Below are 72089 nucleotides of genomic sequence, written 5' to 3' on the forward strand. Positions count from 1 at the left end.
AGAATTTTACTACATTAAATGGCAGTCAAATATTTTGATTTTTTTCTAGAATCATCACTAAATAAAAATTGTGATGTTGTATGATTACAAATGATATGTAAATTTGCATAATTCGGAATGGCGCCCTCTATAGACACATTAACTTGCATAGTTCAAAATGAAAGAAGAAAAAAGATGGCCAAATACAAATTTCTAACATGAGATTATCATAATGTCATGAGTCAGATGCATTGGATACAGTGAGTAAAATAGTGCTGCACATTTATTTTTATTTTGTAATTTAGTACTCGAAGAAAACACGATTGAATTTCATGCTCTCTGTCCCATAGATATGAGGTGGCATATGGGGATAAATTCCCGTTTTCAGTGACAGCGTTAAGAAACTAGATTTGTATTCTAAGGTACTAGATTCTTTTATATGAACCTAAAAATTACGAACTACCAATCAAATACAGGACTATATCCGTTCATAAGTTTGCTTCAAAATCTTGAAATTTGTTTAAAAGCCTTCTAAATGTGTTGGGAACCCTAAAACATTCCATGCGAAAGAGGGTGTCATTTAACACTTAATTCTCCAATAATATTCAAAACAAATGTGTTCGAAGTGAGGTCGTGGCTGTAAGGCGTGCTTCCACACACATGTTTGCAAATAAGCTCTCTTAACATTTTCTACAAACGCTTCAGTAGTTTGATGTAGTGAGACAAGGTTTTGAGTATTTGTAGCTCCTAGTCTTCGGACCCTTGGTAGCCACACGTTGATACGAGCCTCTGACATTGAGCTGGTTGTTGACTGTCCATAACATGAATTAAAGCATTGAGTAGGTTGAGTGATGACATATGACCATGCTGGATCAATATTGCCAACTGAGTCCTAAGGGAGTCGAATCTTCTGCTTCATCACTTTCATCATTGTACCCTATCCAATGCCAAAGTATGCCCCAAGAGTGTCGCATCCCGTCAACGCATGTTCTGCCATCATCGATGAAATGATATCTCCTAACTTGTCTACAGTGGCAGGAACATCAACAACAGTTCGATCTGTGATGGGCGTCTCCATGGTCATTGGCGTTTTATTAGTCCGTCATGTATATAATGATGCAAAAGTAGTACGTAGACGTCTGTGTCATCCACTAGGACCCTAACATACCTCTTCTCATTAGCAGCAATTCGAATCGCTTGCTGTACTATGATGTTGCCTGCTTCTTCATATGTTGTGGACAGACCTTTCCTTGGCATATGACATCACTGCCTGGAATCACTTCAACAGGAACCTCATCTTGATGGTAATGACCAGCTTGTGCTTTTGTCTATTTGTGAACACCCAATCATACTGCAGACTCGCGCATATAATGATGTCGATCAACTGTAGTTTGTTGTCATGAAAAGAAAGTGAAGTTAGCAACACTAGAGACATGTTTAAACACATCAAGTTACTGACCAAGAAACCTACACCCAAACTTATATGTCTTGAAGGATGAAAATGGGAACATTTTAACAGAGGATGAAGATATAAATGCAAGATGGAAGATGTAATAATGTATAAAACCGTATACTGCAAAAGAAACTGAAGAAGTTGATACTCATGAATGAGTAAACGTCGAGGACGACCCATGCTTCAACCTGATATCTTACAAAATGGAGTGAAGGAAGCAATACACATCGTCTGAGACCTGGGAAAGCACCTGGTATTGAAAATTCCCTGCAAAGCTTTTCAAAGAGAGCGGAGAGGAGGGCGTAAAGGTCATGCACAAGCTGTGTGGCAAAATATGGAGACAGAGAATATGGCCACAAGACAGGAATAGAGCTGTTTTTCTCCAACTCCCAAAGAAAGGTGTTAAAAATGAATGGGCCATCACCCACACTATTTCTATTACTCTGCATGCCAGTAAGATTCTTCTTCACTTAATTGCTGAAAGAGTTAGAAACAAACAGTGTTCAGAAAAGAAAGAGGGACAAGAAACCAAATTGACAATCTCAAAAATTTGATTGAGAAAAGCAAAGAATTTCAACAACTTCTCTCCCTAGCTTTATTGATCATCCCAAAGCTTTTGACTGCGTACAGCATAAACGCCTATGGAAGATAATGAACTAGATGGGCTAGATGGACTCATCCAGTCGCTCTACCAAGACCAAGAAGCAACAGTAAGAACAGAGAATGGCTACACCGAAAGGTTCACTATTGGTCAAGTTGTCCGTCAAGGCTGCATCCTATCACCATAACTTTTCAACATCTATACTGAATTCATCATGAGAAAGGCTTTTTATGGTCAAGTTTCTGTTGGTGGACGAACGATCACTAACCTAAGATACGCCGACAATACAACACTCCCTAGCGTACTGATGGGGGAGGGGGGGGGGCAAATCAAATTCAAACTGCTTTTTTCTTCATATTCGATACCAGTGATTTACAAATGTTGCTGAAATGACATGAATTTCCTGGGTTTTTTCTCACTTTTTTATAGTAAATTATAATTTATTAAGCGTATTTTGGAAAATGACAAATCCCTAAATTCAAAGTCAAGCAAAAAATATGCTTATTTAAAAGCCTACATGTCTGGGTCCGCGAAACGGCGGGGCTCAGGGGACTCGAGCCCCCTTACTTTTTGTATAAAGTATGTTTAAAGAGAACTAGAAAGAAAGAAACAAAGTGACCCGAGATGAAATGAGGTATCAAAATATGCTCATCTGACAGTTATTAAATGCCCAAAACCCCTGAGCTTCCGGGGGCTGTGCCCCTTGAACCCCACCTAGGGCCCTAAGGCAGGCCCCTGCATGGATTTTCATCTGACAATTATTAGCTGCCTACAACCCCCGAGCTTCCGGGGGCCCTGCCCCCTGGACCCCACCCCAATTTGCGCTCCTCTCTTCCTAATCGTAAATACTTTAGCCCCACCCCCGCTTTAAAAAATGTTCCGCGGGGCCTGCATGTAACATGTATGAGTGGTGGTGAAGCAGATTGTTTTTCTGCCCCTCTAAGTGCTTTTGCTCATTATGCCACTGACAACACTTAATAACAAAACATCAGAAGAACTACTAGAACTCCTTAAAAAAGAGTGAAGGATGCAAGTGAATAATATAGACCCTACCTCAATGGAAATTTACTACATGAAACAGAGCATGGTGGTTGATGGAGAAGAAGTTGATGAAGTGGAAAAGGTTATATAGTGTTCTTGGGTCAATGACTGTCAATGAGGGTGGAAGCTCGGTAGATATCAAGAGACAACTGGCCATGGCTAAAACATCGGCCTCAACACCGTCAAATATCTGGAAGGACAGGAACCTCAGATCTCATCAAACGGGTCACAGGGGTGAGCCATGATCTATATGACAACGACGACGACGACGAACAGTGAAACATAGTTTATTGGAGGGCAGCAGTGACGCGGGACTCAGTTGGAAGACTCTCGACCCGTTATGAACTCTAGATACTCTTGGATCTGTCAAACACCAAGCAAACATCATCAGATTGTTATCCACAGTAGAGCACAACCATCAATGACTGTACAAGATTGTTCCAGTGTCTCATGTCTGGCTGACATCTCAACTTTTGTCAAATTATATAAGTCCGCCTTTGACATGGGAGTGCTCGTTTCCAGAATCATCAAAGAGTGCTGTTAGGACTGGCGAAAGCTCTTATGACAAAATGTCCTTGACATTGACCTCTCTTGAACTTGCCTGCAGTCCTATTACTCTAGAGTAGATCAAATTTTCATAGACTCTCGTACCCCAACATTTATTGACTTCTTCATGGCTGCCATGGTTTGAACTTTCTTGGAAACTGTGTCATAAAATCCACCAGGTAATTTCTTTTGAAACTCATGCATCTGTCTAGTACATATGTCAACTGCTTTATCCACATTCACTGAAGTTGGAGCAATGCTGGTCTAAATAAAGCCTATCAATGGAATATTAATGTGTGCCGTAAAACCGATTTGATGAAAAATGAATTCTTTCATAGCCATGTTTGTTTCTTGACATATGGAGGGTAGGTGTATGGAATTGGAGACCGTAGGGAATTGGAGACCACCAAGCTTGAACCCATCACTGTTTGTCCGTGTTGGCTCCAATATTGCTATAGCGCCATATGTAGCCTTTAACAACACTATTGCATTTATCCAATTCATTTCGAAGACTACAATGCGTTCTCTCCGAGAAAATTGGCAACAATGACCAAGATAAGCAATTGTGATCGTAAAATTTTGCTCTGATATAAAAAAAAAAAAAAAAAAAAAATTCACTGAATGTTGTGGTGTATGCAGATATTTAGGGGTGGCTCTTAAAAAGTATTTTTGAAAGGAAGTTTATGAAGCGTGCCAACCATCGCAGAAAATTTATGGCCATTGTGTGTTGTGAATGGGTGTTGCAATGCACATTATGAATGGTGTCTGATCAGAAATGTGTGTAGGCAATGGGGGACACCCGGTCCAAGATGGGGGCCTACTTTCCCCCAGTTGTCCATTTCATGTTTAAAAGCACTATCATGAAACATATTTGGTTGTTCGTGTCACCATTCTAATTTGAATGCATTTCATTTTAAGAAGTTGTTTCTATGCTGTGAGTTTGATCAATGTAAAAGTCACATTGCCAGAACATTATTCTGAAAGTATTTAAACATAATTTAAAGCACCTTTATTACTGTAAACAAAAAAATACAGAAATATTTTGGGCCGCATTGTTTTAAAATCGTTTCAAAATTATAGTAAGTTCATTGGCTGCATGTATCTCTTTCAAAAAGTGTTTGAACTAACTACATGTATAACAATTCTAAATTTCATTCAAATTGTATTTAAAATGTCTTGATTTGTAACTGTCCCTTATTACCTACACACGTAGGTAACGAGAGACCTTTGGGGATGACGTCATTAATCATTGTTATCTCATTAATCAGTTACATCATGACCACAATTTTGTTACCAAATAAAGAGAAAATGTTACTGAAGAGAATACAAAACTTTCTGTATGTGTAACATTGTTCATGTTTATGTAAATTATGCAAATGTGCTTAACGGTCTCCAATTCCCCACACCTACCCTATCTAAATTTGGACCAAACAAGATGAAAGATGAATGCACCACAACTGCAATTGTTGCCCCAAAAAAGCATTTAATATGATTTCGGCGTAACATAGATTTAAAGATGAAGTTGAGTTCTGGTCATGCGATTGCATTGTGAGAGAAACGGTGTGGAACCGACCAGAAAAGGTTGATCATCTAGCATATAAGAATTTGTGTGTATTGCAAGGTTCTGGAATCATCAAAATGATAAGAAATTTGGCCAAGTCTTGGTAAAGTTACAAACACTTGCACAGAAAAATGTATATGGGACTACATGAACATGTGGCGTAAAAAGCCGGCCCCTCGATTTTTACGATGTTACATGCATATTTAGAATATGAAGGCATTTGAAGAGCCATGCTTTTCAGGGAACATGTCTTAACTGATGTTCTTCCACACTTGCATAATAAGAATGAGTAATGCTCACAAATTATTTTTCACCTCTTCCCAGAACTCAAACTTCTCTTTAAGAAATGGCATTTAGCTGGCACACATATTTTATTCAAATTAATATGTTTATAGAGGGCGCTATTTCAAAATATGCAAATAAGCTGGTCATCTTTGGCCATGCAACATCACAAAACATTTTTTTAGTGATGGTCCTAAAGAGATACAGACATTTGGCTGCCCAAAATTGTAGAAAAACCCTTATTATATATTTATTATTCATTTTTAAAGAAAAATCATGTACTTTTGCGGCCATTTTGTATGACGTCATATATCTTACATTGCTCAAGGCTGACAGAGTGTCAGCAATTGGATTCTTGAAGTAGAAGCTTTAGGCAATCAAAATCCATTGAAAAAAAAACTATAGCCCCTAAAACAAGGTTTTTAATAGGCCAATAATCTGGATTTGGCTGCCGGACTATGTCCACACACACACACACACACACAATTCATCGTATAGCTAACCCGAAACAGTATATGTTTCGGGATAGCCATACGATATGCCTGCAGGTGCGTACGCAGGATTTTTTCGAAAGGGGGGGGGGGGGGGGTTAAAATTTGAAAATCGCGCCGAAAATTTCGCAACGGCTCAGCCAGCCGCTGAATAAGCGGGGGGGGGGGGGATTTCCTCCAAAACACACACAAAAAGTTTGAGAGTGAGGGGAGAGGGTTCGACCTCCAACCCCCAACCCCCCCCCCCTCTGCGTACGCGCCTGTGTGTGTATGTGCGTGAGTGCGTGTGTGTGTACGCGTGTGTGTGTGTTTACGCTTAATAACGATACGTCGTATACTAAGAAACGTCTTATATAAACGAAACTAGGGTCTGCGTGGACCTATAGTCGAAACAGAACGGTATAAATGGGCGGGGCTTAACGTGACCGCACACTTATGATTGACCGGCTGTTATGTAAACCGATCACGTCAAAATCAGTTTCTTTATCTTTTTACGATGTTTCTTACCTTGAGTGTGTGGACGCCCTGTTCGCTGTACGATGATTCATAACACGACGGTTCTTGTGTGTGGACGCCATGTTCGCTACACAATGATTCTTTAGACGACGTTTCTTTATAGAGTTCTGGGATAAATTGTGTTGGTGTATGGACATGCTGTTACACTTTACGTCACCATAAATAATCCCGCTGCAGTTTTGCCGCTTCACATCAGAACGAGCCCTGGATCGTCGGCTGCCCGCAAAAAAGGCGATAACGGCTTTGTATACGCTTTCATCGTATCCATCCGTTTTAGCATAATTATTATAGGCGCACTCGGTACCCGCCCCCTCTTCATCAAACGGCGGGAAAAGGGAGGAAACAGGATAACGGACCCGCTACTTTCACGAATTCAGCTTCCATAATTTTGCCGCCTGCCCGTAAGTCCAGAATCCGGCCTGATTTTATTTTGATCTCCAACACGTACACCAACGCTGCCTCTCCCTACTTACCAGCCGATGATGGCGTGATCATTAAATTAGGACGCCAGGCGAAACTCAGGCTTGGCTGGTGAGCATATTTATGAGTTTGTTGATAACGCCATCTTCGACGGCTTAAATCAAGTGTGTCGGGAATTATAAAGAACCGGGAAGATTCTGGACTACCTGCCCGTAAGAAGGTCGAACGAACGAACTAACGAATAATACCTAAAATTCATTTGAGATTTATTATCCAAACGTTTAAATAATAACAATGATAACTGCATCTTTAACAAAGATCATAAGCATAAACGAGACCAGAAAATAGCATAAAATGCTCATTATGTCGGGAACCTCTAAAGTACGTGTATCTTAACAAACTTGCATTTCGTGAAAGATTTTAACGAATTGGTGTTTTTTATGTGTAATGTGATTTTATTCCATAAAAGGAGTCATTTGCACGTTGTTATTTATCTAAAGAATGAGGTTCAACAATAATCAACTAGTATTATACAAATGAAAATTGTTATTTTTTTAAAAATTGAGTTGAATATTTTGGGTAGGCCTAAGTTTTTTAACATAATTATACGCCAACATAAATACTTAAATTGTAGTTGTGGAGATAATAATAATAATCTTTTATTTACCCAAGGTAGCCACTTCAGTTATGAAACTACTCTTCCAGCGGGCCCTACATAACATAATATGTTATTACTACCCTTCTCCAATGTAATATGCTGAGCGCCTAGCTATAATTCTTTGGTATGACTCGGCCGGGGTTCGAACCAACGACGTGGAATGACTGCCGAAATCAGAGTTTGTAATCATCCTAATTATCCTTCATCGCAATTTCATTAAGCTGCTAAGAAGATACTTGTTACACTTACACTGTTGCTCATAAAGATGGAATATTTTTTGTTACCCCAATTTATGGAATTATTTTGACAATGATTTATTCCTAATAGATCTAGATAATAGTATACATTCTCAGATTTTATTGAATAATAATTTGCCAGTGTTTGTTTTGCGTGACTGTTAAAGCATGTGTTAGGTTATCAACTAGGGGACCTACGTCCTTAAGTCATAAATGACAGTAATGAGGATTAATGCCCCACAAAAGGGCACTAATATGTATTTTTCCCAGTCCCTAAACAGGAAAAATTCCTCTGTAGGGACATGCATTATGGCTCAAGGCATGCCCACATAGAAGATTTTGTTATGTTGGGGGTCGGCGCAAAATGTAATGAATTATTGACAATCTATTGCATTTTCTTTGTTTTTTTGCTTTTGTGGGGGCGTCGACGTACCCTAGCGCCCGCTGCGTACAGTCATGATTTATTGGCTAAGCAATGGCCTTGTTACTGTGAGCCCCCAGGATCAAAACCGTGTCGATGTGCTATATTAGTGCCCTTTTATGAGGCATTAATCCCCATTACTGTCTGTTATGACTTAAGGACGTAGGTCCCTTAGTTGATTAGCATAGTAGCACACACATGATTTAGCAGTCACGCAAAAAAATAAAATAATAATAATAGCCTAATAGTCCACTCCAAATTTTATTAAACCGAAACGGTTTTTTTTTTGCCCAATTGATCGTGAGCCCGACAGCCACTGAGCAGCGCCAGATCGACGTTGCCCCCCAATTGTCATTCAATAAAATCTGAGAATGTATACTATTATCTAGATCTATTAGGAATAAATCATTGTCAAAATCATTCAAGAAATTTGGGTAAACATAATTATTCCATCATTATGACCAACAGTATATTTACCAACAAAATTATACAGTTTTTACTAATAAAACTGTATAATTTATTAATAAATAAATTAATGAATTAATATTATTAATTTTATATATTTATACTATCAATATAGGGTTTAACATCAATCATTTCAATATGCATATTTCAAAAGATCATGAATTTGTTTTCTCTATGTTTACGATCAACTTTTTAGCTAGAAACCACTGATTTAAAATTTCATAATAATATAGCAATGACAGAGTTGAATTCTTTTACATTTTTATTTTTAAGAAAAATATTGGCGTCATGAGCAAATGATATAAACTTCAAGATATCACAATAAGAATGCTCAAAACATTGTCAATGGTTTCTCGTATATAGCTATATTGCTCTTAGAATAATGAGAGACCCATTATTCACTTAAAGGTAATACAAGTTCTGGTATGGGGTCATGAATTTGGTTCAAATGAACATATTGGAAGCATATGCAATCCTACAATAATCAGTGATCGTTGTCGCGGTTGAAATCGAGTCTACTGTTATGAACTTGTAAACAATAAACTCTGTATGTTGTATAGCTCCCTCTCAACATCAAGATATTAATTAAGCTATAAAACAATGTTTCTTGACTAAAATCGACCGATTAGCTATTACCGTTTGGAAATTATATATCACAACTACATATTCTGAGATTTTCATGATCGCAGCTACCATTATACGGTCGTAGGCGCTATTTGAAATTCATCAAAATTTACCGGGAGCACCGGTAATTTTTTATATTCAATTTTTCTCGAAAGCAGAAGTGTTTTAGGGGCCAAATTTTCTAGTGCTTATAATACATCCACAGGGGCATCCAAATATATCAAAATTGTAAAGAATCACTATCCACGCAATTTTGAAAATTTCCCAAAGCTTTGTATTACCTTTAATGCTAGCTAAACGTGGTTGGAATGAATGCAGAAGAGTCTTCAAGAAAAGTTCACATGCACGGAGAAACAGGTAAGTTTACACAAAGTTCAATATATGGGACTGGAGAGAAATATTGATTCTCCCGGGCCCTGTTAGGAAAATTTTAAACAAAATTGATTAAACCCTGAAATGGATTGCACAAAGACCTATTTGAGTCTCATATTCTGCAGCGGACTGCCTGGTGAGACTCGTTCGAATGATATCTGACAAGAATGAATGGACATTTGTACAAATCGATTGACCAATGGCTATATACAAAGTATGTATAATAAATAAAAGTATCGACTATATAAATAATGAAACATGTTCCCGTATACAATAAAAAGAAATTTCGAAATGTACTCTTGCATACAGTAAAACAATAAATTGCGACGTTGACTCATCTAGTACTATTACTACTACTACAAATGATGATGATGATGATGGTAATAATAATAATTTATTATTACCCTCCTCTTCATCATGTTCATAATTTACATTCATATAGCGCATTAAAGATAAAGGTGAGTTCTGGTAATGCGATTGCATTGTGAAAGAAAAGGTGTGGAATGGATCAGAAACAGTTGATCATGTAGCATGTAAGTTTTGGTGTGCACTGCAAGGTTCTAGAGTCATCAAAATCATAACAAATTGGCCGAGTCTTGGTAAAGTAACAAGCACTGTACACAGAAAGCTATATATAGGACAACACACATGGTGTCGGGGCTAGTACTACCTTGATTTCCTTGTCTTTCTATGCTCATTACTCAGCCAGTATATATTTTCTTCCGAAATTGTTCGGCACATGTCATTTATTTGTAATCTTGAACATTCAGTGTAAGTTTCGTTTGATTCTGTGATATATATTTTTTTAAATTTATTTTTTACCAGAACTGGAGTTTATCTTTAATGAATACTTCAATAGTCTTTATATTATACTTTTAATGACCCGATGACTTGATTCTAAGTCCCCGCACAAGTGCGCATCGTGTGCACTCATTAAAGTTACTATGTCCCTTTTGCAGCCAACATCAAATTGTCCCACTTAAAGGTAAAGACCAGGACTAGAAACGCCCCAATTCCAAAAAATGAAATAAAAGCTCTCATTACCAATCATGTGAAAGAATATATTTTGACTAATACATGATGATACAAAATTTGCCGGGAAACCGCCTACTAATTCATATATTTGGTAAATTTGTTTCTCTCATGGTCTGTGAGAAATATAGGGTAGTCCCATATACATCTTTCTGTGTATAGTGCTTGTAACTTTACGAAGAATGGGCCAAATTTCTTATCATTTTGATGATTCCAGAACCTTGCAGATGCTAGATGCTAGATGATCAACCTTTTCTGATCGAGTCCACAACGTTTCTTTCACAATGCAATCGCATGACCATAACTGGTCTTTACCTTTAAAGACATTTTCAAGCCCCCCCCCCCCTTTGGGGAAGTTTTAAATTAGTATTATCTTTCAAATGCCGTTAGAATTTAACCTTTTCATTTTTTGGGGGCCTGCAAATGAGACATATTACCTTTAAGGCTTGTACAGATATAGTGTTGTAGACCGCCGCAAAAATGCGGCAACTGTTTTTTCTTACGTGTAAATGAATGACAAAGTCTATTTAAAATGAATTGTATAATATCTCAGCAAATGACGTTGCAGCTGCGACAGGGTTTCGAACCACGTATCTCTTGATCCACAGTCCACTAGACAAAACAACTCGCACGAAACACGAAAAACTAAATTAAATTCTGGATGAAGTCTCAAAGTTTCTACCCTGGTATTATTGTTGAGCTTGAGACTTAATTTCGTAAGGTTACATGTCGTTTTCCAAAGGTTCATATTCCGAACGAACGTGATTCCGAGGGTTCATCACTCTGAATGGTCATCATTCCGAATGGTCCCAATTCCGAAGGCTCATATTTCTGGAGGTTTGTTAACCCGAAGAAGTATCATCATCCCGGAGGTCCGTATTTCCGAAAATGAAATAGGGCTTGTAATCCCAACAATTACATAGAACAATATCGTATTCTGTAACTACCAACGTTCGGAATAATGAACCCTACTTCATTTTCGGACTAATGAAACTTCAGATAAACAAACCTTCAAAATAATGCAACAAAATGTCCGGAATTATGAACCCTTTTTAATTAACGGAATTTTGAAACCCTTGATAAGTTAAATTTGGGTTTCGGAATTTTGAACCTTTGGAAAAACGAACCTTCCGGAGTAAAAAAAAAGATGAGTGCCTTCTTTCGTTTCACCATTAGTGCCACAGGAAGCGTTCATCCCCCAGTAATTCACTCAGTTCTTGGTTCCACCCTGAATAGAATTCTTGAAGAATCGTCCGCGTTTCATTGAACATGTCTCCAACTTTATGCGCAGTTCTGAGGTTGGTATTAATAGTTCGAGACTGACAGATTTCCATGATTTTATCCTCCGATAAATTTTCTGCGAATAGAACACAAAAGATATGAATCATACAATTTTTTCAAAAGTACATAAACAAATCACAAAACCTTTCGACAATAACATTGTAACAAAACAAAGAGAGAGAGAGAGAGAGAGAGAGAAGGAGAGAGAGAGAGAGAGAGAGAGGGTGTTTATTATTAAGTCATTTGCCCATACAATGTATATTTGCACTTTGTGTCAGATTTTTGTTCAGGTTGTTTATTTTCATGATTGTTTTTCATTTAAAGATTTAATCGTAAATATTATGGACATAATTATGCGATAAATACATGTAAAGTATCCCCCGCTTCTTCTCATACCAACTCACATATCGTTGCTGTTAATAGGTAGTTTACGACATGGTTGCCTAGTAACATTGAATATTAGACAGCTCTTACCATATTAATTAGTTTTGCTCGATTTGGACAGTTAACGCGACGCAAAATACCAGCACAAATGCCTAGGTCACATTTGCCGCGGTAGGCGTGCGGCCTAAAATATCTACGACCTATACCAATTATAGGACCGCCGAAGCATTCCCACGGTCACAAACGGTAGCGGTCACATATGCCTAGATTACATTTGGCCTGCGATTAGTCTACGGAGCCCGTATCCTGCCCGTATCCCCTTTTCCGTGCGGCCTCCGTACGGAGGCAGAAGAGGGCCGTGAGATTTTCGTACGGATTCACGGGCTCCGCAGGGCTCTGCGGCCTCTACGATTTTTTTCGCAGAAAGTTATACAAATTTGAAAAATCGTAAGCCCGTAGTCCGTAGACATGTCGTATGTGTCCTTGCACAATTCCGGCACGGGCATCGCACGGAGGACTTGCGCTGATCATGCAGCAAACGCACGATTTTTCGGTGAACATGGAGGCCAGAGATCGCTTAAAAACGGCACGGTGGTTGCACGGTCACCGCGCCTTGTCCGCGCAACCTTTGCATGGAAGCTGCACGGGCTCCGTACGATTTCCGTGCAGAGGCTGCACGAGATACACAATCTTAATAATATATTATAGGGTAATTCACTGAAAAATGGACCAATTATTCATGTTTTTTTCATAAATCCAGAGGAAATGTTTAGATTTCCAGGAATTTCCACTTAAATTGTATTATTAACATTTTTTCTGATGTCTAGGCTTTAAGTTGATACCAAATCTGGCTGCCATCTTCTGCCTGTTATTATGTTCTAGCCGATTTTTCTTGCCACATTGCCCAGGAATTTTTTTTTTTTTTTTTTTTTTTTTGGGGGGGGGGGGGGGGGTCCGCGGTGTCAGAACAAGTGTGCGTACCCCCACGCGCCGTAATCTATGCCCGCGAAACCTTCATGATTCAGAGAGGAATAGTTGTTGTATAGGCTCTCGGAGATGTTGCATCTTGCTTTCACCCCTCGGCACGCCTCGAGTGATATCAGGATGCAACGTTCCCTTGAGCCTATAAAACAACTATTCCTCTCATAGCAGTCACTTTATCTATAATATTTCACGCCGGAGCACGCAATTATTTTATATTTTAAGATGATGAAGCGGATCCTAATCAAGTGATGGGTTTAGAGCGTACACGTGACCAGGCATTTATTTTGCCTAACACGTAATTTAACTAATGACCGGTCAATAAAACGCATGATACACTCGGTACCAGGGTGGGGGTGGGGGGGGGGGGGGGGGGGGGGGGGGGGGGGAATCAGTTTCGAGGGGGTGTGCCGCTAAAGCCTCGAAACACCTACCCATCACAAGGGGGCATTTGGGGGCATTTTTCTCGATAAAAGACCCAATCTTCACAAATTTCGGCTGTTTTGGGGGTGTTTGCATGTTTGGACGGATCCGTTTTTAATGGTAGTTTGTTAAAAATGGGACCCATGTATAGGGATTTTTGTGAAAAAGTGACTCATTAGAGCGGCACACCCCATATATCCTAATATGTGAATACCCCCCCCCCCCGAGCTCGGTACCTTCGATACTGTGTGTTTCAAAAGTGTGGGCAATTCTTACTAACGCCCTCCCTGCTGCGTATTATTTTTATAATAATGCACACCCTACAAGTCAATATATATATATATATATATACACTATTGAACGACAATATAATATTGTGGTTGGCTTACTTAGATTTAAAAATGCGTAGATATTTGGTAAAATTTCCGTGCAGTCCTCATGCCAGTCCTCAAGTCGTAGAATAAACATCTGATCACGTGGGAAAACCTTCAACCAGTCCCTGATGTAAATGGCGTATAAACCGATGTTGAGACGCTAGGTAAAATGAAAGTAAAGTAAGTCGTTTTACTTGAAGTGTCAGTGGCGTAGGTTAAAAGGAACAATGGTATATGTTTCCCATCATCTACTTCATTATTAATAACCATTATCATTAATATCATAATAGTACTCTTTATAACTCCAAGTGAGCATGTCTTTATTTACATAAGTCTTTATATATTCAATTTATTTTAATTTCTTTTTGCTTGGAGTAAGAATTATTTTGAGAAAAAAAATTACCAACTCTTTTTCTTGTTTTTGTTCTCCTTCTCGTTTTTCTTCTTCTGCTTATTGTTATAATCACTTTTTATGATTATGAAATACTATTTTTGTTCTTACAATCACTATTATTATCATTTTTACTGCTATTGGTGCCATTTCAGTCCGTTCAGCCGTATTTCTTGACCTATCTATCTTCACTATCCGACATGCAAGAGACTTCTTACAACTTGCTATAGATAGTAATAGTGAAGCTTTTCCCAATACAGAAATACGACCTGCTCCTTAAAATAGTCCCAACTTCATCCGAATTTGTTGTTTTACACAATCGCTACAATCACGTCCTCTAACGGCAAACGCAGACGTCATTACATCGTTTTAACACGATTACAGATTTAGCCATTCTTATTATTATTACTGTTGATACTTTATTGACACTTTGTTTTTCATTTTTCATTCTCAACATTCAAGCAAATATAGTTAAATGGATAGTTGAGTTCTGTTGCACTGAGCGGGCGCTACACAAAACATTTTTTTGTGAGATAATACAAAAACTGAGTGTCAAATTTGAAAGAACATACAATTTAAATGACAGGATTATCTTTGTTTGATCAAAATCGGTTTAAAGACGGCTAAAATATCCACTAATATTTAACCATTTCTAATATTTGTGTACCACCACAAATATTAGATAATTTGAACCAGCCCTTAAAAAACGAAATAACGCCTTGTACGTTTTATTCCAGCCAATGCCGATCTTGGCTTTGTGTTGGCTTTTTCGTGTTGGGTATAATACGCACAGCCAGCCGGCCCATGTATTGATATTATTAATTAATTAACGGTAACCGTATTCTTTTGAAAATAGAGCTGAATTGGTATGATCGTAGTGGCTAAATTTCACTCATGTTGGGGCCTAAAATTACCTTCATAGCAATTTAAGGTCATAAAAGGGCACGAGAAATGTCATGAATAAAAATAAGAGCAATACCATACACAATGAAGGCATTTGCGGTCTAAACAAGAACTCAACTATCCCTTTCAATTATTGAAACTCGACCAATCAAAGTCAAAGATAAATGAAACTCCCACAGTTAGTATCGTACTGAAGTTGCGAACAGATCGAGGTAGCAAGACATTTCAGTGATAGAGCAATGGTCTCGTTTTTAAAAACTAAATGTCCAGGGTTTGAAACCAAATGGTTAAATTTCCTCGGAGAGGACATACATCGGTCGTCACCTAGTCCAGAATCTGCCCGGTCCTTTATAATTCCCTACACACTTGATTCAAGCCGTCGAAGATGGCGTTATAAACAAACTCATAATTATGCTCACACCAGCTCAGCCTGAGGACCGCCGGACGCGTCTTATTTAATGATCACGCCATCATCGGCTGGCAGCAAGTAAGTACGAGGAGTAAGCGTGGGTGTGGTGGAGATCAAAATGAAATAGGCCAGATCGTGGACTAGTCGGCACCCGAACCTTACTTACCACGCCCTTTTGTTGCGAGGTTGTGTATGCACACGCGCGGGCGCTCAAGGTAGCAGTGCATCTGTGAAACCTGGCTATGGTCTCCACCGAGTCGTTATGAAATCGTCCCGGATGCGGCTTGCGGTGGAAATATAGGTGGCCAGAGTACAATCTGTAAACAACGACCAACAAAAAATGAATCAACGAAAGTAACGAAAAGGGGGTCAAGATGAATGGTTAGTTAGTAGCCACTGTAGACAGATAACCTTTCTGGACAGGTCCTACTCCTACAACACGCAATTTTTTGTCGAGGGGGGGGGGGGATACTTGGCCATTATGAAGAGGTGGCATCTGTGGAGAGGTGGCATCTGTAGAAAGGTGGCCACTATATAACACAAGCTTGACTGTAAAAAGAACGCAGGGGCGGATCAAGGGGGGAACACCACCCGCAAATTCAGTAACAAGCAAGCAAACATCCATACAAATCATATAACCTGGGCGAAGGCATGGGGCAATCAAGTTTTGGGCAATAAATAAATAAATAAATAGTGAGGACTCGACGTCACAAACTGATAACCAAATTGACATTTTGTGTAGTGAATTCCATTGGTCTATATATTTGCATACTTTTTCAAAAGTTCATAACTTTCTTATTAGTTACCCGATTTTGCTCAAACTTTTTTTGATTGGTTTGTCTGATTTTTCTGCTTCCATTGAAATAAAGTTATGTTCGAGAGTGGACTTGGCCTTTAAAGAGAAGGTTGATTCTGGGAAGATATGAACAATAATTTGTGAGCGTTATCGTTGTATTATGTGTGGAAGAACATCATATACAAAATGTTCAATGAAAAGCATGGCTCTTCAAATGCCTTAATATTCTAAATATGGCATGTAACATCATAACAATCGAGACGGAATTTCTGTGCTAAATGTTCGCCGTGCATTCGCATATAAATCTTTCCGTGTACAGTGCTTGTAACTTTATACCAAGACTGGGCCGAATTTCTTATCATTTTGATGATTTCAGAACCTTGCAGTACACACTAATACTTATATGCTAGATGGTCAACCTTTTCTGATCGATTCCTCACACAATGCAATCGCATGATCTGAACTCAAGTTTATCTTTAAGCTTTACAAGCTAATATGCCGGAAGACACTTAAGAAAAACTCATTCAGCCAGAAAATAATCAATGTGTGGAATGGGCTTTCACTTTCAGGCAATATTGTGGAGAGTACTACTATCAATCGCTTCAAATCTGGATTTGAGAACTGGTGCAAAGATGCCCCAGATAAATATGATGACAACTCCAACCAAAGGAAACCATGGATAGGAACAACAGTTTATTGACTGTATAATCCTGGATCAAGTGATGTACAAGTGAGTTTTATCATTTGAATATATGTGATCCCCAAGTAAGCATTATCATGCATTACGATTTGGCGTGAAAAGATGAAACTTGATCATAAAATTTGGATTCTAAAATTTATTTAAAGACCATCCATACTACTGGGCCAGATGGTGATTAGATCACCCAGCCAGGTCACTGACAGGTGGCTATCTCATCAACTCAGCTCTCAATTAACATAAGAAAAAGGGGATCATGGGGGACCAACTGGCACCGATTGGGGAAGTTTTCTTTATAGAGGGAGCAAGTAGCTACAAGTTAGGACAGTGGGGCTTTAACAAGTTTATTTGTGTGGAAAAATAAGTCCACATGGACCCCTGCTCATGCTAAAAATTAATGAAAATTCCATCACCTGGTAATATTATTTCTCCAAACCTGTAGACGGTTTTAAAAACAAACACATAACATTAACACCTGAAATTGAGGAGTGTTGAACCCGGGGTGTCAGTCAAATTTCTTGGGATAAAAACCAAACTGTGAACGTGTATACGTTTAAACTTTCTTGATAGAGATAGGCAGATGCCGTACATGAAATGAAAGATGTAGTGGCAAGTTATAAATCGATAAACCTTGACTAAATGCTGATAAAAAAAAGACAATAAATGAACCGTTCACCAATGAAAGTAAACGTCGTGAAACAGGATATAGTAACTAGAGTTATAGAGAGAGTGTGTGTAGCAGTATAACGTGGTTTAACTTTGAAAGTAACAATTACTGTAAAGATGACATGTAATTGTGTCCCCCCCTCCCCCCCCCCCCCCCCCACCCATGCTCAAGCTCGGATTGACGCCCATGGCCACTGGTATAATTGCGTGTCACTGTATATGTATAAGGTTGAGTGCAAAATACATGAAACCGTCTGTCATTGCCCTGTAAATGTATTAAAGAAGATTTGTTATCTTTTAGGAATCATATTAGGGATCAATTCATCATTGGGGTGAAAAGAATTTACGCTATTCATAATATTGGTTGGGCAATTACTTGTGTAATTACTATTGTTATTAAGATAATTATTTCCATGATTATTACTATAATTCATTATTACAAAAAAAACTAAACTTAACAAAACCATAAAATAAACAAACGTATTCTTACCTTGAAACGGGTTCTCTCAGTATCACAAATAGTTTTGCATTGGGTTGAACGGCACGCAAGATTTGTGCGGTCACGAATTCGGGCCCTTCTTTTCTAACTCCGAATGCTTCCATCCAATTGTGGTTATCCCATAATGTGGAAGCTGAACCATCACCTGAAATAAATACAAGAATAGACAAGGGTGAGTTCCTAATCACTAGGGACTTTGATATGCACGCCGACATAGTGGACTGCTACGTGTGACAGCACTCTCAGTGCCTTAAAAGGAAGTCACATTAACTTAAGGACGTCGCACGTAGCCAGGGGCGGCGATTTCTTTTCATGACCGGGGGGGGGGGGGTTAAATGCGGGGGACGAGGGAGCAGTGCCAGTGGCGTAAAAGAAAAAAAATACGGTCTTTTTCGGGGGGGGGGGGGCAGAACAAAATCCGCATCACCCCCACTCTTACAAGTTACATGCAGGCCCCGCGGAACGTTTTTCAAAGTAGGGCGGGGGGCGCCGCGGGAGGGGGGGGGGCTAAAGTATTTACGACTAGGTAATGCCAAGCGAGCGAAGGAAGAGGAGCGTAAATTGGCAGGGGCAAAGCCCCGGCGGGGTCAAGGGGTTTCCCATGAAGCTCAGGGGTTTTAGGCATTTAATAACAGTCAGGTGAGCATCCAGAGGCCCGCCTTAGGGCCCATAGTAGGCTCCACGCCGGCCGAAAATTCCCCCAAAATTCCTTGGAGGGGAAATATGAAAGCCCCATTACGAACGATGCGCATTTTGGATTCGCCCACTTTCCTGACGAATGTTGGCGAATATCAGGGTGCGCCTCTGTCGGACAGTTTAGCGACTTTCAGCGATGTTTAGCGACAACTAGGTAAAATAATGTTTGTGAACGTGTTTGCGAAAGGCAGTTGGCGACTATTATCGACTGTAAGCAAATGTTAGCGACAGATTTTGTGAAGATTAGGAACTATTTGCCAATCCTTTGCAAAAATTTGTGAATGTTTAGGACCTTTTGCTGACTCCTGGTACTCAATGTGTCGATTTTAAAAACTTTCTTGCTTGCAACTTTTTACGAACCCTGGCGACACCCCAAAATTTACTACGTTCGCAAGAATTTGCCGCTCCGTGAGACAGCCCCTTTCTGTTTATTCATTTCTTTATCAATTGGGGCGCAAAATTAAGGAAAGCTAGAAATATAAAGTCCAGGAATAAGGTTTCTTTCAAATGTTTAACTCTTTCAAATATTATTTCGATCACTCCATTATTGATTGGGGCGCAATATTTGATAAGACGCTGGTGAAACTTTATATAATGGGTAGCAGAGCGACGAGACTTGCACCTCTATCATTGAAATGTGAATCTTCATACTCATTATCTAAATGCTATGATACTATATGGGTGCGAAACCCCAAAGAAATGTTTGTAAAAAAGAATCGCGACCGAGTGAAATTTTTTCTCGCATTTTCAACCCTCGAAACCTCTTTTCTAACGTTTTTTTACCGTTCGTATTTGAGGCTCATATAATCCTTAAAAGAAATAAATAATGATTTTCTTGTTCTGTCTTTTTTTTTCTGCTTTGTATTTGCGTGTCCTCTGATTTGCCTATTTGCACCCCCTTCAGGTCCGCTTGGGGTATTTGTCCCCTGTCCCCGATACCTCTTTTACTTGTTTCCCACCAGAATCATGTTTTTATTCTGTAAACATATGTTTGATTAAATAAATATGTATATGATGCAAAACCTTTTTATATTTTTTCTCAATTTTTCGTTCTGACGTACTTAAACAAACTAATACAATTTGTATAATTAAAATTCAGTGTCTGAATCGTGTAATGCCCACAGCACTGCCTATATTCCGGCTAGAAATGTATCATTTCTGTTTTCTCTCTCTTCTTTACAATCTTCTCTCCGATCATATCCCTCTTTTTCTCACTCATATCGAAATTTTATGTTTATAATTGCAAAAATTACATATCAAGATGCATTATATTTTTGAATTTCTAATGATATAATTTCTTTGCTTCTTATTATGTTTGATAAGGAAATAGTGTTGAATTTTCGCTTATTTAACTATATTCTTAACCATTACGTTGTAAACGTATATAAGTTTAATGTGCTTAACTAGTATGTGTTATGTGATTGTACCCTTTGCAACCCCCTCGCTCTATTTCTCTACTTATTGAAAACCTCACTCCATTTCCCATCCAAATTCCCTTTCTCTTCCGACATTACATCACCCTCCCTTTTCAATTACTACAATATACGTTCTATCTCAATTCCATGTTAACCATTCTTTCCTTTTTCATTTCCTGTTTCTTGAAATATATATGTAAATCATTTGTCAAATCGAGCCGTGTTATTCGAATGTTAGCAAGAACCAGAAAGAAAATGGCTCTTTTTGTAACTCACTCATGTCGTGTTGAGTATGTGTCCACGTACTTTTATAAATGATATAACAATGAGGTAAGGTCCTATAATTTATATAACCATGGAAAACCACGAAACGTTCACGCATATCATGATGAAGCGCTTGTGTATTCTGTCGACGTTATGAATTAATATATATATATATATATATATATATATATATATATATATATATATCTTGATTCATATATATACATGCGTGTGTGTGTGTGTGTGTGTGTGTGTGTGTAATATTCTTATTTGTGTTTTCTTATTCCATAGTAAAGTATTTTTTTGACTGAAACAGCTTGTTTTTTTATTTTGTTTTTGACCAATTTTATCTTCCCCATGTCCAATAACTTGTGTTATTTAATAGAAATGACAATTCAATTCAATTCGAAATAGGTTTTATTCAAGACTTGTCAAAAAATTTAAAGACTAAATATGCAAGTTTACATCAAACATACAATCATTTAAAAAAGCATTCAAAAACATATATATATATATAAAGAAACACAAAGCAAATGAGAAAAAATATATCAAAATAATAAATGTTTACATCAAAACAACAAAGCAGTAACAAAAAGAAAACAAAAAAAAAAGATACAAAAAAATACAAAATATAAAATATTGCTAGCATGTCAGATGAGTGTACTAAAAATAAATAAATTCAAAATACATTGAAGCCTTATGAGAAAAAAATTAAAAAACTAAGGCCTTCTGTTTTGTTACTGAGAGAATAATTGCATAGACGTATACAGATACGTGAATTCGATTGACTGTAACATAGGAAAAACTGCGATGAAATACAGTACAAATTCCATTCAGATGATATAACGAGTATTAAAAAGTATTAACAAGAATTCAAATTGAAGTCTGGGTAATTGGAGCAAATTAATGGCCTGCATACGTACCTACGATGAGCTTGTCTTTATTTGAAGCATCCTGATTGAACGTATTGACTAGTTTTGTAGACCGCCCCTGAAGATACGATTCGAACGACACGCCTACAAGAAGAAATTAAAATTGTGAATTGAGTTGAAAAAAGGGTACTATTAAAAACCACACTGCAGTTCGGGAGCTCAAAATATGCATCATGCAGTTCATGAAAAGGAAGGAGTGAAATACAGTTTAGAATTAATTTCGATATTTACCGGAACACCATAGGCATTATTATCCAAATAAGCGGCGATGTGTATAGAGTACTTAAATGCAGACAGAGAATCATATAGCGTGTTTATGCGTGTGAGAGAGAGAAAGGGAGAGAGAGAGAGAGAGAGAGAGAGATAGAGAGAGGAGAAATAATTAAAAGCAAACGCTACAGCAGATTTCAGCCAAACAGAAATAAGGTCAGAGTCATCGAAACATCATCATAATATGAAATATTGAAAGAAAAGGCGGAAAGCGAGAAGGAAAAAATTACGAGCTTTCGGCTTGTGAGGCCTTCTTTAGGTTCTGACGTGAAAACACATTAAAAAAAATACATTGTAGGAGCAAATGTACATAGCATACAAACTTAATATCACTCAATCATAGTCAAGCATCATGAACATAGCAAAAATTAGTACGATGAATACTTTCGGAATAAACTTAGAAACGATTATGCAATATCAAAGTGTAATACATCAAAGTGTTTTACCTTGCTTGTGTGTTGGGCTGTCGGTGTGTCTATTCAGTTGATGTGATATATGTGATATATGTGAATGTTTCCCGTATTAATATTTGCTATGTTCATGATGCTTGACTATGATTAAGTGATATTAAGTTTGTATGTCATGTATATTTGTTCATACAATATATTTGTTTTTGTATGTGATTGCACTTCAGAACCTGAAGAAGGCCTCACAATTCGGCTTGTGAGGCCTTCTTCAGGTTCTGAAGTGCAATCACTGGCAAAAACAAATATATTGTATGAACAAATACACATGGCATACAAATTTCAGAACCTGAAGAAGGCCTCACAAGCCGAAAGCTCGTAATACAATTGTAAAGTACAGCTATATCTCACATTCCTAGACCATTTTCTTCACGCCTACATATTCTGGAACAACCGTTGTCATGTCAGAGTTGATAAATCTCGCACTTTTATATATATATATATATATATATATATATATATACACAAACAAACACACACACACACGCGCGCACACACACAAACACATATATAAAATTGTATACATAGAGAGAGAGAGAGAGAGAGAGAGAAAGAGAGAAAGCAAAAAGCTAGATGCAGAGAGGGAGAGAGAGAGAGAGAAATCAGTAGAAGGAGAAAAAACAGGGGGGGGGGGGGTATTGAGTGAAAATGAATGAAAGTTGAAGGCGCTATTAGCCCATAGGTCAGAATTGGAATATCTGAATTAAGTGTCTATTGTTATTGTCATAAAGTTACTGCACTTGAACCCTGACGGTCAGAAATTACACAACGGATATGAATACAACTGCTGCCAATCGGAGAGAGTATATAGAGGAAACTACAAATAGGAGCTAAACCAAAAAGGTTTTATCAACGAAGCCTGCTAAACAAAATGTTGATTGAAAGAATAGGAAGGAGAGAAAAGAAAGAAAAAAAAGATTGTCAGTTGCCAAGTTCAAGTCCCTTTTTTCTCGACAGGGGGGGGGGGGGGGGGGGGCTGCCATCCCTCGGACAGTCTGTATTATATTTCAGATGAGACATGCGGTAGTATGTTAATTTGTGTCACTCCTGGTTATTGTTATCTTTACTCTTACACTCAATCATCTCAGTCATCAATCATTGTTACACTATCACTTTGAAATGTGTTATCCAATGTACAAAAATTGAGAATGATCCGATCTGTTTGGATTGAAATTTGAATTTGAATTTGAATTTACTCGACTACGACACCTCTTCGTTGTGGTGTAACCATGGAATCAGAAGTCAAGCTCATCCCTTGAGGTATTGAAGAAAAATTCAAACTAAACAGCAAATTGCTCCGAAAGAAAGTTTGAACGAAATCGGACGAATATTAAGAATTTTATGATTTTGTAATCACTTTACGTAAGGGAATTCCAAAACTACGTTCTGAGTAGTCCGTTAAGTTAAGGGAGATGCCCAATAGTGAAGAAAACAAAAAAATTGTATTTGTGCACACGTCAACAGTAGAGTTGTTTGTGACTAATAATTACAATACACTGACCGAAGATCTAATTTGAGATTCGCACAGAGAAATATAATGATATCATATTACACCCAATCATAACCTATTTATATCATAGGTCCGATTTATATTAAACTATCGCCATTCTACTTCTCTAATATAAATGCTGCATTCACAAACACACACAAAAATCATTACAAAGGTATGACCATAGCCATGCATAGCTTACCGTCCAGTCGACGCCGGGTCCACCAATGCGGTTCCTTCAAAATCCCCCCTATCACGTCCGGGTGTCCACTGATCTTATCCCAGAGATCGCTGGTTCCACTCTTGGGTGTCCCAAGAATGTAGAAGTACGGAAGACATCTGATTTTATTGTCCTTGGCGTTGGTCCGTATCACCCAGCAGGGGCTTTTGTATCCCGGGAGAAACTCGTCCGGTAGGGCGTCAAAAACCTGGTATCAGCGAGGAGATTCATCACAGGTAAAGCTGTGCCATGAACAATTAATCATGACGAAAATACCGGAAAGAAAACAACTACCCCCCCCCCCCCCCCACCCGGACAACTGCCTCTTTGTTCAATTTATTTGTTGTGGTATACAAAAATACATTGCACATGGCAGGCTAGCGGCTGAATTGAGTGCAATTTACAAAAATAATAACACAATGATACCGCACAAAAGACTTGAGTATTAAAAAGTAATTTAGAATAGTACATTCATAACAAAACAATAGGTACACCTCAAATCAAAGATTATTGATGGTGGGGTAACGGAATTGGGTAATGGATGTGAAAAAATACAGTTTTATGAAATGAATTTAGCAAATTTATTGGAAGAATATATTGTTGAATAAAGTATGATCAGTGCTAAAAGACATAATCTTTTTGGCATGCTTGAAAGTAGGCCTATTGACATATGGGTGCAAGGTACATGTATATTAAAGATGGTTATCTGCTGTTGGGCGATTTGATTGCCCAACCACTTAGGATATCAAATGCCCAAAATCACTTTTTATAAACATAAATGCAATGGAGAGTGTTAACTACAGTGTGAGTCAAAAAAGTTTACACCTAGAAAATTGCTAATTATTTCAAAAATCATCTATGAACAGTAAATTATTTTACATCTAATATGAAAGAGTGGTTTATCCCAAATTATTTGGTATCATTCTTGTGTGGTATGTGTTCACTCTTGGATGAACAGAAGGCACTGCTTGCGAGAGTGCGCAGAAGTTGCTTATGTGATGTTTAAATAGAACAATTGGGATTCGGTTATTAAATCGATTTTTGCAGATCCAAATAACATCCCTAACGAAACTAATCATGCTATACACATATAAAATGTCGAATATCAAATATCAACGAACATTTGTGCGTGTGTGTGCGTGTGTGACTTTGCTTCTGCAAATAACATCCCTAACGAAACTAATCATGCTATACACATATAAAATGTCGAATATCAAATATCAACGAACATTTGTGCGTGTGTGTGCGTGTGTGACTTTGCTTCTGCAAATAACATCCCTAACGAAACTAATCATGCTATACACATATAAAATGTCGAATATCAAATATCAACGAACATTTGTGCGTGTGTGTGCGTGTGTGACTTTGCTTCTGCAAAAAGCATATGCAATTCATTTGATACATTCAATTCATTCTCTCACTCCGCTTATATCAACATAATACATGGTGTAGGCATCACTTAGGCGCAAGTCGAATTTTGCACTCTCGCAAACAATGCCTCCTGTTCATCCAAGCGTGAACACATACCACACAAGAATGATACCAAATGATTTGGGATAAAACACTCTTTCATAAGATGTATAATAATTTACTGTTCACAGCTGATTTTTTAAATAATTATCAATTTTCAAGGTGTAAACCTTTTTTTTTTTTTACTCACACGGTAGTGTCGGTTGAAAAATTTTCATGTTTTTAGCTCAACACTTTTAAGAGTTTCTTTTGACATATGTTCATGTGAAAGAGAAAGAGCAGAAACCATTCACTCGACACTAAGTCTTGGAGGCAAATGATGAAGCAAAAGATCTTGTAACATCATGTTGACACATAGTAGTAATGATACTAATAGTAATACTACTAATATTACTACTACAACTAAAACAAATATAAACATAATAATTATAATAATAACAAATACTTATTCTGCTGGGCTGGTATTCGAACCCTCAAACCTTGTCTTGAGAGTCAAGTGAATGACCCACTTAACGTATAAAGACACTCCCACATCATCGTTGTACCGTGATAAAATGAAGGAGTTTGAAGAGTTGGAGACCCAACTGGCAACACATTATTCCAAGCAGCTACCGTTTTCTATGGTTCCACAATATAATCTACTGGTGTGCTGTTACCTTTGATGTCCGAGGAAATATCATTGGAAAGCTTGAGTAGTGGTTTTGTTCACGGAGAAATATCCTTCATATTTCAATTTTTATTTAAACTACCAAGGGGGACATCGAACAGATGATAAAATATGAATCCAAAAGCCTATCTGTGTCAAGAAATTAGCTTACATTGTATGACAGCAGCTTTAATTTGTGAAAAATAGTAAAATTTTACAGTCTTAAAACCTTCAACTTTTTGACAGTTTTGCGATTACTTCCGGCTCACGAAAAAAAAGTGAATTTGTTCATGTACAGTTCTCTATGATGTCATATGTCAGATTAGTTCCCATACATGCCTAGGCGAGTAATTTTGATTAATATTTCAGGAAATTTTGCTCCATTTCCTTTCGCTTGCCTCCTGGAAAGGTAAGTAATGTGCACTGCTCTTTTTTCAGACGAGTGGTAGCGAAAAGTAATTATCATTATCCCTTTGAAAGTGGCATGTTAGTTTGCAGCTAGAAAGGATTTTTTTTGTCTACATATCTGCAAGGAAGATCCAGTTAAGCACATGCCTTACATATCTTCTCCTGGCGGTATAGAAGATGGTACAAAGAAAATGAGCTGGATAGGACTCGATCTCTTAAAATTCGTGGTAAAAACAAACAAACCCAAACAAACAGACAGACAATAGTTACCGGTTTCGCCATTTGGTAGAGAGCACGCGGCAACGACGTAAAATTTGTCGTGCCTATAGTTGATGTGGGCTCTTCCATTATCTGAAGAAGGGAGCCGTTATCTTTTTCAATAGACTGCGTATTGTAATAACCTGTGAAGTTCAACACGATAAACTAGCAATAATATCAATGATTAGATAATAATGAAGATGTTAATAAATTACAGTTAAATGTATATCACGCACGACCCAACTCTGGCCCAAGGGCCGAAGTTAACATTGTATAGGGACTTACAATTCAAGAGAAAGATACATATTGGTGATTTGTACACTTAAAATAAATGATTTAACTCGTGATCTTTTAAACTTTACATAATTTTAAGCCGTCGCCTCTGGAAACTGAAACGAAAATTGCCTACCACTTCTTTCAATTTGATTGGTCAATTAATATCATTGAAATTCACATTTGATTCCTTCTCATTGATCATGGTAATCAATGAACAGATACAGCAGTACAGTAAAGAAATTCAAAAAGCAGAAGGAGGCAAAAAACAAAGAAAGCAAATACCTGCGATGGGAACACATTTTACAAAGAAGGGTAAGTCACTGACAAAAATCGAGAAGAGAGTTTCACGATGACACCATCACAGACTAAAGATTACTACAATGTTAATATTAACTTACTTCCTGGATTGGGGGCACTAAAACCAGGGATAGATTTGCTGGCATTTCGAACTGTCATCTGATCCCAGGGGAAAAACAGCAGCAGCCCGAAGAGGATCAGCACAGCTAACAATAAATTGCTAGCTATTTTGGCCGCGGTGCTTGGCACCGATGTCACTCTGTCCGAAAGGAAATGAACAGATTATGATTATTTATATATGTTGTTTTATATAGAAGAAAATCATTATTTTTTTCGTGTACGAAGCATATTATTATTTCTGATATTTTTGAATAGATATATATACACACATGGTGCATAAACATGGACATTAAAAAAGGTTGATGAAAATAGACTTCACACTTTGGAGATGGCATGCCTCAGGAGAATGATCGGTGTGACCAGACTTGACAGGATGAGAAACACACAAATACGAACACAACTGAACATGGAAAAATACCATCATTGACAGGGTTGCCACAAAAATATTGAGAAACTTTGGACATATCAACAGAATGAATCCAAAAAGATACCCCACATCCTTTTCAACGGAAATGTACGTGGCAAACGCCCAAGAGGTAGACCTATCTATACCATCAAGTCAAGTAAGTCAATACAAAACACTTTATATAGTAATTTTGTTTTATTCCTCCAAATGTAATACAAACAGAACCAACATAGGCCTATACAATATGGCGACTACTGCTTTGTTGGGCAAGCACAAAACAAAAGAATATGTGACCCAGTGAAATCAAGTTGGCCGTTGGCCAAACTCTGTGTATAGATAGCTCGTGAAAGGTCACAGTTACTCCCATGTGTAAGTTGAGAGCATCCACACGGTAAACTTACGCTACCCTCTAGTAGGGCTACTGTGTTAGGGAATTGTGCTAGCCATGCGCTGAACATTTTCACTGACTCGTTGTAACTCGAAGTGAACTCGCTTACACTCGTATTATACTCGCATAACTCGTAACAAGCTCGCACTGCACTCTTCATAACTCGTATCAACTCGCCACCTTCAAGTATACGCGAGTGCTATTCGAGTTTCCAAGAGTGGAGTACGAGCACGACGATCGTGCTGCGAGTCATGTCGAGTTGCCCACGAGATTTACGCGAGTTTAGATCGAGTACGGGGACTTACAGCGAGTTTCACATGAGCATGAGCAGACTGTAGGGCGATCATTACGGGCGCACCATGATTCGTCAGCTGGCCTACAACATTGACCAGAAGATCAAGGCATGTTCTTCCTCCAGGAGATCTAGCAAATATGCTTCTGACATCTATCTTTGTTTTGGAGAGCGCCAAAATTAGATGCGGTCCTCCCCATGGAGAGGGGGGGGGGGTGGGGACAGTGCCCCTACTTTTTTTTAAGTATTCGAAATGTGTCCCTTTTTACATAGGAAAAGTGCCCCTTTAACTTTGTTAAAAACATGAGTCGCAGCCCCATGGCTGAAATGGTCATGTAAAAGACTTATTACATATTTCAAACAAAAAATACAATTACAATTTATTTGTCAATATTGAAATATGTATAGTGTAGTATATTGAATAATAGAAGTAAGATAGTAAAATGTAAAAGTACATGTACATTGAAAAATACGAATTGCATACATGTACTTTCAAAAAGTCATTTAGACAATATACGAATATAAAAATAGAAATGAAAATATTTTTGTTATAACATTGTTGACGTTTGATATTGCAAGTATTTGTTTTATTGCTTAGAAAAATGATATAAAAAACAACAATTATAGTATTCCTTTGACAACTGTCCCTTTCACATAACTCAAGTTAGACTATGTTCTCAATCCAATATCCTTTGCATATTGCCCCTCATTGGCATAAGTGCCCCTTTTGTTTTGACAAGTGGCCCTTTTCCTTTGACAAGTTCCCATTTTCCTTTGCAATAGGTGTCCATTTTCAATTCCCATCAGTGCTCCTTTTCATATCTGGTCATAATTACATAATTCATCGGTGTGTACATTCCATTTTAATTCACAATCAATAAAAATACCTAGATATTTAAATTTGTCAACTTGAACAATATCATTTTCATTAATTTTTAAGTTCAACCTACTGTTTCTGTTCAACATATATTTAGTGCCTATCAGCATACTAACAGTCTTAGTACAATTTATTTTCAACTTATTACAATTCATCCAAGAATATAACTTATGCAATTCAATATTCAAAACATTTTCAATATTACAAGGGTCTTTATCTGAATAATATACAATGATCAGGATTAGCTTTATCTCCCTTCTTAAATAATGGAATTATCTTGCCTATTTTCCACCTAGTTGGAACCACACCTTCACTAATTGACCTATTTATTAGGTATGTGATGCTCCGAACTATTTCGGGCCCACACAGTTTCAAAACAAAGGTACTAATCCCGTCAACACCAGTAGACTTCTTATTTTTTAAAGCAAAAATTTCTTTTAAGAACATCAGCTATATCAACAGGGAATAATTCAAAAGAATTCTCATAGCATACAGGCCTTTCTTCTAAAATAGGAACATATTCATTTGTACATATACTAACACGACCATCGTTCAGACGGCCACTACTCATAGCCTTCCACCTACCTCGCCATATTTAGCCCGACTAGCTCTTAACTCGACCTTTACCCTGGGGTAACTTGCCCCCGTCTGAACAAGACTTTAGGCACCAAAGTCACATCGATTAGAGGGAGAGAATTATGGCTTATTGCTAATTTAAGGTTTGGAAGCGCATAGAGACGTTATATTATAATGTTATATGCGCTATAGAAGAAAGGCATATTATTGTAATCATTTTTGTTTGTTCTAGGCAAATTTGTCCATATTCACCGCCGCGTTTCTATTTATCCCGTTCGGGGATTCTCGTGTAGATATAGTCGTGATAGAGTGCACCTATTTCATTTCATTAATAATTATTCACTTTGAAACATGTTATTGTTATTTTATTAATCATTAACTTTAATAACGTTTGTGCTTGATAATCCTTGTTTGATAAAGAAATTTCATATATTGATTTAGGCGTAGCGGACACTTGGCTTGGAATGTTTTACGTCTAGTCTTTCGAGTTGAAGAAAATCGACCTTTCTAACATGTTGAGTAGTGTATAATTTTGTTTTAAAGGGGAAATTCAAAGAAAATCACAAATATGTCAACTAATGTATCACTAGAAACTAGTATTAAAGCTAACAGATGGTCATCGTACAAGTTTTAGGTCAACTACATATCGGGTGATTTATACAAATACAAATACAACCACCTCTATAGCATCTGGGAAATACGAGATATTCGCCAGAAAGATGTTTAATGACGTCACATAATGGACCAATACTGCTCAAGCAGACGAAATCCGATAAAGAATGATTATAATTGCAAAGCTATTATTTGTCAAATTTTAATGAGTTTAGTGTATGTAAATGTGATGGCATTTCAAACCATTCAAAAGGGGATATTAAATCGATTCTGATAACTAAAATCGTTCGCTTGTAAATACACAGGATAGGGGTTAATTAACAATCAAAGAAACTAGACTTTCAAATTGAAAAAAAAAACGGAATGATATTACGGACGGCATTTATTCCCTCTTGAAACCCCGAACATACAGTGGTGTGTGCAGCTGAACAAGATAGGGAACGGGTTAGTCAATATACATTTTAAAGTTGGATATTACACAAATATGTATGGCGCAATGAAACATAAAAGTGTGATTTAATCTAAATATGGGGGTTATAAAAACTACCTATAGTTCAATGTTTTTTTTACAAACCGCAAATCTGTCTATTGAAACACTTTTTCTTGATTAATTATGTCATCATTCCACACGGAGTAAAGAAATGATCGGATGAAGTGAAGGATAAGTCATTTCATGTCATCCCGCCAAATTCAATTGTTACATTTTGACGTTCATACTTTTTGTCCATTTTACATACAGTACAAGAGGAAGATATCTCAAATGAATTACAAGATATATCGTCGTTTGATCATGATTTTCGATCATTAGGAAAGGCAACTCTCATCATGATCCAACACTGCAAAAACTGGAGTGTTGAATTTAAGTCTTTCAAGTAGGCCCACTCCATATATGACCACACCATAAATTGGAATCAAATTCACTTAACACTAGTTTGGTGTTAATAATCAACACCAAAGTTAGGTGTTGACTGTTGTCTGACACCAGTACTGGAATTATTTTTCAACCCCAAACTTCGGTGTTAATATGCCCCATCACCCCGCAAAGTGTCACTATTTAACATCACTTTTGCATTTGGCTTGAACACTCATGGTCTTCAATTTGATTCTGTCATGTACTTCATATCTGACCACACCAAATTGTGTTGAACAACACCAGGAATTGGAATCCAATCTCTCAAACTGAATAAAAATATACTGATAAGATACCTCCTGCCTTCTAAAGGTAAGCACTGTGTACTGCTCGCATTAACAGACGAGTGGTAGCAAAAAGTAATTATCATTACGAAAGCATATTTCCCTTTGAAAGTGGCCAGTAAGTTTGCAGCTACGCTGGAACCTTTTATCTACGTATCTGCAAGGAAGATCCAGTTAAGCACATGCCAGACAAATTTTCTCCTGGCGGCTTCGAAGATGGTACAATCATGGACCCTACTACAGATGGACTAATAATGAGAGCCTCTCTTTGTTCACATCATGACCACCACCACCTGATAATGTGTATGTTGATGAGGACATTCATTTGACGCGACAATGTTGATTATGTAATCACGCATCATCACAGACTAAAGAACCCTTTACATTTCTTTAGATTCTTTTCGCTGGGCCAGAGCACAGAGTGTAGTTTCAGAAAAAGTATCGTGATTTATGACCAGTTATAGAGGAGCAGTGAACCCCAAATTGTGACAATTTGTGTAATATTAGATTGATTATTAAGGAAGTGGACACTGGTGGACATACATTTGGACTAACCAAAATTTGAAAAATACATATTATTTACCGTCCTATTATTTTATTTTACTTGGAAATGGATAGGATAGGTTTTTAATGAAGTTCAAAATTATTGTGTTACATCCAAATTTTTAGGTTTCTCTTGTAAACTAGTTCTAATATCCTATTGAAAATTTCATATACGTCAATATTCATATGTACTCCACAACTTCCATCAGCCATAATTGAACTCTTTACAAAAAGTGACGCTATACACACATACAGGCGCGTACACAGGGGGGGGGGGGGGGGGGGGGGGGGGGGGGGGGGGGGGGTGGGGTTAAACCCCCCCTTTGGTATTTTTTTTTGTAAACCCCCCCCCCCCCTAAATAACCACCCTAAACACCCCCCCCCCTTTGGATTTTTTTTTTTTTTTTTTTTGTTATGAAAAAAAAAAAATTTCCCATGGCTGACCTAGAAAAGCTGACCTTACCCCCTCCCCCCGCTTATTCAGCGGCTGGCTGAGTCGTTGCGAAATTTTCGGCCTAATTTATAAATGTTAAAACCCCCCCCCCCCCCCCCCCCCCTTGAAAAAATCCTGCGTACGCGCCTGCACACATACCAAACACGACATGCAACACGTACAAACTATCATCTTCCTCTAACCAGGACAGTTTTCGCCAATAAAAAACATACACAGGACCAAACTACTGGAGCACCATTGATCCGAATCTCAAACAGCTTAAAAACGGTGGCAGCTTTAAAAAACATATCAAATTATTATGATTGAATTCGTATATATAATGCACAACTATACCAACTGTGACTTCCGACCTTGAACATTCTATTCTAAAAACTTCCTTTTCTCTCTCCTCCTTCTTCTGACCCCCATTCTTCACCTTCTCTTCCTATTTCTCTTCTTTCTTACACCCATCATCCATATCATTTCATTGTTTATGTCTGTATACTCTGCTTTTTGTATTATTATACTTTTACCTTATTATAAATGACACTTTGTCAAAAATTCCCTTTTTCAAATGTAATTTCGAAATGATTTAGTGTAAATGCCATACAAACGTATGCTATGTAGATGTCTTAATGGTTCACGAATATCAATTTTGTAAATATGCCATGTTTTGTTAAAGTATTGTATTTTTCTCTTCATGTTAAATAAAAGAAACAAAACTGAAAAGCTGAAATATTTTATAACGAGGCACTCAACAAAGATTTGTGCATTAAATATGATTACTTTACGAACATGGCATACTTCGTGTTTTAGCCCAAGTGCATAGGCCCTACCCATTTGCACCTTGATCGCATATGAATTATTGACAAAATGGGAAATGAAGAAGGAACAAAAGAACACCAGCGAATATTGGAGAGAAAAAATTCCTTACCTTATCTTCATATCTGTTATTTGTGACACGTACAAGCACGTAGAATGATGGAACTTTCCGGTACTTCCTCCCCCTATCTCCGCACACACGTAACTGTTGATGTCTGCTGTTCGAGTCGAAGTGAGGCGGTGGTCTTTTAATAACCCGCCCGCACTTTAAAGCGCCCGCATGACAGGTAGCATCTGGCCATGCATACCACTTATGATACCAGTACTTTTATTTACTCCTGGACGAGCGGAGAGTTTTATCGTCGCTTTGTTTGCCGTATACACCAGCTCACCAACCAAAACCAACCACTATATATATTGGTTTATGTCGAATTGATATTTTAATTAAACCAACCTGACTACAACGCTGTTATCTCCGGCGTTTCCAATATCTAAGGCCATCTTTGCCGAGCAAAAGTTTTTGGTGAGATGATTCAATTTTGAGAACTGTGTCGCCTAGAAAGTACCGAAGCTGTGACATCATAATTTTTTTTAAATAGAATTTCTCTTCACTTTCCAATAGAGCATAAAAAAATGTCTGAATGTCGAAAATCAATTGAATGTGTTAAGTATTGACTGAGATATGACCATCTGAATAAATAGATGTCATATAGGAACTCAGTGTTGTACATGTATTGCTCTGGCTCGTAATGTTATGAGCCAGAGCAAATAACAATGAGTTCCTATAGGAAATCTATTTATTCAGATGGTCATATCTCAGCCAATACCTAACACATTTAATTGGTTTTCGACATTCAGACATTTTGTTAATGCTCTATTGGGGGGGGGGGGGGGGGTTAGAGGATTTGTTTTGTTTTGTTTTGTCCTAACAAAAATCGCAGCGACTCAGCCAGCCGCTGAATAAGGGGGAAGGGGGGGGGGGTAAGGTCAACTCTTTTAGGTCATCTATTAGCATTTTTTATTTGTTTTAATTTAAAAAAAAACACACATACAAAAAAAATGAAGGGGGGATTAACCCCCTCCCCCCCCCCCCCCCTGCGTACACGCCTGTGTACACGTACATGATTGTACAGAGTGGTTTTAACATCCTGCAACAAGACATCAAATCATTTGGAATAGCATAACATGCCTTATCCTTCACATTATCTAATCATTTCGTTTCTGTGTGTGTGGCACGACAACATAAATATTATAGGCCTATATTTAATTAAGAAAAGTTGTTTCAGTGGACAGCTTAATAGCGTTTTAAAAACTTTGATATCATGACTAGTTTTGATGGCCCCATATTCTGAGTAAATCACACTGTAATGCTTCATTGTGACATACATTATGATAAAGCATAATCAAATCAGGATATTGCAGATTCGGCATTCCGGGAGGAGGGGGAAGGGGGTAAATAACCTTTTTTTCTTCAAACTTCTGAGTGCCCCTACTCTAATATGAAGGCATCTCTTTTACTTTGACAAATGCCCCTTTTCCTTGTATTAAATACACCTTCCCCCTTCTTAATAAGTGTCCCCATTTTTACCTTTGATAAGTGCCCCTTTTACTTTAACACGTACCCCTTTTTCTAATAAGTGCGATGTCCCCGTCTGATAAGTGCACTTTTCCATTTGTAATAAGTGCGACCCCTTCATCAATATTATAAATACCCTTATTCGACTCTGATAAATGCCCCTTTACTTTGATAAGTGCCTCTTTTCCTCTGTAATAAATGCCTCGTTCCCCCTTCTTAATAAGTGCCAGTTTTTCAGGTGCGAGAAATGCCCCTTTCCTACAAATACCATTTTCCCTTCTGATAAGTGCTCCTTTTATTTTTCCAATAAGTGCACCCCTTCCCTTTCTTTTAAATGCCACTTTAAGACTTTATCCCTCTGATAAGTGCCCCTTTTTCATTGACCGGTGCCTTTTTTCATATTTCATTAAGTGTGCTTTTCCCAGCATCTGATAACCGCCTCTTTTTACCTTGAATTAAATGTAGAAAATTATAGAATTAAAAGGTTACAACTTAGAAAATAAATACCCATTAACATCTTTCCTGGTTTTGGCAATGTTTGGTGCAGGGGAAGATATATTAAGCTGGGAAGAATTTCCACAATCGGGATGCCCTTGATTATGTAAATATAGTCATAACGAGATCTGATGATATTTTATATGGTTTTTGTTGGCCTACATAATATAATGCTAATGAGTCAATTCTAACTCATATTTTGTTTATTGAATTTCATATGTATATGCAGTATATGCGTGTACAAAAAAAGTGTACCCAACTTTGGTAGAATGATTTAGGTTCCGATTAAAAATGTATAACCTATGTAACCTTGAATCATAGTGTAATGGTATAAAGAGTAACTAATCAGGCACTTGCTCGTTTCGCCGATAGATATGGACCGGTTATAGGAATTAGTCTAGGGCCTGTGACCGCGCCGTTTGTCCTACCAGTTTCGTTTGTCCGTCGGACAAAATATGCGGGTTTTCTGCTCGCACGGATCGTCCGTGACTCGCACGGATCGTCCGAGGGACGATCCGTGCGGATTGCTATCCGCGCAGTCTGTCCCCCCATTGTTTTACGTGTATATTTGATAAAAAGGAAGAAACTCGGCAAATCAATGTATTTAGACTCATTGTAAATCATGTGGTTGGCATTTTTTCTAGAAATTACATAATAATAACTCTCTACAATTTTTTAAAGCAAATGGGCCAGTCCTTTTGAAAGTAGAAGTGAATATTTTCTTTAAAACATTTATTCTATGAAGGCATACTCGTGATATTGGCCCCACAATTACTGTTGTAATCAATTGTACGTGGCTTCGTACTTACGGTCAGATGAGCATATTTTAATACCATATTCATGACACTGGCAGGTCACTAATTGGCGTATGGTCCAAGGGGCGGAGCCCCCGGAAGCGCAGGGGTTTTAGGCATTACAATTAAGGTCAGATTAGCATCCAGGGGCCAGCCTTAGGGCCCAAGATGGGGTCCAGGGGGCAGAGCCTCCGGAATTAGCTCAGGGGTATGGGCATTTAATTACGGTTACATGAGCATACTTTCTTTTCTATTTCTTTCTATTTAATTCTCTTTAATTTACTTTTTCAAAAGTGTGGGGGTGGGAAGGGGGGGGGGGGGGGGTTTGAACCCCCCAAGCCCGCCGTTCCGCGGGACCTGACATGTCGGCCTCTAAATAGTAAATAAGCACATTTTTTTGCCTGACTGTAAATTGTGATATATGTCATTCTCCAACAAACGCATAAAAAGTATTCATCAACATCTGTATATCACTGGTATCAAATTAGAAAAAATAATCACTTTTAAATTTTATATTGTGGGGGGGGGGGGGGGGGGTAGGAACTGGCTGAATACTTACACCTATGGTGTCGAGGGGCTCTTTCTTCATTTTTTTTGTTCGGTAATAAATAAGGTTAGTTGTGTGGGTGTCATTCAGGCGCGGATATACGGGGGGGAATGGACCCGCCCCCCCCCCTTTTTGAAAAAATAAGAAATGAAAGGAAGAAAAAAGAAAGGAAAGGAAAAAGTAAAGAAAGAAGGGCTAAAAACACGAGTTAGAAGTAGACCCATCAGGGCACTCACTTATCCGTATCAGGAGGAAAAATACACGGGGGCTTGGGGTGAATTAGCCCCCGAAATGCCAAAAAGAGCCCCCTAAAGTCATAAAAGTAACCCCCGAAATGTTTAAAGTATTTTTTCTCTGATCCGTATATAGGAAAAGGCCCTGGGGCAGCTTGCCATACTCCGATATTTGGGTCGTTTTCCGATCAGAACTAGCCCTAACTATCATTCCAGGATTTTTTGTTTCAGAACCTAAAACAACGTTACCCAATCCCTTTAAGTTTAAAAAATAGACTTCATTGAACTTTAATTAGGCTTAGGAATCGGGGGGAGGGGGATTGGGGGGCGCAGAAAAAAAAATATTGGGGGGGGGGGGGGGGGGGGGGGGGCTCAGAGATCATTGAGCCCCCCCCCCCCAATATTTTTGGCGGGGCTTATAGATATCATTATTTGAGCCCCCCAATCTTTTGGTGGGGCTTAGATATCATTGAGTCCTTAGGGGCTAAGATACCATTGAGCCCCCAATATTTTAAGTGGGGCTCAGATATCATTGAGCCGCCCCCGAGACTTATTGCGGGGCTCGGATATCATGAACCCCCTCCTCCCCAATGATTATATTCTAGGCATGAAACTCATGTATACCTATAATCTACAGACGTACCATTCAAATATAAACATTTTATAAATATTTATTTAGGGAGGAGAGATGGGGGCTCAGACATCGGATCTCGCTTATCATTGACCCCAAAAATATATTTGGTAGATCTCGGATATCATTTAAACCCCAAATATTTTGGAGGGACTCTGATATCATTGAGCCCCCCCCCCTCAAGTATTTTTGGTGGGGCTCGGATAAATCACGGAGCCCCCCCCCCCCGATATTTGTGTGGGGCTCGGATAACATCACGGAGCCCCCCGATATTTTTGAGGGGCCCGGATATCATTGAACCACCCCCCCCCCCCCAAAAAAAAAAAAAAAAAAAAAATATATATATATACATATATATATTTCAGCCGGGCTCGGTTATCATGAGCCCCCTCCCCAATATTGTGTTCGTGCTGATGAGTTGAGGGAAGTGTATGCCGGAGATATTGACTTTGTAGCATTAACTCGGCAGCTAACAAGCCTCCAAGACGTGTGCGACGATGAGAGTAAACCTATCAAATATACATTAAAACAATCTGTGAGATTTTCAACAACAGTCCAATCTATCAGAGATCATTCTCAGAGGTGCACAACCTTCTTCTCATTTACCTTACAATCCCGGTTACAACGGCAACTTGCGAGAGAACATTCTCTGTCTTGAAACGGATCAAAACTTCTCTGATAAGTACAATGACCCAAAGAAATCTCAACCAAAGCTTAATATTACACGAAATCTCGTTAAGATAAACTGAACTTGAAAACTATTGCCCAAACTTTGTTTCCAGGAATACAAGAAGACAGAACTTCTTTGGCACATTTGTCTGAGGCTGCATGAAAAGAAGAAAAGTCTGAAATTTTTCGCCGCGATGACATAGACGAGGAACAAAGAATTTATTTTCAGGTGCAAATTAAAGACAAAGACAAAGTGCCACATTTCCGTTTTTAAATATGTCCGATTATAGGCATGTGTGACAATAAAAGTTTTGTTTTTCACGTTACTGGGGTATTATTTTTTCCAAAGGTGTTAAATGTGTGTTTTGTCATACTTAATAAAATAAACTGAATATCTTATAATTCAACGATTTCTTCAAGTAGGCCTACTCTTATTAATTTCTTCAACTGCTTAAAAGTAAGGCTACAAATGCTTTGTTATTGTAGAGCTGTAGTGTGAACAGGCTACTTAGTAATTCACATGTACAGATTGGTGCACATCATTATGCTTGATCATCCTCTCCTATCTGTTTGTTTTCATTCCTCTGTTAGTCATCCTTTATTTGCTACCTATGATATTTGAATATTCATTATTTCCTTTTATTATATAAATGATCATGTAAATCCCTATATATGCAAAATAAACCCTGGAGGTTTAAAGTTGTAAAGCCCATGGCAGTTCAACACACGCAATCATGAAATAAAGGTGTCTTCATCGAAGTGTCTCTGTAAGTTTAGAACCACGCCCTGTGCCTACCCGCTCAGGCCACTCTACATTCAGGGGCGTCGCTAAAGGGGGGGGGGGTGTGGGGTTGAAGTCGGTGGTATTTTTTATGTCGGTCGGCCAGCAATTTTTCCCCTTAGAGCTGTGACTTTTTATCGGACAAAGAAACATTTTTGAAACTTCAGACAATGATTTAGAGTCGGTTCAATGAATCGTCTTCATTTTCTAATAATTTAATGAAACGTCGAAGCTCCCGCGCTTCGCACGAGAGGGGGAGAAACTGAATTCAGACAATTAGGGTTAAGAGTAGAGAACGGTATACAAAAAATTGTCTTCTTTCTATAATAATTTAATGAAACGTCTAAGCCTCCGCGCTTCGTGTGGGATGGGGAAACTGAATTCAGACAAGGATTAAGAGTCGAGAACGGTACAACAAATCGTCTTCTTTTCATAATAATTTAATGGAACGTCTAAGCTACTGCGCTTCGCGCGGGATGCCTTTCACCCATCCCCTCCCCCACCTAGGGAGCGCTTTGCGCACTCTTTAAGTGATTCGCTCGCTCAATACCGCCCCTCCCTGAAATAAGATCCTAGCTACGCGCCTGCATTAAAATATATAGCTATGATGCTTACTAAGTTGACGCAATAATTTGTATTTTGATGTCGTCGACGACAATGACCATTTGCGCATAACAATTTAGCCTTGGGCCCCGGGTTTATAGGGTTACATTTGTAGATATTGGAACATTTGATTTTGTCGGTAAGTAATTGGTGGCTTGTTTTGTCGGGAATCGTTGACCTCTACCCCCCCCCCCCCCCCCCACTGAAAAGGACTAGCGACGCCACTGACGACACATCAGGCCTATACTTGCGTTTTGTGAGAGGCTCAAGTATCCGGGCCAGCTATTTATAATTGAGTAAGTTTTGAAGAAAAACAAAAACGAGTACTCGCTCTCCAATCGTATTGGTTATTGGGGAATTTCGAATGTCATCACATATGTTTTTTTTCCTTTTAACATAATAATTGTTTTGCGACTCAATTCAGGCGTGACTAAATATAAACTTTTTCGTAAGGCAACAGACAAGTAATTAAGTCATATACCTGATTAACATTTGAAGATTTCCTACACTAGTGCCTGACCGTGCGTGTTCCATATTTGAACACTAAGTTGCACCTGAAATTGCAACATGTGCATTATAAGCTCCAAACGCTTTCTTTCAAACAAATACACCAACAAAAAATCCCCAAAGCTTGAATGCATACTATTTCACAAGATGTAATTAAACAATATGAATTATATTAATGATACACTGACATGTACATGCAAATGCATGATAATTTTTGCGCTTCTTGCTCCCAGCAAGATAGTTTCCTTCTACATTTAATTTTGTTGCTGTTATGAGTTTATTAGTTTATATTCATATTTTTGTTATTAAACAAGAATAAATAAATGAATATATAAATACATTTGTACAATGATAATTGTAAAATGATGATAGAAGAACCAATGAAAATCGCAAAGGCTAATTCCTTTTCTTTTCTTCCTCTTTGTTTTCTGTCCCTTTCTCTCCTCTTTCCCTTTCACTTCCCTTACTTCTCTCTCTCTCTCTATCTCTCTCTCTCTCTCTCTCTCATTTAAGTTTGCTGAGGGTGGCAGGGGCCCTTCGCCCCCTCCCCCCGATCCACGCGATTTTGGTGGGATTAATCGCAACTGATCTCTGCTTCTTTTCACCCTTTTCTTTCTTCTTCCTCTTTTGTGTTTCATTTTAGCTCTCCTCTTTCCCTTTCCCTTCTTTCTCTCTTTTTTTTTGGCGGGGAGGGGTGGGGTGGTCGGGGAGGGGAGGGGGCAGAGACAAAGGCCTTTCTCCGCGATCCACATCTTGTTTGCAGAAAAATTGCAACTGATATTCCTTCTTTTCTTTTCCTCTTTTGTTTCTTTCCCTTTCCTTCCTTCTCTCTTGTTTTGCGCGGGGGGGGGGGGGACAACAGCATGGGCGGCAAGGCCTTTCCGGCCCCCAATCTCCTTATTTTTTCTTTTTTCTTTTCTTCTTCTTTTTCTCTTATTTCCCTTTCCCTTCTTTTCCTTCCTTCTCTCTCTCTCTTTGCTAGGGGGGGGGGTATAAATCGGGACAAATTGCAACTGATCTCCCCTACCTTTCTTCTTCCTCTTTTTTCCCCCCTTTCCCTTCCCTTACTTCTCTCTCTCTCTCTCACACATTTAAGTTTGCTGAGGGAGGCAGGGGCCTTTCGCCCCCTTCCCCGATCCACACGATTTTGGTGGGATTAATCGCAACTGATCTTTGCTTCTTTTCACCCTTTTTCTTTCTTCTTCCTCTTTTGTGTTTCATTTTAGCTCTCCTCTTTCCCTTTCCCTTCTTTCTCTCTTTTTTTTGGCGGGGAGGGGGTGGGGTGGTCGGGGAGGGGAGGGGGCAGAGACAAAGGCCTTTCTCCGCGATCCACATCTTGTTTGCAGAAAAATTGCAACTGATATTCTTTCTTTTCTTTTCCTCTTTTGTTTCTTTCCCTTTCCTTCCTTCTCTCTTGTTTTGCGCGGGGGGGGGGGGGGGGGGGGGGGACAACAGCATGGGCGGCAAGGCCCTTCCGGCCCCCAATCTCCTTCTTTTCGCTGTTTTCTTTTCTTCTTCTTTTTCTCTTATTTCCCTTTCCCTTCTTTTCCTTCCTTCTCTCTCTCTCTCTTCGCTAAGGGGGGGGGGGGGGGAGGGGTATAAATCGGGACAAATTGCAACTGATCTCCCCTACCTTTCTTCATCCTCTTTCCCCCCCCCCTTTCCCTTCCCTTACTTCTCTCTCTCTCTCTCTCTCATATTTCATACTAGCCCATTTTCTTTCGTAACTACACTTGACCTGTAACTATCAGATGGCGGCCATTTTGGATTTGACCAATATGACCAGTATGGCAGCCCCAAGGAGATCTTAAATTGATGAAAGAATATCATAATCAGATTCTCTGACCCCGAAAACCCCATAAAAATATAAACTATTATCATACAACCGCTTTTCCTTTTGGAACTACACTTGACCTTTAACTCAGATGGCGGCCATTTTGGATTTGCCCAATATGGCATACCCAGAGGGTACCCTTCTTGGCGTCCGGAAGAAATCGTAAAAGTATGGTATAATCTACCTCTGGGCCAAATTTGGTGCTTTTAGAAGAATCTGCACCAAACAACCCCTATTTAGCCCTAACAGCCTCCACTATATTGACTATGACTTGTATATGTGTGGACTAGAGTACGGACATTCGGTGCGGCAGGCGGACTATTGGTGCGAGACCTCTTCCGAATGGATTGTCCGTCAGACATTTGAGGCGCGCACGGAATGTCCGACACGGACATTCTGCGCGGATAAAATCCGCACCGATCGTCCGCTCTCGATCGATCTCTAATAGTCGGACGATCGGTGCGGGTTACATTCTACGCGGTCACACCGGGTCCAAAGACTGTCGTGTTGACCAGTCTGGCCGTTGTAAAGGAGGTGCTTGTTAAAAGCGCTGACAGCGCTTCTGATAGACGGATTACGCTACTGATAGGTCTGGCATTTTCAACTAAAGGTGAGTAGGTCTATACACTATGAATATGACGGACAAAGAAAGAGGACAAAATATACAGTTCCTCATTCTACCCTCAACAATTGCTGTGGTAGACAAAGGAACATCCCGTCATATTGTGTACAAATGTGTAGAACAGGTGAATATGCATGTGACACATGTTCTACACATTTTTACATAATAGCAGTGAAGGGGAGTTCCTTTGTCTACCTCAGCAATTGTTGAGGGTAGAATGAGGAACTATATATTTTGTCCGTCATGTTCATATTGATACATATACGATCAATCGCCGTATGAGGTGTATTATGCAAAACATTCAGATGGTCATATCTCAGCCAATACTTATATACATACTTATATACTGATATACATCTCAGCCAAAACATATTTAATTGGTTTTTCGACATTTCGACATTATTTTTAATGCTTTTTCGGGAAATGAAGAACAAATTGAGAAATTCTTAAAATATAATTTTGATGACGTCACACTTCACCACTATATAGCCTTGTAGTCTACTACCTTTTGTAACACGCGTGATCATTACAATCACGTTATCCCAACATGATTCTTTTTGGCTTTGTTCTTGATCACTAACACCTTTGTGCCTCTATGTTAGGAAAGACAGGGTACCCGGATATGTTGAACAGGCCTACCTTTCACAGTAAAGAGCTTCCATTATTAAATCTTGATCACCGAAAGGAGCCTACCTTTAGGACCTTGGTTGCAGGGGCGGCGATCCCGGAGGGGGGGGGGGGGACGGGGGAGGGGGACACGTTCCCCCTCAATTTTCTAGGGGGGATCGTCACCCCGGAAAATTTGAAAACGTGAAGAACAAAATGTATAGCAAATACTAACTAAAGACTGCAACACACTTTTAGGCTATGGAGGGCCCCAGAGTACTGCGTTTAGACTAATAGAAATGCAAAAATCTTTTTGCTCGGTTGCTACGCGTCCTCGCATAAAAAATGTAAAAGTAAATATTTCTTGGTTTTATACTATATTTTTGCTAAGTAATGTATTTGTTAAAACAACAAAACTTCGAAAAACCTGTGATGGGGAGTCAATTCCGTCACCTCCGCCCCAGGGAGTGGGAGGTAGGTACTCACATATTAAAAACTTCTAAACATAGGTCCCATTTTAAAGGTAAAGACAAGTATCGGAAACGCCCCAATTTCAAAAAATGAAATGGAAGCTCTCATTACAATCATGTGAAAGAATATGTTTTGACTAATACATGATGATAAAATATTTGCCGGGAAACCGCCTACTAATTCATATATTTGGTAAATTTGTTTCTCTCATGGTCTGTGAGAGATATAGGGTAGTCCCATATACATCTTTCTGTGTATAGTGCTTGTAACTTTACGAAGAATGGGCCAAATTTCTTATCATTTGATGATTCCAGAACCTTGCAGATGCTAGATGCTAGATGATCAACCTTTTATGATCGATTCCACAACGTTTCTTTCACAATGCAATCGCATGACCATAACTGGTCTTTACCTTTAAACAAAAATATCCCTAAACATAAGTCCGGTTTTTTAAATTTTCCAAAATTGTGGGGTGTTTGCCTGGCAAACACTCGGAAATTGTGAAAATGGTCTTTACTTCGAGAATACTGACCCTTTAATGTGTAGGGGTTTCGAAGGTTGAGCGGCGCACCCCATTCCAAACCGATTCTGAGTACCCACCCCCCCCCCCCCCCCCCCCCCCCCCCCGTCATGAAAAGAAATCCCCGCCCCTGCTTGGTTGAGGAAAGACAGGGTGCCCGGGTGCTAAGGCGCTGCATGCCCGCATATATGTAGAACTAGAGATTCAAGATCAAAGGATCGCGGGATTTTATTGCCATTGCCAACTCAATACTGAATAGAGATTAAAACGCCCGCAAGATAATTATTCCCACCCCTTGCATAACAAAGGGTTAACAGTAAAGAGCTTCCGTTATTGCAAACCCCATCACATACAACAAAATAACGTTGGGAGATCGAGCAAGCTCATGGCAGCCCCCAAACTGATGCATAAATTACCGTTAAAAATGAAGAAATCACCATCGCTATGTACTCTAAAAAAATGTTAAATTAAAATCTAAACGCAAATCTACATCAGGAACTATTGCAGCGCAGTAGAATATGCATGGTTTCGCATAATTTCTGCAGAGAGCTGATCGAGAAAGTCTCATCAGCTCTCTATAGTTCTGGTTTCTTCTTGTTCTTCTTAGTATTATTATCACTAGTATTGTCATTATTAAAGGGCAGTCCAACCTTTGTAATAAGTTTATTTGTATGAAAGCATACAGACAAATAAGATAAACAGAATGGCAAAGTTTGAAATAAATTGTACCAATAATTTATGAATTCATGAAATATAAAATCAGTAATTCTATAGCCTAGGAATTTCAAATTGGCAGTTTGTTCAGATAGTGACGTCGTGGATATAATTATCTCCCGTTTGCCGAGTACAAAAATAACAATTCTGTTTTTCTCCTTAGTGCCTTCTCCCTTGGCCAATAGTCTAAATATGTTTTGCTTTTTATAGACCCTCATGATTTATACATTTTTGAAAATTTGCCTTCGAGACTCCCAAAGAGACTTCTTGTCATGGTATAGTTCTTCTTAAATAATATATTGTAAACGTTGTTTATCCCTTTACTCTTCTCCAGCTGACTGAGGTTTTTATTGTTATTTATATTATGATGCGCTCAGTGTGCGCCCATTCATCAAGCCCCTGTGGTTTTTACGAATGCACCTTTTTCCATCCTATTAAAAAAAAAATTTAATCATGTCTTATTTTTCTTTTTCTCCTTTTTAAAAAATAGAATGTATGTATATATATATTTCAATGTATTTTTCTTCGCCTATTTATTACAACAATGTATAATGTCATTTTTATTGTGATTGGAATCAAATAAAGTTCAATTCAATTCAATCTTGTAATTGCCCCTTCATATGTTTCCCTACATTGTTGACTGAACTTTGTGCGTACACATGGCTTACAAATGAGATAAGCATACACGTCACCATCAAAAGTGGAGGTCTAGTGTTGGTACAGCTATTCATGGGGCGGGAGGGGGTCTACTGGTTTTACTGGATTAATGAAATACATAAACTAACACAAATCAAACCACAATCGACTGTTTAATTGGAAATCAAACCTGCTGCGTGAATCCGCATCCTTTTGTATAATTGCCCCTTCATTTGCTTTCCTACATTGTTGACTGAACTTTGTGCGTACACATGTACTGGTTTACAAATGAGATAAGCAAACACGTCACCATCAAAAGTGGAGGTCTAGTGTTCGTACATCTATTCAAGGGGCTGGGGGGTCTACTGGTTTTACAGGATGAATGAAATACATAAACGAACAAAAATCAAACAAAAGAGAAACAAAACATGCCATGGAGTAAAGGGAAGGTGCATGGGCGAGCTCTACTTTTCATACTGTCTCTCCCCCTCTCTCTCCACCTCCCTCTCTCACTCTCACTCCCCCTGTCTCTCTCCCCCTCTCTCCCCCTCTCTCTCTCCCCCTCTCTCTCCACCTCCCCCTCTCACTCTCACTCCCCCTGTCTCTCTTCCCCTCTCCCTTTTCTCCCTTTTCTTTGCCATTGATTGATTTTTTTTATTTTTTTTTTATTTTTTTATTTATTTATTTATTTATTTTATTTATTTATTTATTTTTTTTTTTTTTTTTTATTTTTTTTTTTTTTTTGGGGGGGGGGAACACTGGATCACGTTTCATCTCACATTTCTACGCAGTCACCAGAGCGATGACATTGAAATCTTATCAGACCAGGCCAAACATAAGTATAATGACATGAGATGCATTTAACTCTCGTTTTTTTTCAATAGAAAGCAGTGAAAAAGAGTACTTTTTACGCTCCCTCCTTTATTTTTGTACCAAGACAATTCCCAAGTATACACATCTTTCGATAGTGTGCAGATTGTCTATCACACATAGATGAAATGATGATCGACAAAAATGAGAAGTTCTTATTTCAGATGATTCATTTCGAATACACCGGTATCCCAATAGTTTTACACTGCACCCCTTCTGTGTTGCCAGGGCAAATTACAAGCTAAGCAATTAAATATCATCCTCTTCATGAATTGATGACTGAACAAATTTACTTTTTTTATACTTGATTTTTAAATTGCAAAAAAAAGGCGAATATCAAACTTGGTTTGCCCTTGAATGACAAGTGTTGGGTAAAAATACCATAATTGCCTATACTAGAATCATCCAGATTAGATTTCATTTTTAAGTATAAATTATCCACACAAAAAAAACAAAAAAAATTAAATTACCATTAACATAATATGGACTTAATTCTTAAGGATCTTTAAGGATTCACTTCAATAAAATACAAACTAGAAAAAATTAACCTGTGTATGTTGGAGAGATATAATAAAGTAGTTTTCGAGAATGAAATGCTCCCCCCCACATGTTACGTAATGTAATTGCACAAATTAAAAGCACCAGCTGTTACCACCGTGTTGAGTAAAATCAAGCATACTTATTTCAAGGTCAAATATTTAAAAAAACTATATTGATTAATTAAGGAGGCTTTATTTCTATCATGATTTAAGTACTATACTCCATTTCATATTATTTCATGATTTCTTCAACCCAAAATACACTGCAGAATCAACAAACCAATACAATTTTGTACCAGAATATTGTTGGACTTTTAAAATATATGTAGTCCGATAAGCCACTACGGAGATAGCACTTGTACAAATGACCCCGCCCCTCCCCCGGAAATATTCACAGGCCTTTTACACATGGAAACGTCTGAATTTGTGTATTTCAGAATTACCATGGCCCAAAAAGATGGGGTCACTTCATAAACACCTTTTGTTTGCCCTCTAGAAAAGAATACTTCCACGTGTGTATCAAAGAATTTACCGGCAGTGTATAAATGAATGATTACATAACTATTTCATACACACAATACGGTCAACGTTCTTTCGTTTATGCAGCTGCATTTCTTTGGGACAATTTCCCCCTTCAAATTCGCAATACTAGCTCTTTAAATACATTTAAAACAATGCTAAAAACATATATCTTTAAGTCTTGTTCCTGAATAGCCCTTTTGACCTCTTGCCTTTTTTTCTTTTTTTTTGGAAATTAACGTAGGATACTATTAATTTATGAACTGTTTGAATTTTGGTTGCAAGTGATTTGTAATCATGTACATGTATTATTTTTTTATTTTTTAATGTTAATTGAATTGATGTAATTTGTAATACAAATTCTGTTTCCTTTACTTATCAGCTATTTTTCTTCTAAACCGCTTAGAGGCAATTTGCAATTTGCGGTATACAAATATCTTATTATTATCATTATTATTATTATTATAACTTTCATGAAAACGTACCATTTTCAAACCCTTCGTTTTGAGGGAAGTTCTATTTATTAAATCTAATGTTAGTTATACTTGTTTTTTTCTCATAATAATATGTATTATTAATTCTCCCTTTTAATAAACTATCGTATTAAGGTTTATGTCATAATTGTTTTTACATTGCTATGTATTTCATCTTTATGGTATTAAAAAGTGAATGTGCAACTCTCGGACTGCTATTTTCAGTTTTTTGACAAAACATTCCATTTAAATCCTTGTATTTTGTTCTTCATCTTTTCACAATGTTTGGTTAATGGGCCTGCATAATTCGGTGTCACAGAAACACACACCACACAGACTCTCATGGACACACACGCAGCGCATGTATACAGTTTACGTTAAGCATGTTGTGCTGAATTGACGTGTTTTGGAGTTCAGATAACTATTTCATTTGTGTTCTTTTGCATTTTTCGTAAAATCTAAAAGCGATCATTGTAATTTGTATTTATTGATTCAACCATAAAATAACATCAAGTGAAAACAATAACAGTACATCAATTTAGAACATATAGGTTATGAACACCAGAATTTCTAGCCGATATCCCTTACAACAATAACCTGTAAGTTGCTAGAGCACACATTCTCTTCAATCATGAAACATCTTGACAATAACAACATCCTCTCGTCTTGTAAACACGGATTCCGCCTATTCATTCCTGTGAGACGCAGCTCCCACTTTAATACAATCCAGGAGCCTGCTTCGGTACACAAACGATGGAAACAGGTTAACCCGTTGACTACTGAATTATCTAATTCCCATAGACTTAACACATGGACCACCAGGTTCCAGTAAGCAATGGGTTGATTGACATGAACATGCTCGACTTCTCCTAGGCTTTGTATAAAGTACCACACAACCGTCTCCTGTTAAAACGGAAGAAGTATGGTATCAAATACCAAACTATGGATTAGAGTAAAGGGTTCTCTCCCGGAAATCCCCCCCAAGGGCTGCCATCCTCCGAGGCAAAAAATAACTCCTTGGACAATCATCCCCCCACCCCCTCGACCCTTGACGACCATTATCCCCCAACATTGTTTTGCTTTTATTAAAACAAATTTGTTATCAGGGTGGATTTCCCCTTTAATAAACAGGGGGGGGGGGACTGTCCCGGGGCTGATCTTCAGGGCGGGGTTGGGGGTAATTTTCCGGGTTTAAGTGACCTCTGGGAGTGTTTGTCCCGGGGGATATAATTTTGTTGTTGTTGTTGTTGTTGTTTTTTGTTTTGTTTTGTTTTGTTTTGTTTTGTTTTGTTTTTTTTTGGGGGGGGGGTGGTGGTTATTGTCCTTGTTGGTAGTTTTCCGGGGAAATTGTCCGCCAACAAAAATCAGTGTAGATCGGGGGGGGGGGGGGCACTGGCGTACTGATCGGGGAGGGGGCTTGGGGGAAAAAATTTAAACGGGGTTTATTTCTAATTCCATAACGGTGGTTTACACATAATGCTGAAATTACATAATTTTCCATGATTTGTCCTCATTTATTAGTAAATTATACTTTTTTATGCGTTTGTTGTTTGTTGTAAAGTGACAAATTCCTAAATTTACAGCCAGGCAAGAAATATGCTTCTTACGATGCCTACATGTCAGGGCCCGCGGAACGGCGGGGATAGGGAGCCTCCAGCTCCCTTCCACCCCCCCCCCCCTACCCCCAATTTTTTGAAAAAGTATATTAAAGAGAAATAGAAAGAAAGAGAGCAAGAAAGAAAAAAATAGTTAACTGCCAGTGTCTCAACAAAATAAGGTATTAAAATATGCTCATCTGACCGTAATTAAACGCCTAAAACCCCTGAGCTTCCGGGGGCTCTGCCCCAGGACCAAACCAAGGGCCCTATGGCGGCCCCCTTGATACTCATCTGACCGTTATTTAGTGCCTAAAACCCTTGGGCTTCTGGGGGCTCCGCCCGCTGGACCTCACGCCAATCAGTGTCCTGCCAGTGTCACAAATAAGGTATAAAAATATGTTCATCTGACCGTAATCAAATGCCTAAAACCCTGAGCTTCCGGGGGCTCTGCCCCCTGGACCACGCATAGGGCCCTAAGGAGGGGGAGGGGGCTGAATTCAGATGAGGATTATTTCCGAGAACGGTACAACGAATCGTCTTCTTTCTCTAATAATTTAATGAAACGTCAAAACTTCCATGCTTCGCGCGGGAGGGGGAAACTGAATTCAGACGAGGATTATTTTCGAGAATGGTACAACGAATCGTTTTGTTTCTCTAAAAATTCAACGAAATGTCAAAACTTCCGCGCTTCGCGCAGGCGGTGTGGGTACTGAATTTAGAATAGGATTAAGAGTCGAGAATGTTAATGAGAATCGCATTTCTTTCTCTAATGATTTAATGAAACGTAAAAGCAGGGGGGGGGGGTTGGGGAACTGAATTCAAACGATGCTTAAGAGTCGAGAACGGTACAATCAATCGCATTATTTCTCTACTGATTTAATGAAACGTAATAGCTTCCGGGAGACGTCATTTTTCTGCGGCACAGATTGGGGCTTTTTTTAATAAAAAAAGGTTTTGATTTAACCCTAACCCTACCCCTAGACTTTCCCATAGGCTCAACACGCACCTAAACCCAATCTTTGCCGCAGAAAAAATAACGCTTCCGGGAGGGGGGGGGGGGTGGGTAAACTTAATTCAGACGAGGATTATTTTCGAGAACGGTAAAACCAATCATCTTCTTCCTTTCTCCAATGATATAATGAAACGTAAAAGCTTCCGCGCTTTGCGCGGGAGGGGTGAAACTTAATTCAGACGAGAATTATTTTCGAGAACGGTACAACAAATCGTCTTGTTTCTCTAATAATTAAATGAAATGTCAAAGCTTCCGCGCTTCGCGCAGGAGGTAGGGGAACTAAATTCAAACGAGGACTAAGAGTCTAGAACAGCACAACGAATCATATTCTTTCTCTAATAATTTAATAAAACGTAAGAGCTTCCACGCTTCGAGCGGGAGGAGGAAAACTGTTTTCAGACGAGGATTATTTTCGAGAATGGTACAACGAATCGTCTTCTTTCTCTAATAATTTAATGAAACGTCAGAGTTTCGGCGCTTTGCGGAGGGAGGGGGAAATCCCCCTTCCCTGCACCCCCCCCCCCCACGTCAATGATGGTCACCATTACGTACCAATATTTGGCTTGCATAATTTCACATTTGGCCCCCCCCCCCCCCCCCTAAGAAATCCTGGATCCGCGCCTGGTCGTGGATGGTGCTAGATCTGAAGTAGTCCAGAATCTGGACGGTGTTTTTTTTTATTGCGCGATGTTAATCTCTCCCATCCCCTTCCTGCTTAAAACCAGCCGAAGATGGCGTGATCCACGAATCCGTACACATCTATTATTTTCGCAGGTCGGTCGTAGAAACTCGGGAATCTCACCACCTTCGACTTGAAGCATGGTCAGTAGGTAAAGCCCAAATCACACCAAACTTGTTCTGAAACTGTCATGGAGAATTTTCAAACCGGTTGTGGTCGGGGTAGAATGTGTAAATAATATACAAATAATGCACTGCAGTGTGGGAATTAGTAAGAATTACCCACACAAGGTACCTTTGGAACAGTCTAACACTCCCGAGGCGGTGTTTGGACTGTTTCAAAGGTACCGAGTGTGGGTAATTTTACTAATGCTCGAACAAAATGCTGTGTATTTTTTTTAAAATAAAATTATGACGTGGATCCTTGTTATTTGATAAATCACCCTCATTTCAGTCAAAGTCCGTACATTACTAATTCTAGGTCCACATCTATGACTGATCTAGGCCTAGATCTAACTTAGATATTATGCGTTTTAAATTCCGCGGCAGCCATTTTCGTGAGTAAAACTAAAAACGATAAATCTCAATGATTGCGATCGCAACACGTGATCGCTAATGACCGGTCATTACCATTGGGTAATGACCGGTCACCCAAATTACTCGTTAGGCAAAATAAATGCCTGGTCACGTGTATTCTTTCAACCAATCATTTGATTAGGATCTACGTCATCATCTTATAATAATTATACAAATAATACATATCAGTGAGGACATTAGTAAGAACTACCGACACAAGGGGCCCGTTCCTAGAAACCGTCATAAGTCTAACTTCTTGACTAAATCAGTGTTAGTGAGCAACTTGTCCGCTACGTGTTTCACCAAGCCCTCTTTGCCAAGATCAACGACAACATCCTGACTAAGGAGTTATGACACCTCTGACACCGTCGTAGCTCTGTCATAACTATTTAGTCGATGGGCAGCGCCATGACATGTCATTTATTGGGTAGACTATGGCTGGCAAAAAAGGACAATAAATCCTCCAATTATGATTTTTCTACACATTCACTTACACAGTGGATTATCGTTTTTTGAAATTTGATAATCTTATGAAAATATGCAATGTTTGTATTTGAAGGATTTCCCACTTAAAAAACTGATTATACGCCTTTATTTCCACATTGTAAACTCGTCGAAGGGATATGTATTTTGCCACGGCTGGCAAGCCATACTTTGTTCTAACTCTAACTACGCAACTTGTTCTAACTAGTTTGTCAAACGGCTTCCCCGTTCGGAGACAGTTCAACTCCTCCTCATCTCGTTGTTAGAAGGTTTGAACGTGATCCTAGAGCATGTGCATTCCTGTACTGGCTCGAGAGCTATAAAACCCAGCACGTTCTTGCCATTCCTCATTCCCTTCCTTGACGATCCCTTTATTCTAATCTCTTCCCTCTTCCTTCACATCCCTTTATTCCCATATCTTCGTTTTTTCTTCTTTTTTCTTTATTCCCATCTCTTCTTTCTTCCCTCATATCCCTTTATTCTCATATTTTCTCTCTTCCTTTATATCCCTTTATCCTCATCTCGTCTCTCCTCTTCCAAGCCCCCTTGACCGTCACTGACTGTGCATGTCTCTTTATGATTTACAAGCCTGCTCTTTCTTAGATAACATTTTGATTTTTTATTTAATTTTGATTTATTTACCAACAGCAATACAGTAATACATTTCATTCAATGTGTTTACATATTATACAAGAAGAGAAACTATTGGTTGGTAAAAGGGGCAAGATAATAGCACATGTGCTGGTAGAGCCTAACCCCTTAAATAGCTAAACAAAGTATTTCGGTACTAATCACTTTAGAAAACGTTACAAAACAAAAGTAATGAATTTACAATTACAATGGTTACTTTAATAAATAAATTCAACAAATGATTTGTTACAGTTATCCGAAACCCATTTCTAAACCTTATTGATCTGACATTAATAGGCAATCTATTCACTGCCCACAAAAGACAATGAATATTGACCCTGCGTCGTTCTAAATTTTAGAATAGGTAATTGTCCACCTTCTCTCTGTCTTGTGGAACAGCTATACTGTATAATGTCACAGTACTCTATCAAAATATGAGGCAAATTATCATTGACTAGATCAAACATGATAGTAGAATTTGATGAATCATGTAAATTATGCACATTTAGGATTCGAAATCTTTGAAATAATGGAGCTGTAGGAGTACTCCAATTAATGTTATAGCAAAAAAATATAATGAAATTATAGACACTGAAGACGAAATATCTGTAAATAAATGAAATATGGAATGTCCCACAAGCATATTTGAAAGAAGGGCAAGGAGCCAATTCACCTCTCCTGGCAGATTTTCAAACAAGAAAAAATATAAGAAGCGACTTGTTATAACTTAAAGATACTATGTCCCTTTTGCAGCCAACATCATATTCTGTAGAACTCCGCAGGAATTATGAATATGTCATGTATTTCCTATCTGTGAAATGTAAACGTTAGCAGTGTCCTAATATTAAAATTATGCAAGGAAAACCGTTTACTTGCTAGACTTCACTGTCAGACACTATTGATTGACTGACTGGCTTTTTCTTCTTTGGTAATAGCATACATAAAATGAGCTGTAAAGGGTACATGGGCATTTGTCTACATCAATAACCCACTTCTTCTAATGGCCAAAATTAAACTGATTGAATCTTTGCGCAGCATAAAACGTACGATTATTCGGTATAATGGTCTGAAAATCAGACTATTACTTACTGGCTTTATAGCTCTTATGTCGATTCGACAACTAATAGTCGTTGTTTTCCCACTTAATAATGACATTTTCAAGCCCCCCCCCCTCTTTTTTTTAGGGAAGTTCTAAATTAGTATTTTCTTTCAAATGCCGTTGGAATTTACCCTTTTCATTTGTAGGGCCTCCAAATGGGACATAGTACCTTTAATAGCAGGACAAAAAGATTTTTTATTTATCAATTTAATGACACTTTTTATATACAGGATAAAAACATGACCAGGAAACCTTTTTTCATCATAGTCGTGATTAAGGACATACACTCATAAAAAGCAAACAATTTATCAATTGAAATAGAAAAAGTTAATACAGATTGTAAGTGGTAGTTGCAAATTAAACCCCGTCTTAACCGGCAAATATAGTCGCGGTGTCATCCGGACAACGTCCGGATGACATTCTACCTCGTTCCAGTTAAGACGCGTCAATCGGGGTAACGTCCAGACAATATCGAGGTGACATCGAGGTGAGTTTCACCCTAGTCGGGTCAGGGTGAGATCGCGGTAACGTCCGGACGTTCTCCGGATGACATCCTGATAAACGGCCTAATAAGACGCGCGCGGAACTCTACCCGGGTAGATGACGTCAGGGCCGTAAAATTATGTATACATGTACACAGCGCGCGCCAGCTAATCGCGATGAGGGAGGTACGGTTGTTATGGTAACCTACCCGAGTGAGGTTTTTGCGGATGGCTGGTTAAGACGGTGTCCATGAGCCTGGCAAAAGCTCACCCCGTGTTTTACGATCAGACCCCAACTGTTTCTCATCCACATATCGCTCGGGTGAGATCGAAAAGTACTATAGAGACGGGGCTTTAAATACAAAACTTACCATTAAAGCATTTACAAATAAAATTATTGAAATGTATAGACACTGAAGATACATACACAAAATGTACAATGCATTTATCCGTTAGGAATAAGTGCATTGTACAGTAAGGAAGTCTCAGCCACGTACTCGGGGTGAACCAGAAGAAGTAGAAATAGATGATGGTGATGCAGAAGAAGAAGAAGAGAAGGAAGAAGGAAGAACTACTTTGTTTAAGTCATGGATGAACCATTTTGTTGTGAATCAGGGAAATAATTTCACACCTATAAACCGAAAAACATAACAGACGTTTAAAAACATTCCAGATTAGGTTTAGTGGAATCATAGTTATTCATGAGACCCACAAGTTATATTCATATTCTAATAAAAGGAAATAGTTATTTTGGGCGATAATCCCATTAACTACCCCCGTAACTTAAATCAAGCCCAAATACAAAATAAGAATAAGATTTGAAGTGAGTCACATGGATGCCGAGAAAAGAAAAATATTAAGTAAATAACTGAAAAAATAGCAACGAAATTGAATACACTAAAACTCTTCGTCATGTTCTCATCAGAGAGCATTGCAAGAATGAACAAATAGCCGAAATCGGCATATAAGCTAAAGGAACAAGCACCCATTTATCTCTTTTCATTTGTTAATAATTTCCACAAATCGGCTTTTAGCCGCGATCAAATTATCTTACAACATTGTTTGTTCATTACTATTCATATGTTTACATGATAAACCTCTTTTTTTTATTGAATTGAATGATAACCCATCATTCAATAAGTTTAACCAAAAATATTTGAAAGACAGTTCTTATCAGTTTGCGATTGAAAACGTGCAAAAATGTCTTTCTTTAAATAAAAAGTCTAACCATTTTATACGACACCTATAACCAAATAAAGAAAAGTTGTGGCGTGCGCCTGTTAACAAGCTAAAAGTAGAAGTTACAAACTGATTCAGTCGAGGACGCAGGTTCGAACCTGAGTCACGTCTTTCGGATGGTGACGTTTAAAGGTCGGTCCCAAGACTTAAATAATCATATCTGATTGATACACCTCTGTAAATACCCAATACACACCGACAAAGAAGGCCCATTATATTACAATCAAAATGAACGTAAGAGATTAATTCTGAAATACATATAAAGTGGCGTAGACAGGTCCCCTATCTTTTAAATTTGTTATCATCATTTAAAAAAAATTAAAAAAAATTATTAATATCATTTCTTTCTTTTTTTTTTTCGGGGGAGTGGGATGGTTATTAAATACAATGAATTGTGCGCATAACCCCCCCCCCCCCCCGGGGATACCTAGCATATTTTTCACTTTTCATTTCATATAAATACTTTTTGGCACTTTCAAAATGGTTCGCTTAGAAACTTTTTAAGAAAATTATATATTTTCCCCTTGCTTTAAGCAAAGTTTCACCAAAGGTTGTGTTTATCTCTCATTAGGCCTAAGATCGGGTTATATATCTCCGCTGGTGGAAAGGAAGGGTGACAAATATGTTCCTTGAACAGTTTTAAACAAAATTATTTACATGATTGATAACACTGCTCAACTAATAGAACAGAGTAATAATTTAATTGAATTGACGTATGACTTTAAAATGACATCAATAATTAATCAGCGAGGGAGCGTAGCGACCGACGGCAAAACTACCCTCTTGAAATTGAACATCATATTAAAGAATACTGAAACAAATTGTATCTCATATCCTATTTATATGGAAGTTCATATTAATTCCAAAAAAAACCTAGCCTTAAAGGACAAGTCCACACAAAAAATAACTTACTTTCAATAAAAGCAGAAAAATCAGACAAACCAATCAAAAAATATTTGAGCAAAATCGGATAACTTATAAGAACGTTATGATTTTATTTTTAAAGTATGTAAAACTATCGAACAATGAGAATCACAACACAAATTGCCAAGATGGTTATCAGTTTAATCCAATTAATTTCTCTTCTTATTCTCCAAAACTTGATTTCCCCATGCCTTTGCCCAGGTTATATGATTTGTATCATATTGCGTGCATGACATTTTACAAAATCTTTTATGAACTTTGAAGAATTTATACTATTTTCTGAATATTGTATATTCATAATTATTGATTTTTATATAAATAGTTTATCAAAATTCAATTCAATTCAATTCAATTTATTTTGCCAAGCAATAAAAAACATACAGGGTAAAACAAAAGCAGTATACAAAGTTTCACACAATTACAATTACTAACATAGATAAACACAGAAATACACAGAATCAATTTTATACAAACATGAATAATACAAAGGAAATTGCTAATGCTGGTAGTAACCAGAAATGAGGTGGTCCTTGTATGCGGCTGACCAATTAATCAAATATAAAAAGTTAAGCTGTAATAAAAAGTGAAACAAACAACAATTACATGTAAAATATAATGAATTTAACAACCGTTAAAATCTGTAGCTAATATCAATATACGTATTTTTTGTATTTACGTTTGAAAGTGTTAACAAATTTCAATTCACGTATTTTAGGAGGTATAGTACTCCATAAGCAAGGTCCATTAAATATTACTGTACGTTTATATGAAGTTGTATGTACAAGTGGCATGTGAAAATTCTCAGCATTTCTAGTACTATAGTGGTGTATATTACAATTTAGTATACAAGTTTTAAAGTGATTTGGGAAGGATTTGTAAATAGCACTGGAACATAAATATTGCACATTGATAATTATACATTTCAGTAAAAAAGTGGATGTGAATGGGCAAGATAAGAAGTATGACAAATATGGGTTTCATGTGCATTCCCCCATGCAAGTATTCCATAATACAAAAATGGTAATATCAAACTGTTATGTCATCTGTAGCGTCAGGAATATATGTGAAGCGCCATCTACGGCGAAGGGATAATTTGTGCAGCAAATACCGTGTATAAGAAAACATGGCGTCTTGCTTGTTACCAAGATTTGAAAGGAAAGTTCTCCGGAAGGAGCAAATAGTTGGTGAGTTTGACACGAGATAAATGAAGAATGATTGTTTGTTGTTAAATTGGCCAGGTCAATGATTTCATTGTGTAAATAGGTTTATGTTAATTTAGGCTAAGTTCGCCAGTTTGTAATGTTGTTAAAGGCCCGGTCACACAGAGGGGACGCATGGGGGACGCACGGCCGGCGCATGGAAAATTTGCAATTTGGGCCAGTGCGTTGTCGTTCGCTAGGCGTGCGTCATCACTCGTTACTCGTTCGTCGAGCGCGCTGGACCAGCGCTGGACCAGCGCTATGCACTCGTCATCATTCGCTGTGTGCGTCGGGATTATTTGAGCATGCTCAAAAGTGTGCGCAGAGCTCGACGCATGAATGTACACGCCAAAGGCACGCCAGACGTGCGTTGAGCGCGCTAGACCAGCGCCAGACATACGTGGAGCACACGCCCTGCATACGCACAGCGCGCTAGCTACACGCTGTGCATTTTGTGTCAGCTCGCTAGGTTTTCCAAAATCATGACAAAAGTAAGGCACACGACCTTTTCCGATTTCCAATGCGCTGGCCGTGCGCCGTAGAACGCGGTGCATGCGTGGATCATTCGTCAAGCGCGCTAGCAACACGCCGTGCATTCGTGGAAGTTGTTATCATGTGCGCTCTGGGTACGGTCTGTATGCGCACTGTATGCGCCCTGTATGCGCTCAGCGCGCTAGCAACACGCTATGAATTTGGTGTCAGCTACGACAAAAGTTGGGCGCACGACAACGCACTGGCCAAAATTGCAAATTTCCAATGCGCTGGCCGTGCATTCCCCATGCGTCCCCTCTGTGTGACCGGGCCTTTAAGCACGTAAAGTATAAGTGCTTATGCATGGGATACATGTGTGTGTATAATGAGCGTACACGAGTTCAGACCTTGAAGATGAGTGGTTGCAATTGCACCCAGGTATGTGTCTTGCATAAAGGGGTTTATTCATATAAACAAGCTCTAAGATGGTGCATGATTTAATTAGTATGATATGTGGTAGTGACTTGCACAGCTTGTAAGAGTTAAAAGAGGTTAATTACCATTATAAGGAGTGTGTAGAACCGTTTCTGAGGGAATATTATTGATGTCAGTTTAATAGGGTCTGGAATCACATAGACTACTTTGTAATTGCTTAATTAAGGGGGCATTATGAAGCCGTATCTGTAGAACACCGTGCTTTACAGGCACATTCTAAGCACAGGAATTTATGAAGATATATATATCTATATCAAGCAGAGACATAAATGAATACACTGTATAGCTGGATAATTACATTCCCTTTGGAGTTTATTTCGTATATAAACATCACGTTTATATGTCAAGACTATTTACAAGATTCACTGTAAAGTAGACAGGGTTACATGCATTTAATTCTGTTTATATGATGCATATGTTTATAATGCTTTTTACTTTGTTGTTTACAGTGAACCGTAAATTGGATAGCTGAATCGCTTAATGATGATGATTCGCTAACTACGGAATTGCTGAATTGCTGATTTGCTAATCACTGATTCGTTGATTAATGAGCGACGTGAAGATGACTTGTTACTAAAGAACAGAATAAAGAGAAATAAGAACTCTACAAGTTGTTTCAACGTTTTCTTTATTGGCGCGTTCACATCATCTTCAATATACATTTAGGAAATGATTTTAATTCATACATAACACCAATATTTTTCGATAATACATTACAAACAGCATTTATATGATCAGTCCATTTCAACTTATTATTAATGGTTATGTCAAGAAATTTAAGTGAAGAGACCTGTTTAATTTCTGTATTACACAAACGAATAATAACAGAATCTGTCACATTTTTTATTAGTAAAAATCATACAATGTGTCTTACTTATATTAATTGAAAATTTATTTACAAAAAACCATGTGTTTACTAACTTAATTTTTCGATTAAATATATCTTGAAGTGATTGTATATTTTGATGGGATAAAAAAAATGCTTGTATCGTCGGCAAATAAAATTGATTTTAAAATTCTCGACACACTAGGAAGATCATTGATATATGAAATAAACAATAATGGGCCTAATATGGATCCTTGAGGTACTCCACATTTGATTTCTTGGTAATTTGATTTTACATTAGCAATAGAAACATATTGATGACGATGTAACAAATAACTTTTAAGAAGATCTAAACCGATTCCCCTTATTCCATATTGATATAATTTCACCAACAGTATATGATGGTCTAACGTGTCAAAAGCCTTACTAAGGTCTAAAAACAATCCAAGCATAACTTCATTATTATCTATTGCAGAGGCTACCTTATGAATAAAATCAATTATTGCACAGTGAAGTAGAATGTCCAGCTCTAAAACCATACTGATTATTATTAATTATATTGCACTTAGTTAAAAAAAAAAAAAGCATATAATCTATTATGCATACATTTTTCTAAATTTTTTGAAAAAAACTGTTAAAACGGATATAGGGCGATAATTAGACATTGTTTCAGACACTCCATTTTTAAAAACAGGTATCACTTTTGCTATTTTCCTTTTATCTGGTAATACTCCTTGTTCAAGACATTGATTAAATATTGTACATAAATGATTGCTTAATAAATAGAGACATCTTTTCACAATTTTAACATCAATATCATCATATCCAGCACTTGTATTATTTTTTTATAGTTTTTTAACAACATCTTCAATTTCTGAACTTGTTACAAGTTTAAAGAACATAGACTTGTCATGCAATATATTTGATACACTCTGAATCATCAAAACAATCAAATTTACAATTCAAATTATACCCCACATCTACAAAATATTCATTAAAATTATTAAAAATATCATTCTTATCAGTTATCACTGTATCATTTTTATCAATCTCTTTAATGTTAGTCATCTTACATTTTTTCCCCATTGCTTTATTGATAATATCCCACGTTTTCTTCATATTTCCTGTAGAGTCTTTAAAACTTTTCTTCAAATAATTCTTTTTTCAATCTTAATCTTATTATTCAATTTATTACGAATTGTCCTATATACTTCTTTTTTACAAACATTAGGATTTTTGATTAACAACTTATAAAGTCTACATTTTTTCTTAATCAACTTAATAATTTCATTTGTAATCCAAGGTTTATTATTACGCTTATATTTCATACGAACTAATTTCACAGGGAAACACAAATTATACAGTTTCGTGAATTTAAAAACAATGTTATTATAACTACTATTCACATCACTAGATAGATGCCATTCAGTTGAATACAACAATTGTAAAAACATTATAATATTATTTTCATTTAAATCACGTTTATAAAAGTCAGTTTCACAGGAACTTTTGGGAATATCAGTATCACAGATACAGTATACCGGGAAGTGGTCAGAAATGTAAGTGAATAATATTCCAGAATAAACATAGCAAGAATCATTTGTAAAAATATTATCTAATAATGATGAAGATCTGTCAGTAACACGAGTTGGTTCATTTAATACAGGAATCGTAGAATGTAGCATTTAAATGTTTAAAAAATCATTAACAGATTGAACCTTCCCAACATTTAATAAATCAATATTAAAATCACCCATTAAATAAAATAATTTACAACATCGAAAACATTAACGAGAGACATTAAAAAATCATCCACTGTGTCCGGGTGGCCTATACATAACACATATTAAAATACTTGAATTGAAACGTTCAATTTCAATAAAAAATACTTTCTAAAAATGATTCATTAATATCCAAGTGAGTGCGGCGTTTAAAATTAATGTCCTTGCGAATAAAAATACCAACACCACCTCCACGTCTTTTATTATTTCCCACAAATTCATAATTATCTAAATTGCACAGAGAATATTGCGAATTTTCATCCCTTAGCCATGTTTCTGAAACACCAATAATTGAAACTTGCATACGCAATGACATCATAAGTACAGACAATGCATCAAAATTATGTTGGAGACTTCTACAATTAATATTAATAAACGATAATTTGTTGAAATCCTTATCAAGTAATTTCTGTGTTACAAACGTATTGAATTTATCTGGAGTATAATGTGACTGAGTGAAGTTATTAGTACTTTGAGGGTCTGATGGTGACAAAAATTCTCTCAAGGTTGATACAGATACATGTTTTTCATTGAGACATTGAACAAATCGAGCACGACACGACATTTGAAAACCAAAAAAGCAAAGGAATATGAATTCTACACTTTTTCATGATTTAACTGGAACAAAATTAATATATTATTAGTGCATCCACACAAAAACATAATTATTTCTATCAATCTAGCCTGGATGCTGGTGTGAAGAAATAAGATTCTTAAGGAGAAAATAGGAAATTTATATCATCAATATAAAGAAAATAATTAGTGGATAGTGAGGACATGACGTCACAGACTCATAAGTGAGTTGCCAATTTGTCTAGTGATTTTCAAAGTTTTTCATGCCATTAAAGTCATAACTTTCTTAATAGATATCCGATTTTGCTCAAACTTTTTTTGATTGGTTAGTCTGATTTTTTTGCTTCTATTGAAAGTAAGTTATTTTTGGAGTGGACTTGGGCTTCAATAATCATAGCTTCTCACTTAAGAGACGATACTTTTTCGTTTATTTAGTAAGGGGGGCGGAATCCATTTGGCTCGTCCACTTCATTCAAGCAGGGAATCTTCCCGCTTTCCCACGCTTCGGGAGAGTTTAGACAATGATAAGTAACAGTCGTCTAGAAATAAGTTTGGATCCTTCGCTTTGTAGGGGAGGCCACTACCGTCAAATCTCTGGGCCATTTGCGTAGACTAGTCTTGAATAGGGAACGGGAACTAATCGCCCTCTCTTTGCAGAGATAAAAACACCTGTCGTCAACCCCCAATTTGTAGCCTTGTGATCGTTTTTTTTAGTAATAAGATTTACTGCATCTAGTACATGAATGTGTAAGTGAGCGGAGCGACTAAGGGAAACTTTTATTGTAAACAGAGCTTTTACAGTGTAGCAACCAAGCTAGGAAACGTTTGATATTGAAGAGCCGTAAGTATGTGCACTAGAAAGCTGCTGCTTCTACATTAAAATCTTTGCAATTCAAATAATTAGAGGCAACTTTTTCTTATTTCATTCTTGCAAGGGGGCCTTGAACATAGATTTTTGTTATGGGGGGGGGTGGAGGAAATTTTAGTACACTGCAACCCCCCCCCCCCCCCCACCCACCCATCCCCCTCCGCTATCTAGGCCTCTGGACATATGTGTGACAGCAATATACGCATTCCACTATATATAATTCCCTGGCCTGGATGAATGGCATCCACATTCGAAAATCCTACCACCATCGACCACTGGTCTATGAACCCAATTTTCTTATCGTAGCTCTTGAATATTTCCCGAAGCTTCATGTCCAGTTCTCGCGCGTACCAATCGCTTACCGTTACCGACGATCCCGCGCCCCCGTGCCCGCGGGTATTCGCGCTTTTGATGACGACAAGCGTCTCGGGACTTCGGCGATGCAATCTTTCCACCGCGGCCTTTATCCTCCTCACTCGATGCTCATAGAAACTCATGTTTAAGGTGGTTAGATGCGCCCAAATTGTAAACATGAAGACTGTATTTGGTGTCGCCTTTAACTCATCAAGAGCTTCCTCAATGTACTTCACTTCGGATGCATCCGTCCAGTTATTCCGGATCGGGTATCCGTGATGGCGATAGTGAACCGTAAAGTTGTTTACTTTGTCTTCGGCCATAGAAGGGCCAACCTTCCAATTAGATTGCAAGGTTGGTGGATTTGGTTTGAGGGTACTCTTTAGAGTCTTCACGATGTATTCGTAATACTGTCTCGAGGTGGAGTCCCCGTGGAAATACAGGGTTTTATTGGTGAGGCATTCTAAGGAACTGCTAGGGATTACAAAGCTACGAAGACGGCAGTAGTTGGAATACCAGTGCCCTTTAAAGAAGTAGCCCGCTGCCATGGGGTTAGAAAGACTGTGGGAATCTACGGCGCACGGAGGTAACCTCTCGTTAAAGCAATGAGCTGGACTCGATATGTCTGAAAGATATAAGATTTATAGTTACTTTACTTGTAATTCGTACATGTCATGAAGAAATTGACTAGGATGAACGACAATAACGTAAAATGCTTCTCATTACCCTTTTGTGCGTATAAAACAGTTTACTTAACTTTTGGAGCTTCTCAGTTTAAAGTTGTTACCTATCTCATTTGTTTCTTCTAAGACGGTGCTTGAGATAAGGCTAATCATTTAACATGAATATTTTTAAAAACAATCCATTACAATCAGTCACTGATGAAGATTGGTCTCATTACACGATTTGAAAAAACACATCGTTAACAAATAATTTACTTAAAGCTTATCTGCCGTAGTTTACAGGAGGGATTAGACCGCTCTGCAAGGTCACTGGACAGGTGGTTATCTCATCAACTCAGCTCTCAGTTAACATAAGAAGAAGAGGATCATGGGGGACCAATGGTCACCGATTAGGCATTGTTTGTTATATAGAGGGTGCAAGTAGCTACCAGTAGTTCAGTGGGCTCTTAAGCTAGAGATTGAACGTGATGGCGGCCTCAGAAAAAGAACGTACACAAGCAAACCAACCAGTAACATAAGTTATCAAAGATATATTATTTATAACAGCCAAATAATGAGTGAAAACAATTTTTAAAGGCATGCAATGAAATGCATTAAAGTTTGTGTGCGAGGGCTTGTGTCTGGAGCGCTCATAACAAAATAAAACTTGTTTGCTTACATTTATGTTTCGTAAACGCTTTGAGCGCAATGAGGCACGTGCGCGCGTATAACATTGAAAAGCCCAAAATGGTGAGAAACATACTCTCATTTATTTAAGAAGTGATTTTGAGCATTTTTTTCATTTTGACGCGCGCGTACGAGCATGTAATTACGCACGCGTTGACATTACTGCCCTAGACAACTAAAAGGGGGTGTAGCATGACAAGACTACGTGTCTCTCTTGTGGCCTGACTCGGGGCCAATCGGGTATAATACGACTACGGGCGACGTGGCCGCAGTATTCACGTGCGTGTAACGTACGCGAAATGCGTGAGGAGAATTTCGGTCTATTTTGCGAACGCTAGCTCGCGCTGACCGTTAATCAAGTCCATTCATTTACATGTACATGCAGTTGTCCCAAAGAAGTCATAGACGGCGCGAACAAGTATTTGCCATGCTACACCCCTTTAAGTTTTAAAGACAACATGATAGCACGCGTAGATTGCCTCATTTGTATATGTGCTGCAGCGTCAACATTCATTCTGAGCGTAAATGGCTCCGCACCTTTCGGAACATTTTATCGCTCTTCGTGCCGGTTTAAAAAAAGAGTATTATACCAAAGTTGATGTTACCTACATGTATTAAACCTGAAGTATTACTTCTTATATTGAAATTGAAACAAAAAAGATGCTCTCTTTTTTACCAGTCGTTCTTAAAAAATAATTTTAAATAATGTTACAGCCTCACTAAATAGAAAAAGGGTTTAGATCTAGAAGATAAAACATGGTGGTCGTAATGTCTGATTCCCTATACAGTGCGTCCCAGAAAAAACGAAAACGAGAATTATCGATGTTTTAATATCATAATTTAATCACAATTACCATTAATAAATGACACACATTTGTAAAGCTTAGATCCTCCCCTTTCAATTGATATAATTGATATGATGCATATTTCAGGCATGAGTGATTAAAACAATTTAAAGAGAAGGTAACAATAAGCCATTTTAGGGCGTTATCTGAATTTCAAAGAGAAAACCCCATTTCTAGAAGAAAAAAAAAATTCTCTTTCGTATGGCACCTCAATCAGGAAAAATGAGCCAGGAATAACAAATTCTGTTTGTTTAAAGTAATGATTGCATTTCCATAATTTGATTAAACGAATTCGTTTTCACTGGCTGCCTGCCGTAGCAACAAACAGAGTTGGAAAATACTGAACTCCGTTTCGTTGACGATTAGCCATGCATCAAGTCTTTCGTCTTTTTTGTGTTCTTGAGATTTTTAGTTGTTTCATATATACAAAGTCATCATATTTTATGCAAAACTTTTCACATTAATTACGATGCTTACATTGGCAGTGTTCTTTTTTTTATACATTCTGGAGGGTTTGTTTAAAGTGGGTGGGTCGGCAGTTTCCATGTGTAGACGGTCTCAATTCACTGACAGCAGACTTGGTGGAAATACCATTAATTGGTGTACAAGTCTGCACACAGCAAACTCGAAGTCCACTCAACAAATACCCCCTCATCTCTAGTCCAGAATCTGGTCGTTTTTTTGTATTCCCAACACTCGATTCAAGACGCCGAAGATGGCGTTATAAACGTCTTCATACGCTCACCAGCGCTATGGCCAGGCCTAAGATTTTTTTTTTCACCAGGCGTCCTAATTCAAGGATCACGCCATCTTCGGCTGTCAGCGAGTAAGCAGGGGGAGGTTGCATTGTGTTGGTGTGGTGGGGATGAACATTAAATCGGCCAGATTGTGGACTCTTCTCTCGTATTCCATGTGTTGCGAACACGTGACGGAGCTTGTCGACAGTGACGTCGCTGGATGATCTGATAGTGAGAGACAGTTCGAAAGCAGGGCACCTCGAGTCCTCGACAACCTTGAGCAAGTTCCTCAGAGACTGAAGAAGGCAATTCGACTGGTGGCTTCGACAACAGTGATTCGTTGGTCGCACACTCTCGCAGCGTACGAGTATGAAATAGTGTACAATCCGGACTCAGTCAACGCAAACGCAGAAGCGTTAAGCAGGCTTCCGCGGATAGCGACAGTAAAGCAACCCCCAGTATCATAGGAAATTGTCTTACCCGTCTTACCCCGTGAGCGAATTTTCGGCCGGAAACGATTTTCAAACTTTCGGAAGCAAAACAAAAAAAAGTTAGGCTCCTCCCCTAAGAAATCCTGGATCCGCACCTGCCCTAGTCAACCTTGGTCCCGTGTGCAAGTGGATTTTGTTTGCATACTCTAGTCCCCGACAATGGTCCGTGTTTCGCGAGCGAGAAATTTTCATGACATCGATCGGCAGCCGCCATGTTAAAGAGCGCCATATCATTCCGCGACCAACATAGGTTATCAGCACTACCAAGATGTCGGAACCACTCCAAACCCGGGTAGCTCGATTTCTGCTCTCCTATCGGTCTACACAGCATTCCTCAACGATGCAAACACCAGTCGAGATGCTGATAAAACGGAAGTTTCGCACGCGAGTCAACATGGCTGTGCCTGATAACAAGGCTACCGTTGAGAAGAATCAGTTTCCGCAAATGCTACTCACGATTCCCGCCCTTTTCGCGATTTCCAAAAGGGAGAGAGTATCAGTTCGCAACTACGCGAGAGGGAAGAACTTAGGACCAGTCTATTACGAGGTCGAAGTACGCGTCGAAACAACTACGTGCATCTGGAAACGCCACGCAGACCGGATTCTGAAACACGAATCGCCCAAACGCGAAAACATCGTCGCGAACGGAAGCAAAACACAAGACGATCCGAATGTCGACTTGGGTACACCAACTTTAAACGAGGAAAGCAATCTCTCTGAAGATGAAAATCGCGATAACTTCCACACAAAAAAAAAACATCTGATAGCGTCAGAGCGAAAAGGATACCCAAAGCGACATACGAAAAAACCTGATTATTACGGATTTTGAACTTGGAACTTGACCTCGAACTTGATTAACGGATTTTGGAATGTGATTATTAAATGATACTAGCAGGACCCGTGGAAAATCCACGGGATTCTAGGAGGGGAGGGGGGGGGGGGGAGGGGGGGGGGGGGGTAAATAGAAAGAGGCCTATGTGCAATCAAAAATAATATGTGATTATTTTTATATAGGGTATAGACGATTTTTATAATATACCCTGTTTGACCATGAATGGCGACCGTCATACCCGTTTGAAAGCATTGATTTGATGCAAGAACTGTGTATCACTGAGTAAAGTATTCTATAGTATTCTAGTATTCTAGTATTCAGCTAATGAGCTAGGTCATGTTTTTAAACGACCCGGGACCGTCTGATTTTCTTGTGAAAACTTTACTTTGACAATTGATTATCGACATTCAGCATACAACTATACATGGCCAGAATAATCTCAATCTAAGCTCAGGTTTCATACCTCTATAATCACGAAACTATATTGAAATCAGGGCAATAAGAGCAATTTCAAAGTGTTATCGAATGTCGAGTCTACTCTATGTAGCCCAGCTCAGCTCACACACAGTCACAGTTCCGACAGTGCACGGCAGCAGTGCATGTGGCGCAATGCGCTGTCCGTGTGTGGACTCGAGCCGCAAGACAGCCAGCTTGCAACTGAACTGTAAGTTACGATGGATTCCTTGTGAAAACTTTATTTTGAAGAATGATTATCACAATTCAGTAAACATGGACGGGATAATCACAAAGTTAGCCCTGCTTTCATACCTCTAATTCACGTTAACTATATACAAATCACAAATCACGGCAATCATAGAATGAAAGTCGCAAACCGACTGTGCGTGTGACATGAGCGTAAAATCATCGCATACACGTACAGGCATAGGCCGTCTGGCGTACAAAGCATACCCTATAGCAAGATCCATAACACGGGTAAGCCCAGCCCGTCAGAGCGTAGATTCACTACATCTCATCAACCGGGTGAGTCATCGGTTAATGTGTATTTCTCTGACACGCTACAAAGCATATCCTATAGTAAGAGGTCTAACTCGGGGTACGCCCCACCGTTTTACGATGAGATTTGCTACACCCGTTGATGCGAGTGGATTCTCGTCTATTATGTGTCTCTTCGTCTCTCTTTGATAATTAGACAAAGGGCGGGAGCACGCCTTGTCAACTCGCTCTCGCGGGTTCGTCGCCTCCTTGCAATCCACGACGCCCGCCGTGCTTTCGTCCGCCCGTCCTCCCCGAAACCCCGAAACCGCGTTTAACGGCATTGACGTCGATCGCGGGGTCGAGGTGGCACGCGGGTTACGGGAGACAGGCCTCGTGGAATTGTGCCACCGTTCCCGCGCCACGGTGGAGGCGAGCGGGGTCGCGGAAAGACGTTTTTGAGGAACCGTTTTGCCCCGTTTTAGACCCCCCGCGGCGATTTTGCGTATTAATAATATAGATTATTTTCTAATGTCTTGAAAAGTTCACTTTTTGGAATTTAAATTCTAAATCTTTCCCCTATACTAAAAAAAGGGGAAAAAAAATATACTGGCTTTTTAATATTTTGGAACAAAACAGGGAGATTGTAAAAGTTGTTTAAAAGCTAAGGGGGAGAGATCTAATGTATGTTATTTTGATGATTGATGTTGCATTCTTGTAAAGCCGCGCCTGCGCAGTGTGACATTATAGCGAGAGTGACATCAGCCATCTATGTATCATTGACTCAAATGTGTCAGGTTCTATAAAAGGAAGGAATGTGTACTAAAATAATGTTGTACGGTTGTATAGATAGATGTATTTTTAGAAGGTAAATGGAATTCTGTATATTGTTTTAGTAAAAATCAAATGAGAGAGGTCCTTGAACGGTACGTTATGGGGTTGCCAATCGGGGTTTTATCGAATACAACTATACACTAAGATTAATTTTCTACGTTAATGTTTACACTCACTTTTGTCTCGTTGAGTCACTGTCACAAAGTTGACTCCTCGCACGGGTATAGGTTGCTTTTGCCTGTAAACAATATACTGTACAAATATATTACGAAGAAAAAAAATCGGTGTTAAAATGTACAGATTCCTTGGAGCTGAATGAACTAGTAGACCTCTTTCTTTGATAAGATGGGACTTACTTAAAAGGGGAACCAGACAAATTTACCACTGTCCTTTTTATCTATGGCATTTTTACCCATGGCATTTTCACCGCTGACAGTTATACCGTTGATATTTTTACCCTTGTCATATTCACCTCCCTTATTTTCAAAATCTGGTATTTTTACCTTCGGCATTTTTAGTCCTGGCAATTTGACCGCTAGCATTTTTACCTCCACCGTTTTTACCACTGACATTTTGACACCGAAGCCTCAAAAGTTTTGTATGTATACCCCTTTCCCTCCCCCGGAGTTAAAGATACTATGTTCCTTTTGCAGCCAACCTCAAATTCTGTAGAACTTTGCAGGAATTATGAATATGTCATGTATGTCCTATCTGTGAAATTTAAATGTTAGCAGTATCCTAATATTCACATTATGCAAGGAAACCTGTTTACTTGCTAGACTTCACTGTCAGACACTATTGTCAGTATTGAGTGACTGACTGGCTTTTTCTTCTTCTTTGGTAACAACATACATCAAATGAGCTGTAAAGGATTTGTTTACATCAATAACCTACTTCTTGTAATGGCCAAAATTAAACTGATTGAATCTTTGCGCAGCATAAAACGTACGACCATGCGGTACAATGGCGTGAAAATCAAGACTATTACTTATTGGCTCTATAGCGTTCCTAAGTCGATTTGACAACTAATAGTCGTTATTTTCCCACTTAAAGACATTTTCAAGCCCCATTTTTTAAGGGGAGTTCTAAATTAGTATTATTTTTCAAATGCCATTGGAATTTAACCTTTTCATATTTTTGGCCTGCAAAAGGGACATAGTAACTTTAACATGCATGCTTACCCTCCAAACAATGTCTCCTCCTGTTTTGTCATAGCAGGTTTGAAAAGAGCCGCTGAGTATTTTGTGTCGCCACAAGTCCAAGCAAAGTCTGAACAAGTCAAATTGGTCTTGGTTGGCGCTGTACAGAACCACGGCTCTGCTATCGCATGTCTCGTTAAATCACATATGGTTGCCTGTTCGATGGAGAGGTGGGGAAAGGGATTAGAGATATAGAAGAAAGAGAGAGAGAGAGAGAGAGAGACAAAAGAGAGACAGTGCCTTACAAGGACGTCACATTGCCTTAAAAGGATGTCACACTTTGCAGTCCAACTTCTCGTCGTGCAAATCTAAAAGTACCTATTATTGCCTGTTGGGTCTGCCATCTAAGGCAAAAAAAAGCAGCTAGTAAAAAAACGGCAATAATAGAAACAGTAGGAGCACTGTGGTATTGATGGAAGCTCTTCATTCTCATACGACAGGTCCCGGGTCCGATCGTTGCTTCGTACTTTCATCCTTGGACGAGCTGTTTTACCAACATTCATCCCTCTCTGGGTCTGAATAGATACCTGTCAATAATGGAGTGATACTAATTGCAGGAACTAAAGAAAGAGCGTTGTAATACTTATGTTGTGTCAGTGGGTAAATAAACCCCAATTATTATCATTTTTACCTTTGCTCATTTCCATTGCTGTTGATATTTATTTTTTTAAAAATATTTTGGACTTTGGACAACCTTAAGTTTTAGATTAAATAGAGATTGATACACTGGGTGCGTTAACACAAATATACATACACACATAAAAGCTGCTGGGGTGGAGGGGGGGGGGGGGGTAATCTCTTGAACGAGAAAAAAACTCTAAAATTCAAACAAACAAAATAAACGTGCATTTAAACAAAAAAGTCGAATATTTTCTACTTACATTGGGTACGGGAGGAATTACATTGCACAGTGTGTCTTCTACGACACATTTTTTTTCAATCGTCCCGGTGAATCGTCCATTGTAGCCATATCTTGTTGGGCAAGTATCGCGAGCTCGTCTCAATACATTCACGGCCTCGGCTGGATGGACGAGAATTGCACGAACGAAGGTTTTTCCGACCCATCGTAAT

The 72089-nt window shown here is 38.4% G+C and overlaps 2 protein-coding genes across 3 annotated transcripts in view; both read right to left on the reverse strand.

Annotated features, from left to right (window-relative positions):
- Window positions 1-11110: 11110 nt before the first annotated feature.
- On the reverse strand, window positions 11111-34088 carry LOC100893068 (carbohydrate sulfotransferase 15). Of its 2 annotated transcripts, XM_030990641.1 has the most exons (9): window positions 33983-34088; window positions 27709-27866; window positions 27047-27177; window positions 24235-24460; window positions 21801-21893; window positions 18494-18647; window positions 16011-16161; window positions 14157-14301; window positions 11111-12055 (listed from the first exon to the last, which is right to left on the reverse strand). In XM_030990641.1, the coding sequence occupies exons 1-9, from the start codon at window positions 33991-33993 to the stop codon at window positions 11871-11873; spliced, it is 1254 nt and encodes a 417-aa protein (XP_030846501.1). In that variant the 5' UTR covers window positions 33994-34088; the 3' UTR covers window positions 11111-11870. The 2 variants fall into 2 exon arrangements, with proteins under 2 accessions (XP_030846501.1, XP_011662499.2); XM_011664197.2 differs by lacking the exons at window positions 27047-27177; window positions 33983-34088 and having other exon boundaries at window positions 27709-27860.
- Window positions 34089-63606: 29518 nt separating this feature from the next.
- LOC115925848 (NXPE family member 3-like) overlaps window positions 63607-72089 on the reverse strand; it is an 11429-nt gene continuing 2946 nt past the window's right edge. The window contains exons 3-6 of the mRNA XM_030989856.1: window positions 71900-72089; window positions 71001-71173; window positions 69996-70057; window positions 63607-64423 (exon numbers count right to left, since the gene is read on the reverse strand). The exon at window positions 71900-72089 is cut by the window's right edge and continues 11 nt beyond it. Coding sequence (XP_030845716.1) covers window positions 63612-64423; window positions 69996-70057; window positions 71001-71173; window positions 71900-72089 — 1237 coding nt within the window. The 3' untranslated portion in view covers window positions 63607-63611. The remainder of the gene's footprint in view (window positions 64424-69995; window positions 70058-71000; window positions 71174-71899) is intronic.

The sequence above is a fragment of the Strongylocentrotus purpuratus genome, unplaced genomic scaffold (assembly GCF_000002235.5).
Source record: "Strongylocentrotus purpuratus isolate Spur 01 unplaced genomic scaffold, Spur_5.0 spur5_scaffold_19, whole genome shotgun sequence".
Classification (NCBI taxonomy): Eukaryota; Metazoa; Echinodermata; class Echinoidea; order Camarodonta; family Strongylocentrotidae; genus Strongylocentrotus; species Strongylocentrotus purpuratus.

Bases quoted from the DNA above. Each gene is read 5' to 3' on its own strand.
- LOC100893068 (XM_030990641.1), bottom strand. The intron at 18,648-21,800 runs GTACGTATGCAG...TATTTATTTCAG, and splicing joins TAAAGACAAGCTCATCGTAG to GTGATGGTTCAGCTTCCACA. The intron at 14,302-16,010 runs GTAAGTAAGGTT...CATTTTACCTAG, and splicing joins CCTCGCAACAAAAGGGCGTG to CGTCTCAACATCGGTTTATA.